The sequence below is a fragment of the Hermetia illucens genome, chromosome 3, assembly GCF_905115235.1.
Source record: "Hermetia illucens chromosome 3, iHerIll2.2.curated.20191125, whole genome shotgun sequence".
Classification (NCBI taxonomy): domain Eukaryota; kingdom Metazoa; phylum Arthropoda; class Insecta; order Diptera; family Stratiomyidae; genus Hermetia; species Hermetia illucens.
In genome coordinates, this window is record NC_051851.1 from 59,271,715 (window position 1) to 59,343,803 (window position 72,089).

The window sequence follows — 72,089 nt, forward strand, 5'->3', positions numbered from 1 at the left end:
ACGTGAAATTTCAGAGCTCTGCCAATTTGTATGAATTAAATTCCAAAATTACGTTTGCGTGTATATACATTTTACATTCGAACCACCTCTTTCATGAAGGCTGTTCTCATCAACTTCTGCGCTACCTCCACTTCTAGTCACCTTGTGTTCGTTTGAGTACTATCATAGGCTTTTCCCATACCTACCGAGTTCTTCCAAGTTAAATTGATCTTTCTACGCAGTGCAAATTTCTCCTGTGAGTGCTACTTTAACGAGGTCCTTGTACTGTATATAAATTGATATTTCATTTTTAACACATGTGGGCACGCCAAGCGAATTTTTGACTTGTTTACGAAAGCTATCAGTTTTGCCAACGTTGTCTTCATGACAATTTCTTTATCTTTATGTGATAAGTGCCGAAAACACTCCACTCGACCAGCAATCATCTTTAGCCAATCATTCTTCGCTTTCGTTTTGGTTTACCTAGTACGGTCGTACTGGCCTTAAACACCTCTTTCAATTCAAATTTAAATTACTCGTAGCAATACTCGTACTCGTAGATGCAACAGTGGGCAAGTTGTCGAGAGATTTCCACGAAACTTCGCAGTATTATGCACGATATTACCCTCAATGACATTGGAGTTTGATACTCTTAGGATGGAATTTAAGCGGGGTTATCCGGTCAATTTCCTGAAAATTGCTAATATACTATTGTTAAGTTTATTTATGCAGATTTCGGAATGGAATGTATTTTTAGGCCTAGATTTCCTTGAATTCTTTTGAGATTTTTGGGTTGGTTCTTATCGAAAATAAGTCCTGTCCCACCATTTTCTAATTTACGTAAAAACTAGTATCCACCTGTTAAAATACTTATCGAGTCCTGTTGTTTGACACCTCACGCGTGTTACACATGATTCACTTATTCCTCATAACCTACCCACTCCTCACCCCCATAAAGACACCCACATAGACTCCATTATTCCAAGAATGAATTATTCCCAAGAACTGCAACAATGTATCATTTTGCATTAGTTGACATTTTGCATTTAATTAAATCTCACAGCCCAAAATAATGACTTATAAACATTCCGGCCTATCCAGATAAGAATATCCAAATATTGCAAGCCTAAGCGCATTTAGTATATTAATATCCACATTTTGTTTATCCCAATTGCATCCTCAAATAACAAATCACTTCTTTTCATTATGGGAATAAACTGATAAGAAGTCAATTAAAGAATCAAATGCAAAGTATATAAAGAAGAACCACAGATAGAAGATGGTTCTTGTTGTGCTCTTCCTCAAGGAGTTAAGTCACGGTCAGCTGTAAATCTTTAAGTGATTAAAGTGAATTAAATAAAGTATTGTTTTAAATTGAATAAAGTGTTTTCATTCCATTGGGCTGGTTGCCCAATTAGAATATATATTTTTAATAATCCCGGAGAACGGAATTATAACTCGCGGGAGAAAAAGGACAAAGGAAATAACACACCCACTCCTTCATCGACCTCTTCCTGGTAAGCAACCACCTTCTCGTACACCCCAGCACGCCTACCTCCCCCCAAGACCTCCCCACCATCCCCGGCTTGAGCGATCATGACGGAGTGGTTCTCCACTTCAATATCACCGACCGCCTCCCCAAATCCCAGCCTAAATTCCTTCCCAACTACGCTGCCACTAACTGGCAACGCCTCAACTACAACCTAGCCGACAAACTCTCGACCATCCGCCTCCCGTCCAATCCGTCTCCTACCGAAATCGATTCAGCCGTGGAAAAGCTCACGGAATCCACACAAAAGGCTTGCAACGAAACCATCCCTCTCAGACCACTAAACTACCAGGGCCTAATCACCCTGCCACCACACATCCTAGACCTCATCAAACAAAAATCAACCCTACGACGCCAACTCCACAGGCACAGGTACGCTCCTCAATTTAACTTCCTCAAGTCACAAATCCACTCCCTCACACAACGCATCCAATCCCAGATCCAGACGCTATACGCTGATCACTACGCGGTAAAGCATGCGAACATCTCGCTTAATCAGCAAACATGCAATAAACTCCGGGGTACCTGCCCCCGACTAGCCAAACCCCGCTCAGCCAGCGTCCTCCCACACAACACCTCACCCAAAGCCCACGCCGACCTGATTGCTAACAGCTTTCTAGCCGCCCACCACACCACCCAACATTTGTCCGACCCACCCACAGAAACAGCGGTGCGCCAACACATACACAACATCACTACCACGCCAGCCATCCACACCAAATTCCCGATCCCACCATCCGAACCTACAACACACTACTGCTTACCAATACAAGCCGTCACACCCCAAACAGTTGAATCCATTATCCTCTCCCGAAATAATAAAAAATCTACCGGACCCGACCACATCCCCATCATCATCCTCAAAAAATGCGCCAAAACCCTAAGCCCCTTTCTCGCCCAACTCTTCAATCAATGCCTCCTCTCTGCACACTTTCCCACCCCATGGAAACGAGCCCACATCGTCCCAATCCTAAAAAAGGACCAGCCTTCAGCTTCCCCGGGCAGCTACCGCCCCATCTCCCTCCTTAACGTGACATCGAAAATTTTTGAACACGTCATCCACGATATCATGCTCCAACACATCACCGACCACGCCATTATCCCCCCCTTCCAGTTTGCCAACAGGCGCGGCCACGGCACCTCACATGCCCTCCTAGTCCTCAAAACCGACATCCTATCCCAACTAAACAACAACATCCCCACCACAGCTTGCCTCCTCGATATCCAGAAAGCCTTCGACGCGGTCTGGCACGACGGCCTCACCTACAAACTCTCCCACACTTTCAAATTCCACCCACAATTATGCAAACTCATCCTTAACTACCTGTCTGATCGCCAATCCTTAGTCCGTATCCACGATACCCTGTCCGACCCTTACAGTCCTCCCGCAGGCATCCCCCAAGGCTCAGTTCTGTCAGCAACCCTCTTCTCCCTATACACCGCCGATATCCCACTCCAGCACCCTACCAACTCCCCCCAAGCAGTCAAAACCATCCAATACGCTGACGACTTGATCCTCTACACCTCTTCCCGGAGAATAAAATCCGCCCAAAACCGCATCAATACTTCAATCCAAACCCTCAACAAATTCCTCCAATCCTGGAAACTCCTACTCAACCCCTGCAAATGCGAAGCCATCGTCTTCCGCGGTAGAGCCACCTTTACCCGCAAGATGCTAGCCGACACCCGCAACCTCACTATCAAGATCGGACCTTCTACCATTCCCTCCGTCAAATCCACTAAATACCTGGGAATAACCCTCAATACCCGCCTATCACCCATACCCCAGGTAAATTCCATCATTTCAAAGACCCTAACAGGACTAAAAACCCTATGGCCCATCCTTAAGAAAGACTCCGCCATCCTCCCTAAAGTGAAACTCTACTGCTATAAGCAGCTAATCCGTCCCTTAATTACATATGGATTCGTCGCATGGTGTGACGTCTCCTCAGCTCAAATGGAGCGCCTTCGGGTACGCGAAAGGAGGTTCTTCCGCCTCTCCCTTTCCCAGTCCAATATCCACTCCAACCAAGCTGTCTACGACGAGGTAAAGTGCTCCCGCATAGACCAGATCCTCCTTACCTCACTAACCAAATTCCTCATCAAATGTCAAACCCATGAAAACAACCTCATCCAGTTTTACTCCCACATACGTAACCATAACACTAACCCCACATACCGCCACCATCCCCTCCCTTCAGACCTCCTAACCCTTTCCTCCCAAAACAGCAGTTATCGCGGCGGGAAGATGATCATATTCAACCGCCCATACGATCGACATCGCCCTGGCCTCGTCTACTCCACCGCCCAATAACACCACCTTCCCCTATATGTATCCTTCCTCCATCCATTCATGCAACACAATTATCCAACGAACAAACAACAACATAAGAGGGGTTTTTCCTGACTTTCCCCTCTATAGCATTAGCCATAGGATAAATTAATACCACCGTAAATTAAGTCTAGTATTAAGCAAAATGTTAATTTCTAGGTAAAGTTAAGCTGTTAGAGATAAGTCTAGTATTAATTTTAGTCATAAACTACCTGTAACAAAATCAAACAAAATAAATTGAATGTGTTAAGAAAAAAAAAAAAAAGGAAATAACATCCCTCTTAACATATACCCTATTAGCTCCACGCAAATGTATGTCACCGTTGTATGCGTGGGATATCCTAGTCCCCATATGCTCATCAAATTTCGTTTGAGTCGTTGGAGTCATTTTAGAGAAAAGTGCGTGTGAGAGGTAGACAGATAATAAACCGATTCGAATAAGGTTTTAGTTTACACAAAGCCGTAAAAATTTTAGAAACTACCGATGATATATCCTTAAAAACTCCAGGGCTCAAAATACATCACTCTGCTCAAATTAATGATATATTACTATTTTTTAGATATTTTTCTGACAACTTCCCTTAAATTCATCCTAAGTTTCGGGATGAATTTGAATCTGTGTTGCGTCATGAGCTTTAAGGCTTTTTAGAAAGGTCTCAATAAAATCAAAGGGAAACAAAAGTATATGAATATATTGTTTGGATACTCAATGATCCACAACCAAATCTTGTCCACTAGGAATGGTTATTATCATATTATTGCAGTTTTTTCTGATATTACTTATATCGTAAACACAGAATTTGCAAATACACAGCAGCGCTTCATTTTCCTTTTTGGACCCTATTATTCCGCGATTTTAGCATACTTACTACATACATACTTAGGTATGTGCTATACGTAAGTCCTCTGATTCATTAATAATGCTTATTGTTTTGCGACAAATTGTCTGTCATAATCATGTTTCCCTAATGATGCCTGTATAAATATCTTATCATGCCCTAATTTCATATGATGCAACTGCAACGTCACATAGGCCCAGTTAAAATCAAAATAATAATGTACTTTATACGTAAATAGGGTATACCAAATGCTTTTGCAGCATGCAGCCATTTTAATTAAAAATGATTGTATTTGCAAACACGTATATACTTCATCCAATTCTGTGGTTGGAAAATATTCTGATCGATCCTGCTGACAGTGAATTGTGCCCCTTTTAAGCTGTCTAATTAGTGGTCATGACAAAAAGGTACTCTCCATGATTAAGCGGTAATTGAAGTCGACATATGTGTGAGACAAAACTTAATTGACTGTATATCATTCTGCTTTGGTTTTGTGGCTTTTTGCATAAATTCAGTAATTGGGGTATTACGGGTAATGCGCTGTGGACATCAATGATAATTAGTTTCTGTTAGGGAATGGCATACTCAGAGTACCTTTTAGTTCATCAAGTAAAACTTTGGTTTGCAGGCAGAGTGGTAATTTACAAAAATATATGGAACACAATAAGATTTACTTGTTCACTCATCAAGTCAAAGCGCGACCAATGGCTCTGAATTTGAGGAAAGCGAAAAACATTAATGGTCAGAATACTGAGGGCGTTGAAAAATTTGTGTATTTAAGGAGGATTGTTTTTGCCGCCGACGAAAGTTGGTGCACCTCGTTGCACTGACAGCGCTACATTCGCATTCGCCATTTACTCTAAAATATTAAAATGCAAGTATTTTAATCCCAACATCAAATGGAGACTTCAGGGCCAATAGTCTATTTGTGAGGCCAAATTGGATTAGTACATGGAAAGTGACAGAATCAATTTCACGATTTGTATTTATTTGAAGAAAATGATGATGAGATGTCTTCCCGCTCTTTCAGAGGACTACGAGTGTATTGGAAACTCCTTAAAATCAGATATCTGCAATCTGCTTAAAATCTCAAAATCAATCTGGTGTTGATCCTGCTCCACGAAGGATCGGTTTGGAAGCTTATAACTTGAACTTCCCACGAAAAGACAAAGTCAGATGTCAGTCGACTCAGCTGAGAAAATGTACCTGAGTCAAATCACGCTAATAATCACGGTGAGAGCAATGCTGACAATATTGCCTCCTAGAGTATACCGTAGTTGTGTAGTGTACTATTAAGGTCATGAATAAAATACTCCAACAACCTTCAAGGCCCAGATTCAATTGAATTCTTGCACCAACGATGATTTTTATATATTAAATAATTAATGATGACAGAGTAAAGTTTGCAATTTCGCTGTAGTCATTCATTTTCTTCATTTTATAGGAGTTCTCCATTTTGCACCGGTGTATGTAGACAAGTATTACTGATAAAATGACAATCATATATTTTGCCATTTTTGGTCGGCTTGCTATAATAGTCGTCTCTTTCGGTATCAAATTATGGCTTGTGACGGATCTACATTTCTTTGATTTAGGGTAGGCGCATGCGATTGTTGGACTCACGCAACGATACGTCGTCAAACTGCCAACTAAAATACCCCAAATTATTTGCGGCCTACTTGGCAATCATTTGGCATATTACTGTGAAATGTTAGATATTGCCTTCTGTTTGTAGTTAAATCTAAAAATTGATAGACCAGTAGCTTACTCCAAACTACAATTTTATTTTATTAGCTAGCTAGCTTTGTACTGATGAAGGGAGTAAGTTGCTCCCGAATTATATATATACATAATAAAATAAAATTGTAGTTTGGAGTAAGCTACTGGTCTATCAATATTACTGTGAGCTAGCCATCCCTCTTTCACGTCCTTCTAGTTGGGGAATTCCCTTTACCAATGAGAAGGAAGTAAGAGGATTCTTAGTTCAGGAAATCCTCTGCCAACTGGTCTATTTTCATAACAGGAAAAACACACACTCTATTTTCATAACAGGAAAAACAACCCGAACGTAATGGGCAGTACAGGTTCATATGTCAGCGCATTTCAGCACCTCTCTGAAAACATTTGCCAAAGAGAGCCCTCCGCTGTTTGCATAAAGCAGTTGACGAATCCCATCCCACCTTTCAGAAGAAAACAATGTGTGATCGGCGTGATCCACCACGCCACTGCAGGATTTACTGTCAGGGGATGGTGCCTTCTCACTCTTTTGCAGGTAAAATGAAAACCTCCATGCCGCCTAAAAGCCATATAAAAAGATAATAAATCTTACCATGCTTTCGATTTAGACAAGGACCTTAATTACTACTACTACTTAATTGACTCTTTTTGTCAAGATAGTATAGAGTGATGATAATGTACAGGGCTTAAAGTTCCTTAGCAAGCAGAGTAAGGGGCTAACTCCCACGATCACCATTGCAGTCGGTATTGGGACAGTACACTTGTGCACTTACAATATACCTTTTTGCCAAGAGCATCAGCCTAAACGTTCGTGCTGTAGCTCAGGGATACCTCCTGCTAGATTCAGGATCGCCAACATTTACTATTAGTCGACTTAAGGCCGAAACTCCAGCTGTAGCTTCATCTGCTACTCCTTTGAGTTGCTGGAAAAAAATCTTCCTTTTTGAGTCGAGCATCAAACCATGGTACAAAACTGTCGATTTTAATACTATATGGACGAATTTACCAGATAAGGTAGATGGCTGGAATCGGATGTTTGCAAAGCAGACATCACGAACCAGAGAAGGAGTCAAATCGAAAGCAGAAGAATGGTTTGTGGGAAGAGATGAGAAGCTTTGTGGATGAGGACATGGGCATTGCTGTAACATCAATTGCCTCAACCCTCAAAGGAAATGATCAAGAGGGGATCGAGTATGTGGCGATATGGTCACAGAACATGCTTCTAACTGTTTTCTATTACATATAAGACCAAGGTTATTTCGAAAATATAAAAGTTGATCAAATTAACCTGCAGTGTACCAATGTTTCCTCCTATCTGCTGGCAGCAAGGCTAATAAAGCTGCCCTTATATTTTCGTAGTGCAAAGCCTTGGGCTCGGTTTTACAAAATTTGTGATGGATCAGTTAAGGTGGCCAAGATCTTTTACCGTGAACGATCCATTAGACCGGGAGCCTGAGACTCGATGATAATTCTGCTATGCTAAGGCAGCACCGTTCCCAGGATCTACATACGATCATCTAACAACGGTAGATTAATGGCGGGATGAAAAAAGTCGTAGTTTTCTCTGCTTACTTTGAGGAGATTTGCCCTACTACTCGTGCCAAATACGTCAAAAGCGTTTCGTGGTTCGGTTCCCGAAAACTGCCAAACTCAGGAAATCAACCAAACGAGTTCAGAAGCGTGCCTTTGACACCAATGAAGACTGGTTAATCTTCACAAACTCCAAGTGAATATCAGACCCTCAAAAATTGCTCGAAATGAAACTCATTTAGAAAGCACTGTGTGCTCCCTTTTTTCGCTGTCTAACTGGAAAGCGAAAGAGACACTTTGGGACTGTGCAGTGAGCTTTTAAAATATACGTCCCCAAGTTGAATTCCCTTAAAAAATCAGATGGAACATTCACAAACTCCAGCTGAGTCAGCACAGATTCTCTTCGAAGTACTCCACCCGAGAGAATAGGTGACAAACGAAGAAGGGAGAAAATTGGTTCCGAAAACTTTGTGATGCTGCCAGCGAGTTCGATGATAAAGTCGATATATGCTACGTGGACGCTGACTTTGCTGGATGCCGTAGTCGGTGCCGATCGATACCTAACAATTGAAGCGACGAAAGGGTGCTCTCATGATATTTGGTCGGGTACTACGTGAACTGCAAAATTTTCCAATATACGATCAAACTTATGTGGATGACATGGCTCTGCTAGCTCTTGGTTTTGATCTTAAATATGTAACGTGTCGTTAATTTGATTGGTATCTGTGGTGCTTGGCGCATGAACGTTCATTAAATCCAAATAAAATCACAGTAGTATTTAAACAAGTCGGGAAACCGGAAGCTGGGCACTTCAGGTATGAAAGGTTTTGTTTGCTTCTTCTGTGAGTATATTTAAATGTACTATCCCATTTGTACGTAGCCCGTTATGTACATATATGCATTTAGCATGGCTGACTACCCACTTTAGTGTGATATTGATATTCAGTTGCAGTAAATTTACATGGGAAAGTCAACTTTGAGCTACTATAACTTTGTTACTAATAGTATGATTTTGATCAAACTATATGATCATAATATGCTTCATATTATATTTTCTACTACTACCAACTTTTATAACTCTGGGATAGACTTAAGGGGGGTTTTACTCAATTTCCCCAAAAATATGATAATATACTATTACCAACTTAATTTGAAGGGATATCGATATGGAGAGTATTTTGAGGCCTGGGCACCATATAGAGGCAGCTTCATTATTTTTTTCAGATTTTCCGGTTGGGTAGTTTCTGAGAATGGGTCCGTTAAAGAAATCATCACTTTCGTCCCCTCCCATTCCCCGCCTTTCCAATAAATCTCAAAACTAAGACCGGCCTCAAAAAGTACTAATCGAGACCTTTCCTTTGATACCCCACATGACTATATTTCGTGAAAAAAATTTGTATACCCCCCTTTTACATGTATGGGGACCCCCCTAAATCTCAACGTAGAAGAATATCACTCCCTGCATGTCTGGCGGCCCACAGTTCCCACCTTCTCACCTAATTTCGTGCTAATCGGTATAGCCGTTTCTAAGAAAAGTGCCTGTGACAGACAGACAGACAGACAGTGTTCTGCCTTGAGGACCGTCTCAGACGATGCAGCGTTCGTCATCTCGGGAATGATGCCGATTGACATCTTGGCAACCGAAATGATGAACATTTATAACACCAGGTTCATCTCTCCCTTATCGCAGGTGAAAAAAGCCGAAAGAGAGAGACCCATAAGCAGATGGCAACAGCAATGGGACCAGTCACAAAAGGGTCGTTGGACTTACAGGTTGATCCCTTCCATCAGAGAGTGGCTGGAGAGAAAGCATGGGGAGATCAATTATAATCTCACCCAGTTTCTCACCGGCCATGGAGGATACCGTCAATACCTGTTCAGGTTTAAATCTCCTAACCTAATTGTCCAAACTGCGCGGGGTCCCAGAGGACCCAGCGCACGTATTCTTCCAATATCCTAGGTTCGTAGACGAAAGAAGGAAGAAGGAAGAAGGAACCTAGAGGAAACTCTAGGTGAAGTGCTATCCCCGGAAAATTTTGTCCGGAGAATGGTAGCTTGCCAAGAAGACTGGGATGCGATCAATTCCATGATCACTGTAATCCAGGAGAAACTGCGAAAAGCAGAAGAAGTGAGGAAGGCGGGGTTGCGAACCCCGCGGGAAGACGGAAGGAGACCTAGCTAAAGTAAGCTAACTCCGCCCCGTGATGTAATACCTAAAGGTGGTTCCACGGGGTAGGAGGGCAGTCGGGGGTGGTTTTGGTGGGCAAAAATCCCACACTCTGGCGTGCCCAGGCCAGAATCTTTTGAAGATTTCCACCTCCTTAAAAAAAAAGACAGGCAGATAGACGGACAGACAGGCAGATATTGAACCGATTTTAATAAGGTTTCGTTTTGCAAACAAAACCTTAAAAAAGAAGGAAATTGAACGGTCTAGAAATGGCGGCCATAACCCATCAACCTTCCGAATGAATGAAATATTTAAGAGTTATTTTGGGTAATAAGTTGTGTAAAGGTAAAGGTGAAATGAGCTCTCACAGATTATAGGCTGTACAGGTGGACTTTGGCGTCAACATGGGGGCTTAGGCATCATGTAGTAATGTGCACACGTGTTGCTATTGTTAGGCCGATGTTTACTTATACATTGTTACTGTTAAAATCAGTATATCTATTACCGGTGCTATGAGCGCATCATCCGCAGTTCTAAAAGCATTACTGAATTTGCAACTCTTGGATATATCATTGTAGTCATTGTAGTGCCATAAGAATAGTTCATAGCCTCATTTGCATAGATCTATGTAGAAACAATAAAAGTGAGGGGTACAGAAGATTGGAGGAGTTATTGTGAGAACTGTATCCAGTTCTTATGATGCCTTCTGATTCTCGGGCGTTCTTGCATCTGTATGGTAGAAAATATGAAGTTATCCTGGAAACTGCAAAATCCCAAAAGATTGGGTGGCAGAACACACGTAAGTGTTCTACACCGATGCTCCACCGTTGGAGTCTATATCTCGAGTAAAAATGAGAAGTACACTTTTTCTTTGGGATCATATGCAACGGTATTTCACTCTGAAGTACATGCAATCCTGAGGGCAGCAACTTCGGTGATTGTCAAGCTGTTGAACGTCAAGGGCATGACAGTCTGTAGCGATAGTGAAGGAGCATGGAGTTCGTTGGGTGCTTGGGTTACTTGAAAAATCGTTCAGAAAGGTAGAAACCAATTCAATCCAATTTCTAGATTCAATACGGTGGAACCACCCTTCATACCTGGTAATTATGGTGGAGAGGGAAATAAAACCTCGTATACCTTAGTAAAAGGTGCAACTTCGCCCATGTCAGATTGGAACATGCAATTAGAGTGTCAGTAGTATTGGTTAATGCTGCTATCAAAAACTAACAACAAACATCCTATAAGGGGATTTTCTCAATTAAGATTAATCACTCAATAAAACCACGTCGATTAATTCCTTGAGAAACTACAATACATACACAAATTCGTAGCTATGCGATTGGGTCTATCTATTTACATCAGTAGTTGCATTGATCGATATTACGAGAATGTCAGCAAACGTGTTATTGGTTTTTTAGTTTACAATTTCCATCAAATTGATATTGCAGTCGCACCCAATCCATTTATTACAGAAACTTTCGAATAGCAAATGCGCATAACTCCAATTTCCCTGAGGTTTCTAAATTTATTCCAAAATGCACTCTCTCTTCCCGGACTGACAATGGAAGGCAGCAGCATCTTATCTAAACTTTGAAGATTTAAATTTATAATACAATTTCTAAAGTCAAATTGCCAATTTGCAATCAATTTGAAGAGCATTTGGAGGATCCTTCATATTACTACGAGTACATTCCTTATTTGCTTGATCTCTTGAAAGTTCAAGCATTCATTAGTGCACAACTGCTCCTATTTGTGGCATTGAGTGCAGAATTACCATAGACATTGCAACACTTCAATTAGAGAAGGAAATGTCTAGGGTCGAGACTGTTTGTCTAAAAGGACGAACAGAGTGTGACTACACAAAATAAGCTGATCCAGGAAAAGGGTATAGATGTAAGGTGAACATAATACATAAAATGGAACCTCAACAGATTTTATTGTATAAATTAAGCGCTCTGTAAGCACCAGTGTCTTGAAACTTCCAGAAGTATTTTACGTCTAAGATTGAGATATATAGAATATTCAATATCGGTTTAGATAAGCAGGATGAATTTTCACCTTAGGGTAAACTATAATATATCTGCATATATGTATGTTTACACGACCGTTTTAACAGTACGTTTTGTTTTGTTGCGTTGTTGGTCACAAGTAAGAAGTGCTCTAGTTCCCATTTACTTATATATTTTGTTACAATTTGGAAAGTATTTCACTATTTGAGGAACTTTTATTGTAAAGAACCGATATACAAACGCATATACAGAGGCGGACGAAAGTTATTAAACTTTTTGTGTAAACCGACACCCTATCTATATTTGCATGAAGTTTAAAGGCGGTCCACATACGTACAAATGGAGGATGTAAAGCTTTTTTCCCCTAATGTACCCGTGTGGGGTATTCAATGAAAGGCCTCAATTCCTACCTTCACAAGTAGATTTAGTTCCGGCGTAAATTGCAAAATAGATGCAAGTGGGTTATGTGCAAACTTAAAGTAAGATAAGAAACTATCCAACCTAAATTAGGTACCAAATACATCCCATTCCGATGTTTGTTCAAATGAGCTTGATAATGGTATATTGCTCGAAGTTCTCAGTAGTATAAGGAAGAGTTCAGGGAGCTTAATGAGACTTAGTAAACAATACTGACAGAGAGTCCGGAAAGCTCCTATCATATTGTAACTATATGCTCATCTTCATAGTCAATGCTAATTTCATCTCCAGGCACTGGAATGCAAGTTGCTGAACTCATCACACTTCACGTTGTCATAACTGGTCTCAGGGACCCTAATTGCCGTGATGAACTCGACTTTGTGTTCTCACTTTTGTTTTGGTTAAGAAGCCCGAACCAACACTGAAATCGGGAAGAACGCTCAAACTAGGGAATTTAAACTCCTTCTCTCATATTGGGGAAGTACAGCTGCAAAAAATGGAAAAAGTTGTTGCAAGCTGGAAAAAATTGGCATAAAATACGATAAGACAGGGGTTGGGATTCCTGGTACACTCCCAAACTAACATTTTCATCAGAGAGAAACTCTGTTTTTCAGAGAAAGCCTGCTGGATCTGGTGATTCGACGTCTTTTGAACTAGCTTTTTATTGTTTCAGATGCCTATTAGCGGCACTGACCTGCTAAACTATTTTGCCAAAGCTAAGCAAAATATGTATGAATGATCCCTGTGTATATCATGACCCCCTTTTTACAATCTGAGGTTTATAAGAGAACCTTCAAAGCAACGTAAAATACCAAAAAAAACATCAAATAAGTTATTACTTTGCTTTGAATGGATTCTAATTAAACTCACAAACGATATCCTAATTAAGCTATTTCGCCTCATACAGGAATCACATCGTTCAACAATTACAAGCTAACAACATGAAACCGTAAGCTAGACGCTTCAGGTATAAAAGGTTTCGTGTTTACCTATGTGAGGAATGATGAATGCATAATGGAATTGTCATATACATACTTAAAAACTCAATTGCCCCGTACCTTACCCCGTACCGTAGCCTTTTATACAAATAATTTGATTTGGAAAGCACTGTATTGATAAAAGCCAACCTTACACGCTTCATAGTAGGAGTTCAATATTATTAGCAAAAGTGAAGAAGTTAACCAGCAATAGATACTAACAAGTCGGAAAACCGGAAGCTGGACGTTTCAGATATGAAAGGTTTTGTGTATTTCTTTTATAAAAACATTTTAGTGAACATTTGTCCTATTAGTAAATAGCACTTAATATATTCACATATTATGTGAGAATATCCACTTTATTTAAACAGATATCGGTATTGAGGGTATTTTGGAGGCACTATATAGTGTTTTTTTTCAGATTTTCCAGTTGGGTAGTTTTTGAGAATGGGTCCATGAAAGAAATGATCATTTTCGACCCCTGCCCTCCCCATCTTTGCAACAGATATCAAAACTAAAACCGGCTTCGGAATGTACTAATCGAGACCTTTCATTTGATATTCCACATAACTATACTCGGTGAAAATAAAATTCACACTCCCCTTTGCGTATATGGGTGCCCGTGGTTAAATTCGAAGTATAATGATGTAACTCACTGCATACGTGAGCATGCACAGATCACACCTTTGCACCTAATTCGGCGTCAATCGCTATAACCGTTGCGTGTCACAGACAGACAGACATAAGACCGATTTTAATAAGGTTTCGTTTTAACAAAACCTTAAAAAGGGCTTCTTAAGGAATGGAATTTTAGTATTTTACTCGAAAGTCAATTGTTCACGGTAATTATGATACCAGCATCTTATTTGCGTAGTTAATGATACATTAAATTAGCGCGAAAGTGAAAATTTATACAAGCGCACCACCGTGATTTTTTTAAGATTTTTGCGTTGGGTAGTTTCCAACAAGTCGGAATACCGGAAGCTCGCGCTTCGGGTATAAAGGTTTTGTGTTCATCTTATGTAAGAAATTTCAACGCACATTTTTCTATCCGTATATAGTTACAAATTCAACATATTCCTTCATATTTTTTCAAACTACGAGACATACGTACATATTACAGCCATAGATATTACGCTCACCCTAAACAAACAAACTGCCTATTTGCGTACACATATATGCACTTATATAAATTGATCGTACCCATATTTCCGATTTACTTCTTATATCTATCTGAATTAGGCACTACCCGCAAAGTTCATTAACACGCACATATTATATACCTTCATACACACATGTCTGGTTGACAGATAACTAAAAAACTAAAACAAAATAGTTCTCTGCGACCCAATTCGTAAGAATTCATTTCGTTGTGGTATTGATGAATTGATATGTGATGATGACGTCATCCAGGTTGTAGAGTGCATGAAATCCACAAAAAATTGCAAAGTTTCACCCCCTATAACTTTGTCAATAATAGTTGGATTTTCTTCAAACTTGACCAAACTGCGCATTAGGTTCTTCATTATACGCATGGCAAATTTTGTACTTCTGTAATGAACATAAGGGGGGGGGGGGGGTGCCGGCTAAATTTCTAAAATATGGAAATATACTATTATTAACTTTATTTATGCAGATATCGGAACTGGATATATTTTGAGGCCTAGATTTCATAGAGATGCACCACTGTGATTTTTTTCAGATTTTTTGGTTGGATAGGTTCTGAGAACGAGACCTGTTACACTTTTCGGGGGTCATATTTTGAGCCCTCACTTCCCTATGTTTCACCCAACATCAAATACAGAACCAGTTTCGAAAAATACTAATTAAGACCTTTCATTTGATACCCCACATGGCTACATTCTGTAAAAAAAAATGTTCGCCCCCCATTCACATGTATGGGGAGCCCCCTCTTAAACTTAACACAAGATGGCGCCACTTACTGCATGTAAAGGGAACACCAGATTACATACTCTCACCAATTTTCGTGATAAGCAGTTTAGCCGTTTCCGAATAAATCGGGTGTGACAGACAGACAGACAGACAGACAGACAGACGGACAGACGGACAGACAGACACCGTCTCGATTCTAATAAGGTTTTGTGTGAAATAAGTCCTGTCTTACTTTAAGTCTGTACATTTTGACTCCTTACACGCACTTCAAAATTCACGTCAGAAACTAATATCAGTTTCGGGAATTACCAATCATGACAATTCATTTGACAGCCCCCGGGACTATATCCGGTGAAAAAAATTTTAGATCCCCATTTGCATAGATGGGGAGCCCCCTTTAAACTCCACGTAAATTTGTGCATGAGATTTCATTTCCCATCTGTCCACCAAATTTCATTCGGATCGGTTTAGCCATTTTGGAGAAAAGTGCATGTGACAAACAAACATACAGTGAATCGACTTTAATAACGTTTTGTTTTGCACAAAACCTTAAAAAAAGGAAGATAAGAAAGAATGAATTCCTATCGGGAATATGATGAAAAAGTGTCATTTTCGCAATAGTGGCAACAATGGAGAGGCGGGAATGGGGGGAAATCACATTAGAAACTTACGTACTTATTTGAGATTTTCCTTCAGTAGCGAAAATTAACTGGGATTTAATCAAACTTGGACATTATAGACGGTGCGTAGGGTATTTGAGGAAATACATATATGTGGCTATAACGAAACTATCATTTTTCCATTTGCTCTTTTTCAAATAAGACATAGAGGACTATAAATTAACTTAAGAAATGAATGGACATGCAGTTATTTGCGCTATATGTGCAAATGACACCGATTTCGAGATCTCTAATTTTCTCAAGTGCCACCGTTCATTCTTTCATACGGTTCGCCGTGACTTGAAAGCGTCAGGGAGCGAAGCAGAATCTGTTACAAAACACAAAAAGATACAAGGTGAGTTCTGACATTGTCTGATAAGCAGAATTGATTCAACAAGAGCAAGCGATTATTGATAAGGGCCCTTCAAAATCAATGAACCAATTGCGAGGGAGCTTGACGTTTCTGATAGTCTAATACATCTCATAGATACATACACATAAATCTCCGGTATAAATCATACGTCATGCGCAGAAGATAGTTTATGTCGGAGCAGGCACGAAAACAACGAGTTATCCGATCAAAACGCCTTCTAGACAATATTAAACATCCTGAAGTGCCTGAGATTTATGGTTTTTTTTCTGACGAAAAAGATTTTACCTAAAGCCAAAAGACCATCCGCAGAATAACAGATGGCTATGTTACAATCCTACCGAAATTCCTGTTGTCATGCACATCAAGCTTCCAGCCACTCTTATGGGCTTGGATGGTGTGAACAACAAAGGACATGTCACGCCAACACACTTCTTTACTCAACGACTGCGAGTGAATTCTGCTGCATACATCGAGCTTCTAGAGACAGTAGTGAAACTTTGGATTGATAGTGTGCGCGGTGATCGCCCATACGCCTTTCAGTAAGACTCTGCTCCTTTACATAAAGCGTATTTGTGCCTTTCTTCACAATAAATTTCTAAAAAAATCGAAAAGAACGGCTTTCACGCGGGATGACCCCTTTATTCCCCTGGATTATAACGTTTACTACGTTACATCCGATACGTAGTAAACGTTGAGCGTGAAACCAATAATCATCCTCATTACACCATTTCCTCTCTGAAAATTGCGTTATTACCGCTATGGTCAATATGAAAAGGAAACATTGGATTCCGGTATGCAACCGTTTCCGGATCCGGATCGGGGAGGTCATTGCAGCTAGTGGAAATTTTACTAAATTATTTTATAGATATATAATAAGTTAATGCTGTATGAAAAATTCATTAGTTTTACTCTGCCCTCAATTGCCATACACTATATTAGTCATATTCCGAACAACTGAAGGCCGTAACTAGAGTTCACCGACTCCGAGAAGTGCAGCAACTTCAATTTGTATCTCAAACCAAAAAGCTTTTAATTTTATATCACTAATTTATTTTCTAAGAATATGAAACTCAATGTAGTTGGAAATAATACAAACCAAAAATTTTATAGGTGTTCAAAAAATTATTTCAATTTTCACCACTTTTTTCACTAATTATTTAAAAAAGAACACCCTTAAAATTATGATAGCATCCCAAATAAAGGTTCATATTCTTTTCAATTTGGTAAAGAATCACACTTCCAAATTTCATAATGATCGATTCATTACTTTTGGAACTGAAATTTCCCTAAATGTGAAAAACTTCATTTTGAGAAAAACGCGTTCGGAAAATCCTTTTTCGGATATGACGCCGTTTGTCACCCTTAATTACGAAAAAAATATAATTAAAATTCTACGGAATTTATAAATACGCTATTTACATAGCCTCAAAAAATTACGTAAGGACATAAAGAGGCCATCTCTTGGGTATTCGAACCTGAGACTGTATCAGATAATGGGTCGGCTCTATGCTCACAAAATCTAAGGGAATATGAATTTCGCTCTGAAATTTGTAATATAATATAATAACACCCTAGAGGGAAGAGCTATCCCAAGCCTAAAGGTCTGCCCGCATATATTGAACTTCCATCCAGTGTTCCGTCGACCCGTGCCTGCACGCCTGTGCTCTAGGCAGACTGGGGAATGCGGAGGGTTCTACGAACGCTTCGATCTCCCGCGTGTCGTTTTACAAAAATGCACATGTCCTTGCCTATGCGTGCGTCTGCAAACTTAACTAAATTAAACACGAAGGTTTGTCATATATTGCCGCATTTCCAATTTACTCTGTACACGAAAGCATACGTACATACATACCCGTCCATCTTATTGAACTCTATCTGCAAATTTCATTAGGAATCTCAGTAATCAATAATTGATATTGATATTCAAATAACTAAAAAAAACTAAAAAAGAAAAGTGAAAGTGTCTTCAGACGCCCCGCCGTTCATACAAATTCACTTTATGTATATATGATGATTACGTCATACATATCCTAGAATGCAATAAATTTACGTGAAACGCAATACTTTGTCTTTCAATATCTTCTCACCATATTTTGTAACAATCGATTCAGCCGCTTCGTAGTAAATCGGGTGTGACAGACAGACAGACAGACGAACAGACAAAGTTTCAATCGATTTTAGTAAGATTTTTCTTTGTTTGTTTGTTTTGTTCCGCATAAAGCCTTAAAAAGACGGCTTGACCCCGCGCGTGGAGCCGCAGAGCTTCGGACCCGAGTGCCGCAATCGAAAGGGAGGGTCTCCAATGATCACATCCACGATCATTATTTCTCCTGCCTCAGACTTTTAGTGATGCGCGGCCTCTGAGGCACTCTTCCTATTCCCCCCTCCAGCACTCGTGATTACACTTTTTTGCCTTATATCTGATATCCTCAATTTGTTACTAATCATAAAAGCAAAATATATAATCCTTAGTAAAAAAAAACCTGTCGTTAGTTCACTTTCTTATTATAAATTTGCCCTCCCTGTTTTGAGTGTTTGTTTATACACAATTCGGGAGTTCCTATACTTTACTTCTGCGCTAAATATTCATTTCATTCATTTGATATTTAAATTGCCCATCTTTTCATCATTTTTTTCTAATATCTACTGTAACCCCGCTAAAACCTGAATATTTCAATCCCGGATTTTGGCGGCCGTGAAGCAGCCCCGCTAGCAACACCAACGTATGGGGTTAGAGGGACTAAACTGCTCCTCGCGAGTCCTTCCGTGGCGTTGATTTCTTCGACCATCGATGCACGGTATCCAGTTTGCGCTACTTATTTCTGTGAAAAATAAATACGAATGTGTGATTATTTATGAATAGATTGAAGATACGCTTCTCTCGAGTAAGTATCTGGTTCCGGACGGAGCCGAGGGCGGATGGTCCTGACTTTTTGATCGGTCACGCAATATTCACATTGTTATTATATACAAATTGACCATTTGTATATAAATACATAAATGAATTTTTAAATTTTTTTAGGGATAGCTAACAGGTGGTAAGTTTAGGTAATTTAAGAATTTTTTTTAATTTTATATGGTTGATGTAAATGAATGTCGGGGATGGGAAAAAGGAAATTGTGAGAAGTATATTGGGAATGGTAAAGGGTGTTAATAATGGGAGATAAAGGAAGATTATTGCCTGTTAAGGGATACATTCCATTTTTGACTGTCTCTGGAGAAGACGAAGGAAGGACTGCATCCCCCGCGCAGACGCCGACATTACAAATTTTTGCAGCGTATACTGGGATAGCTAAGTTAACGATCTATCTTATAAAAAGGTCGATTTAGATAACTCCCTAATTGGTTTCCCAATTTAAGTTTGGTCGCTTGGATCGCTTAAATCAAATTTCGAAGCTAGTTCTTAAAAATTCGAAAAATATCCGCTAAACTAATTAAAACTCCGACATGGGCTAATGTTCGAGAAGTATAGCAGAAAACCTAAAGCTTCCCAAAAACTTGAATCAAAAAATATAAGTAACATTTTTTAGGCAACACATTAAGAGAGGGTGGCAATTCGTTTACCAAATATGCCGTATAATGAATCTATTTCCACAGCAAGCTCAACGGTCGATGGTGATTGCGTGCAGGACCCTACCCAAGTAGTTAAAATTATTATAAATGTAACTGGAATATCTATTCTGTCGTAACGCAAAGCAGTTGCGTGTCGACCGAAGCAGTGGTTTAATTATTAATTTCACTCGTAATTCGACTTTTTCGGCATTCACCTATTTATGGACCGTGTATGAAATGCGTGAAATGGAATTGTGTTTCTTCCAATCTCTGATTCTAATCAATAAAGTGAAAGGGCAGACTTTTTTGAGCTGTGTGGTTATCGATTTACAACACGCTTTCACGGGATGCATCTCGAAAAAGCATAAATCTATTGCTATAAGTCATAGAACCAAAAAGGTATGGAGTATGTTAAATTTCTAAATTGAGTGCAACCGACCCATGAAATTTCAATAAATAGAGATATTAATTGAGTCATAATATAATTAAATTTTCAGTCTTAATTTATATCTATTCACACCGAGTAGAGATCCGATATTCTTCAAATGATTGTTTTAAAAAATTGCATTTGGCAGAAAAACATTTTCATATGTTCAGTTTTCCCTATTGTGTAGATGAACATGAGAAAATTGTTCCTTTAAGTGCATTGTCGTGTTCCTCAGAAGGAAGCATACCGCAATTTTATATTCTGGTTGCAAATCCAATTTCCAAGGGAAAACAAACATTAATCTTGCAAACTTTCATTGATTTCTTTGTTCTCTCTGATTTTGCTGGTTAAGCTATATCGCCTCTGTGACTGCATGTGTCTTACGAAGTATTCCAACGTTAACGTTCCACTAATTTAATTTCTAGCTTCTGTTAAATGTTTCATAAGCTGTGAATTGAATTTTCTAATTCCGTTTGAAAGAACTGGTGTGAATCCGGAGAGGAGAAAAATGAAAGGAAAAGAATAGAAACTGTAAAGCAGTAAAATGAATATCCAAGCGATTCAGTTGTTATATGAGTAGAAAAAATTATTAATATAAAGCCTGCACACTCTGAAATGTAATGAATTTATTCCGCTCACAAAGAGAATTACAGTTTGATTTTCTAGATATAAAAATGTACGCACAACTAAAGGTATCAGAACCTAATTCATTATGTTAAAGAAAACTGTTTGGAAGCCCGAAGAAAAACTAATTCAACAAATGGTCATTGTTAAAATTGAGGTAATAAAAGCATCGATTTCTCAAGAACATTTTGCATCCTTTTCCTTAATAATATATTGATAATTATATATAAATTTTAATAAAAGTTCGATTATGACATGAAGGTTATCACACAAATACATATAGATTGAAAGAGTTTGTGAACAGTTTCTAGTTGGCCTTTCTGAAAGAATGCCGCGTTTCGTAGCTATAGCACGTAATGTAAGGATTCAGATACGCATATTCAGATAAACAGAAATTTTCAAAAAAAAATCTGCTGGAAAATATGCAGAAATTAATAAGACTAAGGAGCTGAAACAATGAATCTCACATTTCAATAGCACAATCTTTGGTTGAGTCTTTGCACAGTTTTCTCAGCTTCTCAACTGGCCGGGAATCATCGACTTTCCCTTTGAATATTATTTTGGCTATTATCTAGTCACTCGTGTAAAACAGTCCTTTCATCTGTTTTTCTAGTTCATGGGCTCCTTTGTTGCAGTGTCCAGCTTTACCAAGGTCTGTTCGTCGCCCAGGAGGAAGCACAATGAGGTATCGATATCATCGACGAAAGCTTCCACTTTCGTTGACTTAAGGAACATCATATCTTTGGTATCAATAGCTATTTTTTTGACTGCGTGGGACTGAGATGTTCTAGTATTTTTCTGCATTTTGACGAAAACGTTTATTATCAGAATACGGTCACATAGATTATCAAATGAAAAGTTCAATAAGTAGAATACTTTTCAGAGCAAGCGGAGATAAGTGAATTAGGACCCCAAAGCTGGATAGAATAAAAGGCATTTAATCTTTTTCTCAGCGGTCAAAGGGTAGCATAGGTCGCAGGGCGAAATGTGCGTTGGTACTCACGATGGAGCACAAAACCTAGGAAACGCCTGCTGAACCAACACCAAGAGCTCTACTACCAAACACGATCTCCACCTCCACGTAGTGATCGCTGGGAGTTCTTTCTTTATGAAAAACTGCAGATGGAGAAGGATGAAAGCGAGTCTCCCGCGCCTAAAAACGGGACCACATATACCAACTGGTCCTCCAGGTTGGGGGTTAGGTAGGGCTAACAACCCTACACGGAAAACCGATGTTACGAAGCCACGGAAGGAGCCTCGAACAGGATGGATTTTACAACGATGAACCCAGCAACGACAACGGATTAACGATTTACGTATGTTCTCATGGAACGTGCGCCCCCTGTACAGACCGAATGCTACTGAGCAGCTAACCGAAACCCTGTCCTAATATAAGGCTGATGTAACAGGGTTGCTAGAGATGCGATGGATAGGGACCAGTTTCCTGGAGAAGAGCCGCTACACCCTACTGAATAATCGCAGTCAACAGAGATCCTGGAGATGACACAACCACCTGAAGAACATTATCATTGATATGGCCACAAAGATACTTGGCCCCAACCGCAAAAAAAGTCGGAACGGGTGGTTTGACGATGAATGGAAGTTAGCAACGGAACGGAATAATGCTGCATACCGAGTAATGTTGCATTCTCAAAGAACGCGGGCATGCGCAGAGACTTATCACGGGCTCCGTCGAGCAGAGAAGCGACTTCACAGACGAAGTCTGTCTTTTTTTTTTCAGCGTTGGAAAGGTTTAAAACCTACTGCTGGCTCCTTCCACGCAGTTATGTGAAACTTCTACTCACTAAAACCACCTCCTTCTCATTCCACTCTCCCCACGGAACTCTTATCAAGTATTGCATCGCGGGGCTGGATCAGCTTTTAACTGCGGCTCATTATGGTTCTCTTCCTTCCTTGTTTTCGTCGTAGTTCTTCCTGCCAAAGCTGATGATGAATAGCTTGTAGTTCCCTTACAACCTGGTTCCAGGCATCCGTTGACTCCAGCATAAACTCCACAATGTTTTCGGGTGTTAAACGCCTGTCTGCGATCGCTTCCATTCTTGTTCGGTGCGAGGTGAACTTGGGGCAATCAAATATGACATGCTCCACATTCTCAGCTACGTTACCACATCTTGGCCAGTATGGTGATTCGTCGTGACCAAATCGATGTAAATAAGCACGATAACCTCGATGTCCACTTAAGAATTGTATTAACACGTAGCTTAATTTCCCATGGTTTCGTTCAAACTATCTCCGAATATCCGGAATGGTGCGGTATGTCCAACGACCAGTTTGGGACCCGTTCCATCGCTTTTGCCACCGTTCGATATATTCCCACCGTGCCAGCTGCCGTCGAAATGCGCTAGACTCTCCAGCTGCATACGCTTTGTCGAAGAGTCGCCGACTTTCCTTGGCCAAGATGTCGATAGGGAGAATCCCTGCTAATACATATGCTGCTTCTCCTGATGTTGTCCGATATGCACTGCATACCCGCAGTGCACTTAGCCGATAAGCCATTCCCAATTTTCGACAGTTCACTTTGTTATTCAGAGCATTTGCCCAAACTGGAGCTGTGTAGAGTAGCACGGAGCTGACTACTCTGGAGAGCAGAAGACGTCGACTTTGTCTTGGCCCACCAATGTTCGGTAGTATCCCCGAGATCGTTGCAGCGATGAAAGACGCTTCAGTTGCGGCGTCTGTCTGTCTGTTTGTCCGTCACACGCATTTTTCTCGGAGGCGGCTATAGCGATTAACACCAAATTTGGTGGATAGATGGGAACTGTGAACGCTGACGCATACAATGAGTTACATCCTCTTACAACGAATTTAAGGGGTGGTCCCCATACATGGAAAAGGGGGTGTCAATTTGTTTTTCATCAAATATAGTTATGCGGAGTATCAAATTAAATGTCTCAGTTAATACTTTTCGAAGCTGGTCTTGGTTTGGACATTTGCTGGAAAGGTAGGGCGTGCGGGAGGTTGAAAGAGATCATTCCTTTAAGGGGGCCATTCTCAGAAACTACCCAACCAAAAAGACCTGAAAAAAAATGAAGAGGCTGCCACTATACGGTGCCTGGGCTCTGAAATACCTTCCATACTGATATCTGTACAAATAAAGTTAATAATAGTATATTACTATAATTTTCATTAATTGTCTGCAGACCGCCCCCCCCCCTTAAGTTCATCCAAGCACCACGAAATTGCAGCAATGTAGGCTATAATATAGAGCTTGATCCAACCAAGTTTGGTGAAAATCACACTATTACTAACAAAGTTTTAATAGGTCAAAGTTGTCAATTCAATGGAAATTCAAGATTTTGAATGTCGATATCTCCCGAAAGTGAACATTCTCACAGAATAAATGCGTATATTACGTACTATTAGGACAAATCCACGCTCAAACATCTTTATAAAAGAAATATACAAAACCCTTTCATACCTGAAGCGTCCAGCTTCCGGTTTCCTGACTTGTTTAGCCTCTGTCCTGTTCTCTAGCGAGTCGGTTTTCTCTTTATGGAAAGTAGAGTTGGATTTCCTTGGTTTGAATTCCATTTCAATGAACTTTTTCTACCACTTTTTACAATTATTCATGAGAAGCCTAAAGGTCATTTATGAAAAAAGGTAGCCATTAGGGTAGACTTGCCCAAAATTATGAAGGAATCTGACTTCAGATTTTGTACTTTTAATTAACTTTCATGCTCTTTGGTTTTAAAGACAAAATATCTAAAAAGGGTACGCAATGGGGGTGTTCGTGGATATTGATAAGTGACCTTTGTGAAACTCCCAGAAAGCATGGTGTCAAACGAAGAGATTGCTATGTGTAATTGATTCCCATACTGCAAAAACTTTCTTCTGGCAGTGCTATTTTGAGTATAAGCAGCAAATGCTACTTCATACTTACGATTGACTAGACGGGTTATTACTAGAAAAGAGTACAAGCTGCTCCCGAAACTGCGGTACATGTGCTAATAAAAATATTACTATGGGTGCACTTAATTTCCTTACACTCCTACATCTACTTTTAATTTAAACAACAAAAGCTCAAAATCTACATAATTCTTATAATGAGTATGTGGCGCAGCAGGGTTAACAACATTCGAAATTTACTTCGAATGTTGATCTGACTGACAGATGCCACCACCGGTGTTCTCCGTGGCGGAGTAGGCCTTGGTGTTTGACTAGAAAAATTGAAGAAAAATAATTGAATTTTTGACAGTTAGTTCACCACCGTTCATGGGTGGTGAATGTTTTCTTTATCCAAAAACTTGTCTCATTCATTTAATGTATAATTCAACAATCCAATTAAAAGTTTCAAACTCGCGACCGAGCAGGTCCTTTAATTTTGTCAAACAGATGTTCCTTTTAAGTTTATTGTAAATAATTAAAAGTGATGTGTCAAATGTGGAAAGCTATGTTTTGTATTATATTTCTACCTGATTAAATACGGAGACTACTCCAGATATTTAAAAGTACTTTTTACACAATTCATTATTCCCATTAATATACAGGGTGTGGCAGCATAACTTCCTTTTTTAAAATGCGCGCCACTCAGTTAGTTGATGTCATAACGGAACACTAGTGGTCTCGTTCAAGAGGGGATACTGTAAAGTTTTGTCCCGACATGGTTCAGTCGCCATCATGCGTTGGAATAGTGAGGAGCGTGCCTTTGCCGTTGAGGTTTACTTTTCAAGCGGATGTTCGGTTATTGCCACACAGCGTGCATTTCGGAATCGCTTTAATTTAGCCCTGTTGGCTCCCGTCCCAGACCGCAAATCAATTGTTACATGGGTCACTACATTCGCAGTGAGAGCGTCAATGTTGCGATCGCCACGGCGTTCTGCGCGCAAACACGCATCTGCCCTTGGACTGTCCGATCGTTCTGTGAGAAGAATTCTTCGTGATGATCTTCATTTTCATCCCTATAAGATGGCGATAGTGCAGGAACTTTCAGAACGTGACTTCAATTCTCGGATGAACGCGTGTGAGCTTCTTCTTGATGTTGTTCGCGAGGGTGCTATTGTTTTTTTTCGCGTTGAAGCCCATTTTCGTTTGTGTTGGTCGGTTAACAAACAAAACATGCACTACTGGGCTGACACCAACCCTCGAGAATTGCATTAAAAGCCTTTGCATTCACCCAAAGTCACAGTGTGGTGTGCAATTTCCTCAGCTGGAATTATTGGTCCCTGGTTTTTTGAGAAAAATGAGGTTTCAGTGACAGTGAATTCGGACCGGTATGTAAACATGCTACAGAATTTTTTTTCCCACGGCTAGAAAATTTGGATTTGGGGGACACTAGGTTCCAACAAGACGGTGCAACAGCACACACTTCAAGCGCATCGATGGCTGTTTTGAGGGAACACTTTCCAGAGCGCCTTATCTCAATTAGAGGCGATTTGGAATGGCCGGCACGCTCTCCCGATCTGTTCCCTTGTGATTTTTTTCTGTGGTTTTTGAAATCCCGTGTTTATGTGAACCGTCCAAGAACCCTACAAGATTTGAAGACCAACATTCAAGAAGAAATTGCCAACATAACACCTGCTATTCTAACAAGAGTCATGACAAACGCCAGAAATCGATTTACGCAATGTATGGAGAATGGGGGACGTCACCTAATAGATTTGATCTTCAAAACAATGTAAATAAAAACTTTAGACATGCACCTACATTATAAAAAATAAATAAATATTTTCCGATGCATACAATAGTTTTTATTGAGTTTTGAAAAAAGGAAGTTATGCTGCCGCACCCTGTGCAAATTTACCGACTTGTTCCAACTAGAAAAGTTCCCAAACGGTTACCAAAATGCCCCGAATTTATGAGTAACTCACAAAGATAGCATGCAATTACGACCCCCACTTATGATTGCTATAAATTTCGAGTTAGCTTGGAATAATCTCATTTGCAATCTACACGTTTAGCTATCTTGGGTGAAAGTGAAAATTATTAGGGGAAGTATAAACTTTCTCGCCTTCCCAGCGTATCATCTATATAAAGCAGAGAATAATGTCGATTATATTAGAATTTACATTTCTGTGATAGCCAACAAAAGACTGTACACAACAAAGTTTATCTCGCGGAAATGTCAGGATAAAATAGCAGTTCACCAGGAAGTCTTTTAACAATTTATTTCTGGTAACAAATATTGTATGTCAACATCATGTGTACAATCTTCTAATGTTGTTGGTGACAGACCCAAAGTGGATTTTGTCAGATTATCACGGAACTAATTTAATTCAAATAAACCCTTTAAAATAACAATAGGTACCAAAACTTAACAGGATAACAGAATTACATTGATCTGGTGATATCTGGCAACCCATTAGTGGTTGTGTGTATAATGTATATTGTCACTAATGTTAAAAGAGTTATAGTTTGCTGCGAGTTTTGGCACACTGAGACGAATCTTGGAAGGGAAGTATCTGTTCGTGGGTTCTATACCTAAATCATTTTTGAAATATTTAATTAGGGTTAGACTTTCTGTTTGCAACTGACAAGGTAAAGAGGTTTCCAGGGAAATCATAAAGTTGTTAGTGGTTTAGAAAAGCGTTAAATAGAAAAACGGAATTTTCAAAAAAAAGGATACATTTTCCAATTGACTTATATGAACGATGAGGGTTTATATGGCCTGAATCTAAACCTAATTGAAAGACAGACAATAATTGGGCCCGAACCCCCTACTCTTATAGTTACGAGATAGACGTGCATGTTATACGTGCTTCATAACTGTACATAATTGCGTTAGGAATTTTTTTTCGATTTTCTCCTAACGTGTCAGAAATTGAATAGATGTCAGTAGTGGCTATTACATATGCACAAACTATGCAGGTATGAGAGTAATCTAAATAAAGGACTTTTGGGGATTATAAATAAGGAATTAAGGATACTTATGAAAAAAGTGCCAATAAGGAACGAACGCTGCTTCAGTAACTTTAATAGCACAGTAATTGATGTGTCATCAGAGTGAAATCAAATAAATCAGGACGAGCTTTAGCATATTTGGATTGGAAAGCTGATGATGTTACGCTGGAGTGGCTCAGGGTCGATTTTCACATTTTATTGAGGCAGCCTCCACAGAACTCCACCACACATAAATGTCCCATGTCGGTTTGAAAGAGGAGGATGAGAGGAGTCATTAAAGTTTGAATAGCTATGTAACAACTAGGCATCTCACGAGATAGGTGGGGTAAACTTCACCCGGACTAATAATGTTCACTATTACAAATGGAAGTCACCGCTCAGCTTTTCTACTGTTTTTTCTACTGTACTTTTGCTTTTGAAAATGGCTTATGCAGAACGTAATAACTATGGTGAAAGGTTTGCAACTCGCTGCAACTTCCAATAGCTAGCCTTTGACAGCACCATGTTTGAGCACAGAGACCGCTATGAGGTTAGTTGAATTTGCCTAGCACACGCTTATATTCCAATTAAATGGCGTGATGTGAAGGTGTTATTCATTCCCATACCAGGAAACCCACCTACACAAACGCAAAAAAGCTGAAGGTGTTATTCATTCCCAAACCAGGAAAACCCACCTACACAGACGCAAAAAGCTTTCGACCGATCAGTCTAACGTCCTTTCTGCTAAAAGGACTAGAGAGACTAGTAGAACGGTACATAAGGGATACACACATTCCTAAATGGCCACTTCACCATAGGCAACACGCCTACCAGAAAGGCACTCAATGAACTTACGGCAAAAATTCAAAAGGCGATATTCGAAAAAGAATATGCCTTAGGCGCATTCATGGACATCGAAGGTGCCTTCAATTATGCCTCATCCGCGGCAATTTGTGATGCGGCAAGACAGCATGGAATCGAACCGTTGCTAATCAGTTGGGCTCTTCAAATGCTAGAGTGGAGAAAAATCCACATATCGGTCGGTCAGAAATCTATTGAAGCAGGATGTCTTAGGGGCTGCCCACAAGGAGGGATTCTCTCTCCACTGTTATGACTCTTGATAATGGATACCCTGCTGTGGCTCCTGGAGACCAAAAAAGTTTTCGCGCAAGCATTTGCGGACGACCTAGCCGTAATAATTATCGGCAAGTTTGCGGACACAGTATGTGACCGCTTGAATGAAACTCTGCATGAAATCCATAGCTGGTGCCTCCGCAATGGACTCACGGTGAACGCTAGAAAGACTGGACTAGTTATGTTCACTAGGAACGTCAGCTGGGGCAGCTATATGCTACCCACCTTAGCAGGAGCGGAAATCCGGCTGGCACAAACAGTCACGTACTTAGGAGTACATTTCGACTCCAAGTTAACGTAGAAGCATCATATCGGAAAACAATACCAGAAATCCTGTAGATTGTTCTAGTGCCGTAGGAATGCGATAGGTAAGAACTGCGGACTTTCACCAAAACGGATATACTGGATGTATACATCCATAATAAAAGCCATTTTGATGTATGCATGCATCGTCTGGAGGCCAATACTGAACTTTGCTAACGGCAGGAAGCTGCTAACGCAGATTCAGAGGCTTGGTTGCCTAAGTATTACTGGTGTACTACGCCGATTGCGACACTTGCAGCTTTCCAAAATCTATCCCCATTCACTTGGAGGTGAAACGGTTAACAGACAATGATGCATATAGACTCGATACCATTGGAGCATGGAAAGGCGGCCAATTAGACGGTCATGCGTCTATCTGCAAATTCCTTGAAAAACATCCGGTAGCCCTGATGCCGACCGATCATATGGTTTCCAGATTCGTCTTTGAGAAGACATACACTGTCGTAATCACCGAAAGAGAAGAATGGTCGACAAATGTCCATGAGTCTTTTTAGATTACAGACCTAATAATCTTCACCGACGGGAGTCATGGAGGATGGATCGGGCGCAGGGGTGTTCTCGGAGAATCCGATTATAGAACTGGCCCGAACCCTCGGAAAAGTGGCGACCATATTCCAGGCGGAGATATATGCCATTTCATTGGAAGCAGAAGAATGTCTGCGACAAAAGTGGAGGGGTTGCACCATTCGAATCTGTTCCGACAGTCAGGCGGCATTATCAGCACTAAATGACAACGACATATCAAGCCAGTTTGTAAGGAGTTGTCATCAGGTGCTACTGAAACTGGACTCTTTTCGGCAGGCGAAAAGCCGTGTAAAAGAGCCTAGGGCCACTCGAGTGGCATTTTTCTTGTCCCTTAAGAAGTGGAACATGAAAACCCTAGTAGGGCTTTTAACGGGACACGCTCCTTAAACTACCATATGGAAAAGATTGGCGTCGTGGTTTCGGTTATGTGCAGCCAATGTGCGGAGGAGGAGAAGACGGCCCTGCACTTTTTATGCAATTGGCGGCATCCTCAGATCTCAAACGAAGACACTTTGCCAAGGTTTTCTTCAATGAAGAATCTGCACACTCTCTGGCTCTGGAGAATGTCCTCAAATTCGCTAAAGCCTGCGAACACCGTAGGCGGGAAGCCATTGAATAAAGTATTTACGGGGATAGTACGATGGGCCTAACAATAGCCTGAGTGCTCGGAGCTGCGGCTCCCCCCAGTAAACTAAACTAAAACTAAAAAACTAATCGGATGGATCGCATCGCAATCAGCAGTAGATGGGGGAGTTCTTTACTGAGTATGCAAAAGAATAGAGACGCTGACAGTTTTAGCTCGAGATAAATTATTACTTGATGGTTGCCGACTTTGCTTGGATACTATATTCACATCTTCTTAAGTTCAACTTTCTACTGTGTGATTTCAAAACCCGCCTGTTAATTAGCAACAGGAAACCTATCGTACCATTAGTAATGAATGAAATCTTGAACAGATCATCGTCATCGAAGGTGCTTTGTTTTGTCGTATGATGGAAAGGTTTGGACACGACCCGAAGGAACGCCATAAGATATAGTTGACCCACGAAATTGAAAAAGGAATGATTAGCTTGAGTTCTGTTACCACGTGGAAGTGTAGCGTCAAAGGTGTTATGATAAAAGTAGTTTTTTATCGCGTGCTCGAAGTTGGCAAGAGTGGTTAAAAATAATGACGATGATGGCCTCCCCGTGTTATTTTTCTTTGACAAGGATACCTGTGTTGGGCGGGGCAATTGTGTACACCTCGAACTCTAGGCTGTCAGAAAATGCGGTAGTTTCCGCTCTGTATTCGCTTGTACGTAGCCAGAACAAACACCTTTCGAACCTGAAATAATAAAAAACTTGTTGTTTCTTTTTCGTTGGTGTAGATATTTATTCTTGCAAATACTGATATTTCGGGAACCACTTGTTCCCTTCATCAGTGCTAATAAGTCTTATTAGCAGCATTTGCTAGAATAAATATCTATACCAACGAAAAAGAAACAACAAGTTTTTTATGATTTCAAATAATTAATCGTTGGAAACACCGCATAATTACACTCAGACCTTTCGAACCATTGTGGAACAGTGCAAAGATCTCCCCTTCATTTAATTACCATCAATTTTGAGAAAGGTTTTAACACCGGGAACAGTGACTATGTCTGAAATTCTCTACAGAAGAATATTCTCGGAAAACTAATAGATATTCTAAGTGTAATGATGCGGTATTTCAACCTATTAAATAATTTGAAATAATAAAAACTCATTTTCCTATTCGCTAGTGTTAATTTATTGGTCTTGCTAATATCGATATTTCGGGAATCACTTGTTCTCTTCATCAGTGCTAATAAATTGGGACTTTTTATTATTTCAAATAATAGATATTGCCAAATCAATATAAGAAGGCGTGTACCCAGATGGCTCAAGTGATTAGGACGCTGCGGAAAGTCGCGGCTAAATGCCGCTGTTGGTAGAGGAATTTGTTATCGTGACTTGATGTCGGCTGCCAGTCGACTTAGCTGTGAATGAGACTTACGCCAAAGCAGGGTAATAATCTCGGGCAAGCTCAATGCTGACCACATTGGCCCCTACCGTGTACCGTTACCGTCTTGAAAGAAGTGCTCTAACACACTTCAAGGCTCTAATCAAATATGGATTTGTCAGCATGCTATCCGTGACGTTATTCATGATACCTTGACTGGAGGACGTAGACGAGTTCAGTGTTGCATATCATCTTTCCTCAATCTCCTCGACTATGCTGATGAAATTTGCTTGCTCTTTCACCGCGTCATGGATCTTGTCCAAATGGCTTTGTATCTGGCGAATTGTACTAACGAGCAGAACATTGAGGGTGTTTATAGATTTTGTACATTTAGGAAACGTTGCTTCTGAATTTAGAAACGCGGAGTGCAAGCTGCTTAAATGATTATTTGCGGCAGTTTTAGCATATAGCCTGGAATTAATAGTGGCGGTAAGTTGGTGTAGTTGACGCGTTCTCCCCCCACACAAGGGGCCATGACAATCATTTTTGTCTGTTGGTCGGATAAAAGCTATTAGTTTTCCTACTGTGGCTTCCTCCGAATATATTCCCTGTTGATTCTGTCTAGGATCCTTAATCCGCCTGTCTTTAAAATGTTTCGGATATGCAAGATTTCTGTAAAAGTGAAAGTATTAGCTGGAACTTGGAGTTGCGGTGAACAATTCCGACGGGCTGCTGCTTGGAATATTTGTACCGCCTTGGGCAGCGCTTTCGAACACTCGCCAAGATGATAACTCGACTTGGTTGCTCGAGGATGCTGCTAAGCCCTTGGGATAATTCTCCAAAGTTCACTGTCCATACATATCCCTAAATAACTTAATAATCTTCAATACGAATGCCAGCATATATATATATATATTGTATTCTTTAATGGATTTTGTAGTTAGCAGATAACAAGCCTTTAGCTGGCGCAGACCGCATAAGTCCGTGCCGACGTTCTCGAAAAGCGCTGCTGATAGAATTCGTACAATAAGAAGAACTCATAACACACATCTTCATGATACATTTTTTGGCCCTCTGCTGCAGTGCAGGAATACCTCTCTCGAATGGTAATTGTAAAGCCAATTTCACAATACTCTTTTACTTTCACCCGACCAAATGCGACTTGCTTAATAGCATAGAGTGTCTTTAATCAAAGGCAGTGAACAACCGCTCCAAAGTTCCACCCACATGGTGAATCTCAAAGGTTTTCTCTGTGGATCGATAGAGTCTTAACAGCCAACGATGCTTCTATACTATTATACTTTGCCTTGCAGAATCTTTCCATCTGCTTTTCGAAGAGCTTCTCTGTTGAAATTTGACCACTCCATTCTTGGCATACTGCAACTCTTGTACCGAATAATGTTTCGCATTTCCCTTTCTCCACCGAAGAGCATTTCAAGACTGTGTTTACGAGTCGAGTAAGAGTTGAAAAGTGGAGCACTAAATCTTCGGCAGATGCTTCCTCTGTACTGATTTCCACTATTTGATTCATTCATCTTGGACTCTGAATTTAAGAATGCATGAGCGGATGGTCATCCAACAGAAACTTTGGCTCATGAGCATTAAGCATCTATGGGCAGAAGCATAATCTGTTGGAATCAGTACACCCAGTGAATCTAATAGGAATCGCTTTTAGGCTATTCCACACGTCTCTGTGCAGTTGTGTAAGAAACACTTGCTAGCTAATTCATATTTTGGACCTCATTTAAGTGTTTTGGTTATATTTCTAATCTTTCCCCGTCAACATAAGACCCAATTTGCCTATGCTTGTCGAAGTTCATTATATTAGAAACCCGCTTTATTATTGGAAACTGAGCCTTCCCCAGGGGATCCGCGATTTAATGTTCTGCAGCTGGATTACACTATGTTGTACGGAGCGTATAACAAGTCATCCTTATAAAAGGCGTAATAACTAAGCAAATTTTCTCCTCAGGAGCATTCTCAACTAGGGTTGTCAGGATGCATAATACAACTTAACTAATTTCTTTGGCCGTTTCTTCTTTAAAATCTTGAGTCTTGAAGATGCATTTTAATGATGTCACTCGAAAATATATATTCAAACCAACATATTCTTCTTAGAATGTGGAATTTTTCATATGTACCTCGAGTGGAATATCTGGTTTCGTTGACGTGTCTTCCGGCCGAACCACACTGAAATACGGAATATAATATACTTCTCCACTGGTGTTCTTCAAATACTTTGTCATGAATTCGTCTGACTTTAGTTTAAGTTTTAATTTTTTTAGCTACCACTTTTCCTGGGCGAGGTATTTTGATAGGAATTTTTCATCCTCCACCAGATGCAGATCCCACCCAGCCCTGTGTTATTCACCACCATACCATCCACGATTAGTAGCGGTAGGACACTAGAACTCAGTAGCACTGACCGGATTGAGTCACACGCCTCGGAGAAATGCTAGGGCGTCCACCTCAGTCGACGTGGCAGGACGAGCCGTGGTTCGGTGGAGAAGTGGGCAAGGGTTCTTGACGCATGGCCGCGTCAGGACGTAAGCAAGTTAGTCCGAACAAAACGAACAAAACAAATACGTGTCTACACGTTAAATGTTAGTGCCCTAACTTGTAAAACCGAGAAACTCGCAAGAGCCGTTCGGAAAAGACGTATTGATATCTGCGCTCTGCAAAAAACCCGATGGTCTGATGCCAAAAGCGGCGACATTGAATGCGATAAAAATGGCTATAAACTTCTCTAGTTTGGTAGCCCACACACTCAATATGGTGTTAGCATTACCACTTCAGACGGTTTCCGTGATGTCATTAAAGAATACGAACGAGTTGATGATCGGCTAATAAAGCTCAGCATTATATCATCTGATGGCACTATTCGATGAAAAGACTTGTCACGTGCCCGCTGACGACTATATCATCATTGTCCGCGACCTTAATGGTCATGTGGGTGAAAAGGCAAACGGTAACAGGTGCCATGGGGGAAAGGGGTTGGAAGCGCGCAATGAAGGTGGCAAGCGTATAATCGATTTTGTGGATACCCATGACCTCGTACTTATGAATACATTGTTCATCAAACGAGTGTCTCATCTTCCTACATTTTATAGTGGGAACAGTAAAACACAAATCAACTATATTCTCATAAGACGCCGACATTTTACCACCGTCACTGATTGCAAAGCCGTTCCCTATGAGACCATCGCACTTCAAAATCGGCCATTGATTGCCATGCTGCGAATTAAGCCACTGATAAAACAGCGTGAGGAACGCACTGGCCCGAGGCGCATTAAATGGTCGCGATTTCGTTGGAAGAAACAAGAAATGATTTCACTCACACGATTACCGACCATTACGAATGTGTGAGAATCGTGGAATCAAATGAAAGACACGATCCACAAAGGGGCCTCTGCAACCCTCGGGGTCACCCAGCCGGGTAAGCGGTACATCAACCGAGATACTTGGCTTTGGAAAGACGATGTTGAAATGAAGGTCCGTGAAGATTTTTGAACGCATTCTTGACAACCGTATTTGCGAAATCGTTGAAATAACCGTGAATCAAGCGGGATTTGTCAAAAACTGTGGAACTGCTGACGCAATACACGCTGCGCGGTTACCCATGGAGAAACACCGTGGGAAGCATTGCCCTCTTTACATTGCATTTCTGGATCTAGAAAAAGCATTTGTCCGTGTGCTACACGAACTCATTTGGTGTGCTTTACGATAACACTTCGAGCCAGAAGAACTCGTGCGTTGAGTTCAATTGCAATACCACGATCCGAAGTATGGCGGGTGCATCAAAACCGTTTCATGTCTCTCTTGGTGTCTATCAAGGAAGCACCCTCTCACCACTCCTCTTTGTTCTTGTTATGGTCATCGTCACACGGGACATCCAACGTCCAGCGCCCTACACACTGTTTTATGCAGATAATATTTTCCTAGTATCTAATAGCAAAAATAATCTCGAGCAACTTGTCCAAAAATGGAATGACCACCTCATGTAACACGGTCTCAGATTGAATCTAAACAAAACTGAATTTTTGACGACCGATCCCCATGAAACAGGCACAATCACTGCCAGTGACAGTGAACTGAGTGATTTAAATACCTCGGATCAACGCTATCAGCCAATGGAGAACTGAAAGAAATTTACCGCAATGTCGTCCGTTCTGAAACCCCCTGTGGTTCGGAGTGTTGACCAACTATAAAAGACAATTAACGGCGTCTTGGGGTAATGGAGACGAAGATGGTGCGTTGGACTAGTGGCGTGAAACGTTTTGATTACATCCGAAATAAAAATATCCGCGATCGTTGTGTGGTTGCACCGATCGTGGAAAAATTGCGAAAGAGGCGTCTTCGATGGTATGGTCACGCAATTCGTGCAAACGAGAATTCAATTGCCAAACTTGGTCTGAACATCGAAGTCGATGGTAAAAGACCAAAAGGCAGGCCGATACAACGGTGGCTTGATACGCTGGATGGGGATTTAAAAGCCTCAAGATTGCACCCAGATCAGGCATTCAATAGAGCCAAATGGCGAAACCGATCACGGCGAGCCGACCCCGCTTGTGAACGGGACAAAGACTGAAGAAAAAGAAGAAGAAAAAGTTATTCATATTCCGCTTGAGGATCCGCTAGTTTCCATCATTGCAACTAAGCCCAGGGACAGTGATTAGCACTAGAATGAGGAGCTACCATGTAGAACGATTACGACTAGTTTTATGTAATGTTTTTCAACAGTTTTTAAGACTAAATATCTTTCTGAAAAAATTCGAACTCTTCCGTTTAGTGCCTGCTGTAGTTATTCTTGTCCGCTAGACAAGCTTCCCACCGATTACTTTCAGATCAACTCGTAGGGCATGCGACGACAATTTTATAGTTTTGAATTCTTTACACATATTCGTAATTATGTTGTGTTATGATGCATTCCGAATCGTTCATGTGTGGCAAAATATTTTCACAGTTTTTCGAAAATAACCCCAGTCCAATTATTCGCAGGGGATTGGAAAAATTATAGAGTAGACGACAACGCATTTATATACGTTTAGTATTTAAGGTTGACGGGGTGCAACCTTGCAATTATGGGTGAAGATGATTGCCCATCTAAAGTCGTAAGATAATTGCGTAAGCTGGCGCTTTTCTAGGCTTGAACGCGTTGATTGCGAAGATGATATCACTTCCTATCCACACTTTGTGGTGACAAACCATTACATCTAAAAGAAATGAAACCTCACCGAATATTAAATGAGTAAAGGCCGTGGTTAAGTGCTGATAACAACTTTCATCTTATTATCGAGAACCCTGGGTAACCGATCGTTAACGACCTTAATCGGATTAGTGAAAACTTGCCCACCACCTCCAAGTTCTTCTGGGATCCCATATACAGCCAAGTTATATGATGTATTTTTAAGATTAACATTTGCGAGTAAAACGCTTTTAATACAGCTGCGATCTTTATTAACAAGGTAGTTGTCCAATGTCAGATGGCATTTGGATTATGCAAACTGTTGGTGCTGAACTTGGAGCTCGAACACATGCGGATGCAAACGGCCATACCATGGCTACTTTCCCCGACAATGTCGGTACCTAACTACTTCATGAAACTCCTCAGTGTTACATGACTATTTGGACTATTGTAGTGACCGTGTTTCCTCCTTTCCAAAGATTTCTTTGGTGGCGAGGAAGAAAAGCAGAGAACCAAATACAAACGTTCATGACCGAATCTCCAACTGCAATTCAGGGCACATACATATATATGTACATAAATGTGAGGCTTATGCGTATGCTCAACCATCACATCAACTATATAAACGAACGTGAAATGTTTATTATTGTTATTATCGTTGTTGTGTATCGTCATGTTATATGACTTTCCCTAAAGCGCCCTCATAAGGTCTTTCTAAATCTTAAGGGGGCCATCTCGTGTGTCGGATTCGCGGAATCAATTTTTTTTTTCTGGCATCAATTATATCTAGATATAGTGTAGAATATATGGGTAAAGTAATTTTTTGATATTCGGAGTCGTTTGGAAATTATAGTGTTAAAAATATGATAAGGCGCATTGCAGATTTATATCGATCGCCCTAATAAAACGCGTATTTATCGGTCCGAATGACGTTCGAATGACTTCACTAAAAGGACAATAATTGAAGCCAAGGCTGTACATGTGTTTCTCCAAGAAACCTAAGGTTTATGGACTAGGTATAGCAGATTAATGATCAGTTAAGCTTTTATGATTAAAAATTACATTCTACTTTTTGAAAGCGTTTTTCTCCTACGGTCCGCAAACTAGGATAATTGCGATTCATTCAGTCGTTTTTTTTATTGAATAAAGAAGCCTTAAAAAAACGTCAAAATTCACAAAAAAAAGTTTAACACGGCACCATAAATTTTGTTTTTAATATTTTTTAATAATCCTAGTTTGCGGACTGTAGTTAAGTCTTGACGTTAAAATGCCGTTTACTTTTTTTCTTTAAGATGATCACAGCTCCCTCTAGCAGCAGGAAAACACCTTTTTTTGGAGATGGGTGTATACATTTCTCTCTAGTTCAATAATGAACAATGCTATCGTGCTGGAAAAATTATTAACTATGCTCAAGATATTAATAAATATATGGTGAAAAATTCGTATTCGTATCTTTATCCATTTCCTCACAAAACATTTCTAAAAAAGGGAAAAAAACGGCTTTCAGACGGGATGACCCCTTTAAATTCAAATTTAAGACGGAGAATTCAAAAACTGCCTGCCAGACTTATATACAGCCAAATTTTTCATCATGTGAAATGTAATCCAAACCCAAACATTCAAGTCATCCAAACCGAAAACTTATTTGCAATTGTGCCCCATTGAAAGGTTCAATTTCTGAATTTTGCTGCAGGTAGGAAAATAAAATACCAAACAAAAGTTTTTCCAAGTAAATGTCCGATAGAGAAATTTCATACATATTTATTTAGATATGTGGATGTTCATTCAAGAGGCCATAGAGTATATCTTTTTTCTGAAAGAAAAGTTATTCTTGTCGATGGCTCCTATCGGAAAGTGCTCGGAAAAATGTCCTTTCTCACTATTGAATAAAATAACATTTCATTCTATAAATATATCCCAGGTTAACAAGCTGCTACTTCAATGTGAAATTTATCTGAAAACTCCGGGCGCAATGGAAAACAGAATATTCAATTCAGCGAATTTGCTGTTCTGTGTGTACTTTGGGAAATGTATTGAGAATTCAATTCTAAGCAAATATTTATCTTTTTCTGTTGTCTGCAGGTGTAGGTAGTTGACTTTCGAACTGTATATTCTTAAGGTTTTCCCACAATGTAGATGGAATAAAGTTTGCTATTCGGGAAATCAAATTTTTGTATAGGTACTTATTTATATCGATTTGAAGAAATTGGGCGTCTGCTACCTACCTTCCCTTAAATGTTTTCAATATGTAGACATCCTCCTTACACCCCCATTTTGTTATCTAAATATTTTATTTTTTATTCAATTCCTTTGTGCAGAAATATTTATTCCCCAACTCATTCTTTTAACTAACCCATGCATGTATATAGGATTCATATTAAAATCATGCATCGAACATAATCCTTTGCTAAACGTGGCGAAAATTATTCATTTGAAGCTTCTCTGCTTTTTGGACTGAATGCACTGGCGTCCTGAAGTAGGAGTATGTACGAGTGTACAGTTTTCTAACCAAGTTAATTGCAGTCTGCGGTAATTGTGTACTGAGTGCGTTAAATTGTTTCAATTTGAATGAAATTCCAACTTGCTATTTATTACCCTCTTTCCTTGGGATTTAAATTGGGTGCAAACCCACTTACAGTTGAAAATTCAAGGATGGCATATATCATATTAATGAACTTTACATGGTAAACTCTAATTACAATTTATGGTATGTGCATATGCAGACACTTCGAGCTATACATCGGGAATGGTTTGTACTGCGACATATTTTAAACGAGCTTTGAGGCTTTGTGTAACAAAGTTATATTAAAATTGACTGAATTCGACGCCTTTCTGTCGACCAATTCAGTTGAAAACAGTTTAGTCGAATGTTACGGAATTTGGTAGTATTACATATACACATGCTTGGGTAAGGTAAATTTTTCTTTCCTAGAATATGCTCAGATGTGCCAACAAATAAAGGTAGTAATTTTCGGAGTAGTCATAACTTCCTATATCAGTTGGAATAGGGGAAGAGAACGAAACGAGCCTATTGGGGTAGACGTTGTAAATGGGAAAAGTAGGTTAGGGCTGGCGGTGGCAGTGTATAGAAATTGCAATCTGTGCCTACTGTACTTTGTCTGTCAAACAGGCTCTTATCACAATTTTAATGGATGACGATTTGTGGAAAATGATTCCAGTGAAAGGAATTTTCCCCGGTAAGCTCAATGCACACATACTCAGCAAGTAAAAATTTAGACTACACCATCACTCTATATCTGACCAAAAACTCGTCCATGTAGGGTCCTTTTTATACGATTTGGTTGGGTTGTGTTTTCCCCGCTTCCCGGCAGCTTCGGCAAAGCGAATTGTAGGGTATGCCAAAACTGAAGGCATGGTCCCCTATAGCAGTGCACCGTGCAGACCGCCGTAATTTTGTACGGATTTGCAAAACTGGCACAACAGCTCTCGGGATCGGATTGTGCTATGGGCGGGCGACATTCTCCTTGACTTGGCATAGGTGGTGAACCTTCGCCATCTGAGTTCCGCGGATGCCCACTCTTAGCAGTCTCTAGTGGGACACATGCTGTATCCGCCGAAGGACTGCTAAGAGAAGAACCCCGGCTGGCCACGTCGTCAGCATACTCATTCCCCTCTATATCCCTATGGCCGGGAACGCAGAGGAGTGTGTCGACCAGACTTTTCAACGCATGGATGAAGAATGTTGTGTCATAGCCCCACAACACGCAGCCGGTTTTCCACTGTGCCCTAGTTGGAAAGCCCACAGCAAAGTTTCTCGTTTGGCTTGTATGTGACGTAGTCCGTGAAAAATGCCCAGGGTTCCCGAGGTACTTCATTTAGGATGTTACTATGGTCGAAGGGCTTCGCTGTCTAGCACCCGGATTCACATAGTCCAAGAGTACTGCACGCTATAGCGTATTTAAAGAAGTCCAGGGAGAAGAGGTGTAGGAGTATATTGAAAGCATCGGATGGGTAGGATTGCAAAGCTCGCGTAGCTCTTACAGAGGCGGTGCTTCCAGAGAACCATTCTTGACCTGAGACCACATTTTCTTGCTAAGTCTCTTCGAGGCGCAGAAGTATATACAGGCCTCTATTTCCAATTTAGCTTCAAATCCAGGATTACACTCAGATGTTTTACATTTCATTCAGTTGGAATTCGGTTCCCTTGTCTTGGTTTGATTTATACCGAGTCCGCATCTTGCAGCCCACAGACATACCTTTCTCAACGTACCTTCCATGATGTCACTCATAATGAAGAGATACGTCCCTAATAACAATATCACAAAATCATCGACATACGCCACCATCCAACCTGCTCATATCCACTATCCGTAAAATGCGGTCCTCCACTATCAACCAGAGCACCGGAAACATGGCGGCACCCTGGGGCGTGCCTCTGCTCACTGCTCTAGTCAGGTGGCTGCCAGGTCAGTGTAAATTATCCTGGTTCCCACCGTGGATATTAACCAATGAGTAAAATACCCCTGCGTCCCAATACTGGACAATGTTTTCATGATGGCGTCGGTGCTAACGTTGTTGAATGCCCTCGCTATATCCAGAAAGGCAGCTAGATGATACCGTTTGTACTGCAGCGACCGCTCAACCGTGCCAAATACCCGGTGAAGAGCAGTTTCGCTGTCTCCATACTCATCCTTAAGTGTTGCAGGATGCGCTATAGGAGCTTCAACACGAAAGGCTCATGGCCGCTTTTGGTGTGAAAACCACTCGTGCCCGTCTCCATGAATATTGTACCTATCTCCAAGAAAGATCGAGAAGCCACGGCACAACCCATTTTTTTAACTTCTGTATAATGATTGCCTTTATGCCTCCTGGGGCCGAAAATTTATAAGAGAAGTATAAGAAGAGAATAAAGAAGCTGTTTATGGCCCACCCGATTTTATTCACGTTAAATTCCGATTTGATAGTCTCGCACCACTTGGACTTCTTACCTTACAATCAAGGCTCTGACTGACAGTCCTCCTCGCTGGCGGGAAAGTGCGTTCGAACCAGTAACTCCAAGGTTTCACCAGATGATTCCGTTTAGGGGTCTTTCGACTTTTTAAGAAAAGCTGAGCTCTTATGTTCCTTGGACAGAATCTTACTGAGCCTCACAAATTCGCTGGTGCTCTCAATGTTCTGGCAATAATCCAACCAGGACCGCCACTTAGTAGTCTTGATGGTCGACTTGTACTTCTTCAGGCAGTTCTTGTATGGCTGCTAATATTTGTGCTTATAGCAGTTGTTGAAGATCTCCCTGGTCAGTTTCTTTAGGCAGGAAAGATCTTCATTCTTGCTGTATTTAGCAGGGTCCTTTAAGGGTGGTCTAGAATACCTTTTCCAATGCCTTGACCTTTAATTACATTTCCAGTTTGTTCTTGTTAACTTTGAAGTTGAATATGCATTTATCAGTGCTTTAAATTGTTAAATCTTTAAATATGCTCAGTGACTGGATCAAATGTTAAAGAGAATGCGTGATTTAGAAAATATTATAAAATCTATAATTTTCCAAGTGTGATTAAATTTGTTTGGAAAGCATTTTAACAATTTATAGTGGGAAGTTCTACATTCCCATGTATGTTATAGAATAAATAATAATGATAATCGCTGGTGGAACTTCACTCATTCCCTGTCTTATGAAAACTGTGGGGTCAAGTCTAAACGGTGAGTACACGCGTTAAACCACCAGAACGTAACTGCCTTTGCATGGGTTTAATCTTAAGGGGGTTCCAGGTAAATATCTAAAATATGGAAATATACTATTATTAACTTCATTTGTGCAGATATCGGAACAGAATCACACTGTGATTTTTTTCAAATTTTTCGGTTAGAGAGGTTCTGAGAACGAGCTCTCACTCCCCTACGTTTCACTCGCTATCAAGTATGGGACCAGTTTCGGAAAGTATCATACGAGCCCGTACATTTAATACCCACCTGGCCATATTTTATGAAAAAAAATTTGGCATCTTCTTTTCGTATGTAAGTCCCTCAAACCTAACAGAAAATGGCCACTAGCTATATGTAAAGGGATTCACAGACGTTCTCACCAAATTTCATAGCAACCGCTCCAGCCGTTTCCGAATAAATCGGGTGTGACAGACAGACAGACAGAATTGAATCTAATAAGGTTTTGTTTCACACAAAACCTTAAAAACGGCTGGGAAGAAGTACATTTTAAAATTCCACTCATGAAGAGAAATTTTAATATTTCACACTAAAGCCAATTATTCTCGCTACTTGTGACATCAGCATTTTATTTACAAAGCATAAGCTGCACTAAATTTGTGTGAAATTCATAAGTTTGAATTGCTATAACTTTGATAGTAATAACAGTAATCCAACTTCAAAAAGTTGGTATTATACTATTTGTAAGTTTATTAAACCAGATATCGAAATGGGACATATTTTGTGGTCTAGATTTCGTATAAGCGCACCACCTCGCTTTTCCATATTTTTGGGTTTCGTAGTTTTCGAAAATGAGTCCTGTCTCACTCTAAATGTGCACATTTTGTTTCTTTACTCGCGCACTTTGAAACTTACGTAAAAACTAATATCAGTTTCGTACTAGTCGAGACCTTTCATTTGGTATCCCACATAACTACATTGGTTGAAAAAAATTGTACATCCATGTATGGGGAGCCCCCGCTTAAACTCCATGTAAATTTATGGCACTCATTGTATGCGTGGAATTCCATACTTCCCATCAGTCTACCAAGTTTCGTTCGGATCGGTTTATCCATTTTAAAAAAAAGTGTCTGTGATAAACAGACGGACAGGCAGTGACTTTAATAATGTTTTTTTACACAAAACCTTAACAAATAAATAAAATAAAATAAACGGAACCACTCTAAATAAAAGTAAACAACTAAATTAAGATGAATACCTCACTCAGAGCTTTGTGTGATGTCTGATAATTTCATAACCTGTACACCATGGTAAGAACTGAATTTCATTAAATAATTTAAACATGACCAGTATCCGCGCGTGGATGAAGAGTTTATAAGTGAGTGAGAGTCAGAATATCAGAAAAGCGACAATCTTAGATTTTGAGTTTCATTGCAAGACATACGTATGTACATATGCATACTTCTATCTCTTTTTAAAATAAAGTTAGTTGGACGCGATTCCGGCTGCTTTGTTTAATTCTAAGCACTGAACCCTTTTGATAACTGGAGCCAACCATGCATTCAGAATTTCCTGGTGGTTACTTTTGAACCTTCTTGTTAACTACACTAAATATCACATGAAAACACCTGAACTTCTTAATTCTCCAACCTAGATATTTTAATTCCTTTAAAAATGTGGCTTTATAACGAAACACGTTCAAAACCCCAATTATCAATGTGTGTTCGGGCAAAGGGTGTAATCCCGGGTCTTTGCGGTCGTCAAGCGGCCCAGCTAGTGTGGGGTTAGTGGGACTAAACTGCACCCCTCGAGTCCTTCCGTTATGGATTTTTTTTTATATTTTCCAAGCGATAGTGACCTTTGCAATTAAAATATATCCATTTATAAGAAATTTTATGTTATTATTGAAAATAACTATTTATATATGAAAATATAATAGCTATATATATAATAATAACTCTATAAGGGTAAAAGGTAGAGCGCCCATTCAATACACCAATTTTCCTGAAACAAGTGGAACTATTCACCATTAAAGTTGCCACCATCTTGAACGGGGCAATGTGTATGGAATCATTTGCCGGAATGTGAAGCAAGAATTACAACAAAACTCCAGAACAATACCTACAAGTTTCACCTACAAGAATCTAAGAACTTGGTTAACTTCCGAAACATTTCTTCCAACATTTACTTGGTAATTGAGAAAATCAACAGATTTCCTCTCAATGGACACAATAAAATCTGACAAAAGGACACTATAAAGTAGAATAAATAATGTCTTGTTGAATCAATGGAAGGGAAACCTAGCAAAAAGGGATGCTGCCAATCTATTGTACAAGAAAGGATTTACTTTCGGGTGGTAGAAACAGAAGAAAAGCATGCGGAAGTTTTTCCTACATAGACAACTATTGTCCCAATTTAGCTTTATATATTCATTCATCATTCTTTGGCAGTATTTGGCATTCTTTCCATTGAGTAATATAGCAGCGAATATAGCAGTTCGATAATACGTGAATCTTTAAACGGTTCCACCACGCTGCCTCAATGTTCCCTGCATCGATTTTACAAAACGACTGCATGCATGCTAGTCATCTGAAAAGTATATGTATCTTCAAATAAACAATTAGGTTGGGGTTGTTCCTATAAAGTGCTCACGAGAAAAGCAAGTTAGTTGGCCGTTATAACTCTCACTGCAGCGAGGTAGCCGTTTTTTGGATATTTGTCCAATTTTATATGTTAACACTTTTATCTAAGTGAAATTCAACTCACTTGAAAGTGAGCAACGTTCTTCGTTTATTTAAATTCGTGTGTGTTGACAAACTATGACACACCTTAGAAAGTTGAAAAGATAATAAATTGCAACAATTCATTAAATTTATCACGAATGTATTAAGTTTTGCTTCTCTGAACTGGGATACCCACCACAACGCTCTCCAAATGTTGATTGGGGCTCGGTCTCATCAATTTTTGCAGATATAAAACTATCTAGATTGACTTCTTAGTTAGGCAATGCTATTATTTCTAGGAAGCCATTATTGGGTGCCTACTACTAAAAACATCAATAAGTAAAGTTTGATGGTTTCTAGTAAAACCAAATGGAGATTTCTAAGTGATTTCTTTATCGTCAAACCAAACTAATATAACCCGCTGCTATCCGACAAAATTGAACAAAGCTTGTAAATTAGATTATGAGGAACTCTACCTGACATTGCGGTCGTATTTACTCCTAAAGTTAGGGAGCGACTTGTGACTCCAATAACCTTCTTTACCTGCTATAACTGGGACAAATTGAACCATCGAAATTGAGCTTCAACGGACAAAGAAATCACCGAAAACATTGGGTTGGGGAAAAATAAATGTTGTATTTGTGATCGAAATTAACATACTTAGAATTATTGGATTTTAGTCAAATATGCGCCGTTTTGTTCGCAAACTTGTTGTCATTTAGAAGGCAACTTCATTATCCCCCCATTATAAAATCCCCCCTATTTATTTGCAAAAAAACTCAAACAGCCAGTTTTCGCAAGCCTCTTTTGAGGCCAACTTAGTAGCACCAAGAGCGTTTTGCATGGACCGAAAGAGATGGTAATCACTTGGTGCCAGGTCCGGACTATATGATGGGTGCGATACGACATCCCATCCGAGCTCCCGTAGCTTCTGGCGGGTCATCAAAGATGTGTGAGGCCGAGCGCTGTCCTACTGGAACACAAAACCATTCCTATTGACCAATTCTGGCCGCTTCTGCTCAATCGCTTGCTTTAAACGGTCGATTTGCTCACAGTAGAGGACCGAATTGAGGGTCTGATCATGGTTGAGCAGCTCATAGTGGATGATTCTCTTCTAATCCCACTAAACACTCAGCAAAACCTTTCTGGCCATCAATCCGGACTTGGCGATGGTTTGGTCCGCTCGCCGCGCTTCGACCACGATCTTTTTCGCTTGAGATTTTTGTACGTGATCGCTTCAAAAATGGGTCGAATTCTTTCCGTTTCTCGTTGATTCGGTCCCAGAGATTTTTTTTTGGTGGACTCCATCTTTGACGCGCTATAACTTGAGACTGAAACATACGATCACAACACTGTCAAAGAGACACTTGTAGCACTAAAACACTATTGACAAAATACGACATTTCTTTTTCCCAACCCAATATTAATTTGGGTGTTGCAGCATGATTTTTGATCTTAGGCCACTGCGAAGTACTCATTCGTCTGAATAAACCAACATTTCGTCTCACTATTGACTAATTTGATGAAGTTAAGTTAAATTCAGCTTTGAAATCACATTTTGGTCTCACCCACTGTAATATAAATTCAAATGGAAGTTTTACCTAAAAGAGGAGTAAGGTTTTGCACTTTAAGAAAATCCATTTTATTGCCTTTCTTATTTGGTGAATATATTCCCCAAATTTCAACTCGATCCGAGCAAAATTCTCAAAGATATTGAACAGTTAGTCTACGATCCATCGAATTGTACCTTTTGAAACTTTAAACGCGTTTTCCTCAAAACCACTATTTCAAAACCCGTGTTTACTTCCATTTTAAAACTACTTCACCGATTCGTTTCAAATTTGGTGCACACGTTTGCATATTAGATACCTCCCCTAACGGTGAGTATAACATTTTTTTTTATTTTAGGGGCGTTTCTTACTTACAAAGTGGTGTAATTTTTCGTAAAAGATATCACTTTTCACATTAAATGCCCCCAAAAATGTTTAAAAAGGAGAAAATAACCTGAGCCTGTGGAGGGAAAATTCATTTATATTTTATTAAATTCAAATATTTTTTCCTTTGAAATAATTTTCAAATGAGTTACAGTGAACAAAGGCGCTGCCGCCGGCTTCTTTGAGAATATTTTTGGATGAAAATATTACAAAATATTCTTAAAAGCATACTTAGTGATGTACAAAAGGTTTATTTAATTGTAAAAGAAGTGCATTTTTTCACGCTGAAAACCGTATCCCTCCCTTAAGGTTTTGAGTAAAAAAGTCCTATTAGCATTGGTTTGATGTCTGTCTCCCACGGTGTTTCCATGTAATGAGTAGCACAATTCTCTGACGGGTCAGATGGGTTTCCTACATAGGCAAAAGGGGGGTGAATTGTTTTTTGCGGGGTATAAGCAATTGGGGTACCAAATTAAAGACCTGAATTGGTACTTTTCGTAACTTTTCATATCAATTGAAAAATGCAGGAGTTAAGACTGAAATAGGATTCAACTTTAACTGAAGAAGATTTTTAAGAACCTACCCATTAAAAAAGGTTACAAGAGCGTCAAAAATATAGCACAGCATCTCAAAATATTTTGAAAAGTTCTTAAAAGAAGATCTTGTTCAGTGATAATCCAACCGAATTATAGGTAACGGTAGTTTGACAATAAGACTTCTTCCAGCACCCGCGAGTTGCTGATCAGTTTTAGCTTTTCCGCAATACAATTTGATAGGTCAATAGTATACATCTTTTGCAATTGCTTATCCGATTCCGAAAATCAGACAAAGAACAGTTCGAAAATAGCCTCAAATCCTAGTTAATTCTTAGACAGGAGACCTTCTTCTTTTAAGGAGACTTTTTCATGAATTTTAGCAAGAGAGACCCTTTTTAAGATTTCGTGTAAAACAAAAAGTTATTAGAATCGATTCTCTGTCTGTCTGACTGTCGGTTACACGCATGTTTCTCCAAAGCGGCTAAAGCGATCCAAACGAAATTTAGCGAACGTATGGGATCTATGTAATCCCACGCATACAGTCAGTTACATAGATTTACGTGGAGTTTTAAGGGGGGCTCATTACATAAAAAATTGTTTTTTTTTCACCGGATATAGTCATGTTGGGTATGAAATGAGAGGTCTCTATTAGTATTTTCCGAAGTTGGTATTCGTGTTCACGTGGATTGTAAAATGCACGAGTAAGGAATCAAAATATACACACTCCAAGTGAGACAGTACCAATTTTCGGAAAGTACCCAACCCAAAAATTTGAAAGAAATCAGAAAGTTGCGCTTATACGTAGGCCTCGAAGTATGTCCCACTTCGATATCTGCTCAAATAAACTTACTAATAGTATATTACCAGCTCATCCTAGGAACACTAAATTTAAATGCACCGCCATAGAGGACAGTCTCGCACATACCCAAGCCAAATTTCATGGAAATCTGGCTATCAATGTCGAAGTTGCAGCAGTTTCAATTTATCAATTTCATGTGAATTTGCTACATCATAATCCATGCAAATAAGATACTAACGTCTTAATTAACGAGCCCAATTGACATTCGAGTGAAATATTTAAATTCCATTCATGAAGAATCCACTTCTCCCCAGCCCTTTTTAAGGTTTTGTGTAAAACAAAATTGGTTAACTGTCTGTCTGTCTATCAGTCTGTCTGTCTGTCACATGCATGCATGCAATATAGTCACGTTGGGGTATCAAATGAAAGGTCTCGTTTAGTACTTTCCATAGCAGGTTCTAGTTTTGCTATTTATGGGAAAGATGCGGAGTTGAAAGTGATCATTTCTTTCAAGGACCCATTCTCAGGAACCAGTAGCACCACGAATTTTGCAGCAGTATACGCTATGGCATAGAGCACGATCCTACCAAATTTGGTAAATTGAAAAGAAACACTTAAATTTATCAATAGTGTTTCCTTTTGACATTATTAAATGTAAGTTTAGGTATATAACATTTTTTTTTGCGATTTCAATTTTTCTTGACTGCTGTAGAGGACGTCACGCAAAAAGCGTGTTTTCGACTGCAGGACCCTTCCTGCAACAAATTTTTGTCAAAATTCAATATATTCTATTTTTAAAACTCAAAACTGGACAATAAGTCTTTAGAATGCATACTTAAATATATTTTAAAGGTAAAAATCCAAAAAAGAGGGGTGGGCGCTTTAATGTTTTAGAGGCACATTGCCTAGTTTTTCTTATAGATATTCAAAACAAAAAATTGGTATATAGAATCGGGCAAGCAGATAAGTTTGAGAATGGTAGTTCGAGAAAAACGCGTTTAAAGTTTATTACTACAATTTTTGCTGAGTAAAAGTTTGATAATTTTTTTTACCTCTAATCGCTAATTCCTCGCGAATATTGTGTACCCTCCTCATCTAGTAATTGCAGTAAGTAGCTTGGTAAAGTTTTTTTCTTCCGAATTCGACCTTCATTTGACTGCTCACTGTTATTTTAATTGGCTTGAGGTCTCAACTTATAGCGACCAAGCCGTTGCAATTTCCATAATGGACAGGTAAGTTTTCGGACCTTCGTTGAAAATGAATGCTGCTATCTAGGGTGCAGTCTCAGTAACATCTTTGCAAAAAAACTTGCTTTTCGGGGAAATAGTCCAAATCAAGTTATTGTAACCTTCGTTACTATCTTATGTATTTCTGGGGAGACATCCTTTTAGCAATTCGAATACTGGAAAAATACAGTCACGTATATTTGGATATAGCGGTCACTTATGAGTAAAAGGCTCATGTTTTTCTTTGCTCTGCAAGAATTCGCACCACTCCAGCATTGCGCTCAAAACATGAATAGAAACTGGTTTCTTTTAATGCGGAGACATCGTTACTAATGTGACCATGACTTTCTTTTCTAGTTGGAAAATTTTATAAAGTAATTTTTGTGGACCTTGGAGAGTATCATCCTTCCTCTTGACGCTACCGGGAGTCGCGTTTTCTTCACCTGGGGATCTGACAGTGTTTTGACTGCAACATTTTGCAATAGATGATCCGAATGCCAAGGTAGTTCCCGACAACACCTGGCTCGAGCATGTGATGGGGAAACAAGGTCTTGGCGACCATAGCATTCTGCGGTTTCCACCACCTCGTCATCGGTGGGACATCGCTCGGGCATAGAGCTGGCTGTAAGGTCATTTGGGTTTCAACTAACATCGTACGAGCAATCAAATTGACCATTTTGCATCCAACAGTAGATTTAGCAGTTGTATTCTGGATGTGCGTAACAAGACAAAGGAACTTCTACCTTCCAAGTTCAACATCGACCGTTTGTATGATTTAAATGTCTCCCGACAGTGGGAAAGCTATCTGTTGATCGGACGGCAGATACACTAAGTAATACGTCTACTAATATGGATGAGCATTGGGTCGCCACCAAAAATGCGTTTTTCTCTGGGATTGCTTAGGTTCTCTGCCACGTCTGGAAGGGGTAGCGTAAGATCTGGTTGACTACGGAATCGTGCAAGTGGATCGATGAACGACAGGGATTGGAGTTCTATTGGTCGCTGGCAGTAATAGCGAGCGTGACGAGCTTGAACTCCAATAGAGTGCGAGAATAAGAAACTTATAGTTATTATCAGAGGAACATATGATGGCACAAAGTGTCAAGTATTGTACCGAGATAAATTCTCAGAAGAATTTGATATCCAAAGTGAAGTCCGCCAGGGTTACATCTTGTTACGGATATTATTTTTTTTGTTATCGGCGACGCTCTTTATACTGCCTTGTCCGAAAGACGTGGAGGGGACGCCGACATATTACTTCAAGGAGCTCGACCACGTTATTGATATCTGTTTGCTCTCTCACTGGGTCGTGGACCTTGACCAGATGACTCTGGGTTTGGAAAGAGAGGCAAGTAGCGTTGAACAGAAGATAAATGCAAATAAAAATCAGGCTCTCAGTCTGATAGGTCATCGCACTCTCCCTATCTGGCTCAATGTGCAGAACATCGAAAGCGTTGATCAGCTTATATACCTTGGAAGCGTGGTATCCCTGGCCAAATCAGCAAAAGCTATTATCCCGCCCGAGACAATTTCAAACAAAAATTTTGGCCTGAGGACGGGCCTGTCCCACATGGGCGATAGGATAAGAAGCCGGAAATGGTAGTGGACAGTACACAGTAACATTTTACCGACCAGTGTTTAGCAGCAAATTCTTGCCGGCGCGCTCTGTTTCCGTTTTGACTGTCGCCCGGGAGAATCTCTGTGTTTCATATGCCCAGACAAATTTATCCATTTTCTAATTAGATTTGGCAGAATTTTTGATTTTCATGATACTAGTGCTAAATTATGGTTATTTCGCCTAATTTACATAATATACCATAATCTATATATTGACATACTTTGAATAAAATCGATGCTACTTGCTTCATCATTTCCTAAATCACTACGTCTTAGTGTCAATACAGAAGCTCGCTTCTAATTTATTATATCACTGCCATTACCCCTATCACCACTATTAGTTCCTGAATAATTATCAGGACAACCTGATAAATAGTCTAAATAAAAGTCTCGATTCCTGTTTTTTCATTCATCGCGAACGGTAAACTTTTTAAAACCGTTTAAAAATGTAGGAGCTTACAAGGCAACACAGCTAACGAAATTGAGCAGTGGACTTTAATACTAAATAACAAATTATTGCTGATGTAATAAATTGACAACCGATTAAAAGGCGACCGCGATAAAAAGCCGATTAATAGGCTTCCGGTCGGTAAGCATCGGAGATCGGTCGGTAAAGTGTTAACGAGGGACGACAGTTCCATTGCTGGTTACGATATGCAGTGGAACCTACTCTTACGTTGGCCGGCGAATGGGTCGTCCCAAAACCACTTAGCGCAAAACAATACAGGATGAACGCAGTCGTCTCGGGAAGCCCTGGGGGGAGTTGAAGCTTATTTAAGTGGACCACCGGGCATAAGTGTGGTTAATGCGCTTTACTCCAGCAAGTGGTGAATGGCAACCATATATACAAACTAGAGGAAAACGAATTCCTCCCAACTGTGAGACTTGTAATAAGTTTCTTTGAAGCTAGATATTTTTTAATTGAAGCATCTGATCCATCGCCCATAATTTTGTGGGTACCGAAAGATTTGTTGCAAGGTACCAATTAAAGCAATCGAGAAACAATTGCTGGATTTTTGCAAGTAATCTTACAGAGTAAAGGAAACGGAAACTCAAATCTGAGTTAAAAGAAAAGAAAAAAATTAACATTATGAACCTTAGTTGGGAGTATTACGGCAAGCATAACAAATCGACAATTGATTACTTAGAACTTTCAATTAAATTAATTCTGTAAATTCGAATGGCATTGTGGGGTATTTAAACATTTATGTAGTGGATATGCAACGGAAAAAATACTCGAACTCAAATTCCACAATCAGTACTCTGAAATGCATGGCTAGCGTCCCTTCACTTTAACTTAACTTCATGAAAATTCCCTTTGGCATTCCACTTTTTGCTGACTGATGGGTGTTTGTCGTAAACCAACTATGTAAGCGAATAGCTTGGTCCTCAAAAGGACCACACGCATCAAAAGCCCTGCTATCCTCAATTACAGCGTTGCCCTCTTGTAGGTAACAAACTAAGGCAAATTTTCCTGGTAACCAGAAATTTCCTATCAGCGTCATGCATATCTTTTAATGCTCATCATGACGTTGTATAGTCGCTGAGAAAAGGTAATTACTGTGAGTTTGGAAGGGAGAAATCTAAGGGCGATGTGCGAGTATATGTATATGTGCATATATAAATAAATGCCGGTAATCAACTACTTGATGTAGTCCTGAATAGAATACAACCCGAACATTTTCCGCAATGAAGACGATTGTGGAAATTTAATATTGGCAAATCCAATAAAATATGGGAAAAGTTGAAGGAAAATAGTAGCAAAATTTCATTGAAATTTTAATTTGGAGCTTGTGCAGCTGAATACAAGGCTGGGTTATTAAATTGCGGTTGATTATATGATCAGGTTCTATAATTGAGACTTTATATATATAATTCTCCTCAAAAGGGGGATGAAAGAGGGTCTTCCTTGCAATCAGCAATTATGTTCCCTAATTATCGATAAATATTCAACCCTCGTTATTTACATTATTCTAATTATTAATGAAACCATTCTGCGAAACCCTTTCCTCATTTTTACTTCAAGCAGGTGAATAAATATTTATAAATTGAGGAAATGAATTACTCTGTCTTCCATGATGAGGGTCCATTGTTTCCGACACCATAAGTTTCTTACGAAATGGGGAATAAAGTTTCGAATATAAGCGGTGCGACTCTCACTGAAAAGTTCTTTACTCTACTGCTAAAAATATATTATTAAATAATTAAAGAATGTACATACAAAAACACAATACAGTGATTTCTGCTGAATATAAATTGTGGGGTATTTACCAATTAGAAGCTTTCTCTGGGAAATTAAGAGCAGTGAAAATAAAAGTGAACTCCTTTCATGAGTGGTATAAATTAGTGGGTGTTGAATTAATTGAATAATGAATAAATAACGCAGGAAGGGTTATGAGAAATATTTACGATGAATAATATCAGCCGAATATAATACAATATGCAAAGAAAAAAATTTCCTGTGCTTTACGTGTTGAAGGGTCGAACTGCGTCCATTTTTACCACTTGTTCGCTGCCGCTACTGTGCTTTTGATTTTTTACAAAAGGCCTAATTATGAAAGCTCAGTTCAGAAGTGAAAACGATTTTTCATCTAAATTAAGGATTCGTATTTCTTATAATGATTTTCTGCTCAATTTCCTCGCGATGTTTAGGTAGCATTGGAGATTTGTGCCGAATTATACTTCACTGAATAAACAGTAGTAGACACACATAGACACACACACATTTTGCTGGTCTGAGGAAGCTGTTTTAGCCTTCGACACTCTAAAACGCGCACAGTCAAAAGCACCTTCAATGTCGACGAATAATTTCAATGCATGCCTGTCTTTCATAGTCGTATTTTAGATCTTTCCTTAAGCGTATATGACCTTCAAGCGAACGAAATGCTCAGCTCAAATATTGTAAAACCAATTCGTCTGAAATTCTTTGGGTTGGAATAGTCACCGTTCTCAGGCTTTAGCTTCGTTCCTTTTCCTTTTGCGGGCTGATTTCTGCTGCTTCTCGCTTTTTTAGCTCTGATCCTGAAGGCTCAGGTCTGTCCTGAGCTTTCTGAAGGGTCTCAAAGCAACCGTCCTTCGGATAGCGCAGATAATATTTACCACCTGCGCCAGTGAGACCTGTCCTTTGCTAGTCCCTCCTTTTTGAGCGGTCACCTGGTTACGGAGATATGCCCACGCCTGATGGGCCGATTTGGGCGCCGTATGGAATCCCGTTTGTTTGTTGTTTGATTCGTTGATTTGTTTTTTCTTTGCATTACCCATACAATTCCCACTAGTATGGTGGTTAGGAGGCCCGCCGTCCTAAAACTTCCTCTAGCGTGGTAAGATCAGGTTTATTTACTGAGACGACCAGGTATAAATGTGTCTTTGGTATGAAGACCACCCTAATCTAACGTACCCTAGAAAAAGACCCGTCCGTAATATATTTCCTGGTTGCTCTAGACATACTATATCATAGCACTTTTTGGAAAAGGAATCACAAAATTGAAATCATCTTTCCACATGTAAGCCAGGCGACATCAGCACTCCATAGTCGCCTCTGCCGCTTGTACGGGGAAATAATACGTACACCAATGCCATAAACTCATCAACCAGCAACCGACGTTCATTCCAATGCATAACATTACAAATCAATTACCTCAGTTCAAGCATCTACATCTTCATATTTGTATGCACCCGAAACCATTTTCTAGCACAAAGGAATCTAAGCCAGCTCGAAGTGAGCCCAAAAGTCAACCCGAAGCCTGTCCAAACCCCGTCCGAAACTTGTTTAAAACCAGCCCAATACTAGGCATCGACAACTACAGCTACGATTTGTACTACAAAGAGCGCCACTGTTAGGTGATGTTTCGAAATATGATATGATATTACGATATTACTTTTATAATGTGGTAATGTTTGGTCACACTGTGATGTTATGTAATGCAGTGCTGTTAGGTGACGTTGTATTTTTTGTAATGTTCGAATCGCGCTCTGTGATGATAATGTGATATTACATTTTAAAATGATATCACATTTCTAATATTACATACATTACCTGCCCATCTTGATTCAATAAATATATCCTTTTTTAGCGATCGTTGGATAACTCTTATTCATGTGTTTAGAAATACTCAAATGATATTATAGCAGCTCTTGATTCCTTCGGCCTCGAAGTGTTCCAACGCCTCTTGCAACACTTTCTTGTCGAAAGACTTGCACATCTACCATCTATTTTTCCGGATGGTATACTTCCAAGAGAGCCTGCACTAACTCAACTCTCGAGTTTGTAAAAGTTCAAACCATTTTTCCAAGAAAGTCAAACTTGGAAGACTCTTCCCCCTTATAGTCAATTTATTCTCACAATATGTCTCAAATAATTTTCGATTCAAACTTCTTACATGCCTCCTCTACGCACGCTGGGGGTTACTGCTTCCACAAGTTTGCTTGATTTTCAGAAAAGCAATTGAGGTTTACAGTTCTCCACTTCACCAGGGGACCATTTCACCGCATTTATCTCGGATTATTGATGCTGCAAGAGTGTTTGTGACTCCAATTGCACTTCTAACGCAAAAGGAGTCTTTAGCCACTTAGCGAGCTGCAGTATAATTCAAAGTTTATTGAATTTCATCCATTCTGTAGTCTGTTAGTCGATAATAATAATCAACCTGAATTCTAGATAACAGTGATCTGACAATGAGACTTTGTCCAGCAACCGGACGGTCTCCTAATTCCTATGACAATTATTTCACTTCTCCTTGGCGTGGCAAACGATGCGGGACCATCTTCCAGCTGAAGAGCTTCTCTCCTCTAAGATTGCATTTACTACTTCCCCAACAAATATGGTGAGGATTTGGATTACTACCTTTTAAAAGTTAAACAACACTTGACGCCGCAAACATTACTGTAGATGCCTAATAAGCGACCGCTGCAGTCTGCCATATTAAGCAAAGGTGATGTTCTCAATGGTTGAAGAGAAATATCACCCTTCGGGACGGGGACGGGAGGATAATAGTAAAAGGGAGAAGTATCTTTTTAATGAATTTATTCCGTTAAGTACTATGATACAATCTGGGTTTACCAATTCTAACTCACTCTATATATACACCAATAATCAATTTGTTTACAATCGAATTTCCCACGGATTTCAATGGTTCGAATAGCTAGCTCATGCTCTCTCAACAGTGGCGCACTTTGAATTGCATAAGCAGTGACATACTTTACACATAATGTCTGCATGCGGAACATCTAGCAAATTTATATTTATCGCTCAACATGGCATCTTATTACATGCCTATGTAGAAAAAGTACGTCATGGTCGAGAACATGTTGGGTTTCATGGAAGTATCGAAAGTACTACCGAATGGAATGATCTTCGTCTTGGCGGTGCCTTCCGATACAGCCGACTAGAATTCATGCTAGGTTCACGATGTCTGATCCGTTATTCCGTATTATACCAGTTGGGCCCATATCACTGACGTCCCTTGCATCGACAGTCAAAATTTAGTCTGTAGTCTCCATTCATTTCGTTGATGCTCCCCTCTTCCTCGCTCTGCTCAACGTTTTCTAGAAAATTCAGGCAATAATTCGACGAACAGCTCTGTTGTAGTCGATTTTTCCTATTTTCAGGTACTCTCTCGCTGCACTGTAAGCACAAAGTGAAGGCTTTTAACTGAAGTGGAGAGCATGCTTTCTGCATGAGTGTGCCGCCTTCACTAGATTGCTCACTTTCCTAGTGTGTGACATTTTACCACTAGGAAAATTCAATCCTTAGTTTCCAAAATCATGTTCTTGACGTTCTTACTGTAGTAATAGGATAATAGCCCACCTCTCCAAGGTATTGATTGGAGAGTGTTTCTTGTAAATATTAATTCAAAAGCTGTTCAAAATGTATCATCATCAACGGCGCAATAACCGGTATCCGGTCTAGTCCTGCCTTAATAAGGAACTCCACACATCCCGGTTTTGCGCCGAGGTCCAATAATTCGATATCCCTAAAAGTTGCCTGGGATCCAGACCTACACCATCGCGCCATCTCAGGCAGAGTCCGCATTGTCCTCTTTTTCTACCATAGATATTGCCCTTATATACTTTCCGGGCTGGATCATCCTCATCCATACGGATTAAGAGAACCCCCGACCGTAACCTATTGAGCCGGATTTTATCCACAACTTGACGGTCATGGTATCGCTCATAGATTTCGTGGTTATGTAGGCTAGGGAATCGTCCATCCTCATGTAGGGGCCAAAAATTCGTCGGAGGATTCTTCTTATACCTCTATAATTGCTGCACTGTGTGATATCTCCCTTTTTATGTATGAGACAGATAATGCCTCTTTGTCAGTCGTCAGGCATTGATTCGTTGTCCCCCAACTTGAGCACAAGTTGATGAACCACTTGGTCTCCATATTTGACCAATTCGGCTGTAATTCCATCGGCTCCTGGCGACTTATGATGAACTGCACGGACTGTTTCTTCCATACTTGGTGGTGGCAGCATTTGTCCGTGGTCTTCAGTTGGCGGGACCTCCAACTCGCCAATGTTCTGATTGTTCAGTAGTTCATCAAAGTACTCAACCCATCGCTCCAATATGCCCATTCTGTCGGAAATCAAATTTCCCTCTTTGTCTCGGCAGGATGAGCATCGAGGTGTATAAGGCTTCATCCTGTTGACTTGTTGGTAAGACTTCCGGGCCTGGTGCGGTTGCTCTCTGTACTTTTCTAGTTCACAGACTTTTTGGTTCTCCCAGGCTTCCTTTTTCCGTCTGTGAAGTCGCTTCTCCGTTCGGCGGAGTTCGTGATAAGTCTCCGTGCGCACCTGCGTTCTTTGAGAATGCAGCATTGCTCAGTACGCAGCATTCTTCCGTTCCGTTGCTAGCTTATATTCATCATCAAACCAGCCGTTCCGACTATTTTTGCGGCTGGGGCCAAGTACGTTTATGATAACGTTCTTCAGTTGATTGTGAAGATCATTTGTTGATGCTTCATCTCCAGGATCTCTGTTAACTGCGGTTATTGCGGCATCCATTTCTCTCTTATAGGTGTCGCAGAAGGCTGTGTTGTGGATGGCTTCAGTCTCACCTGATTGTCAGAGGGGATTCTGGGTGGTGTTGTTATCCGAGCCCGGTACACTATGCCAACGAGATAGTCATCCAAGTCTATATTGGCCCCCTATATGTTTTGACATTCATCAAGGCTGACAGGTGACGCGTTCGATCAATACGTGGTAATTTTGGTTGAAAGTCGGCCCATCTGGAGAGTATGTTTGTCGACCGCTTTCCGCGCAAACCAGGTACTTTCGTGTCACACTACTAGTTGAATGATCCGCAATCCGTTATTATTTGTATTTTGGTGTAAGCTATGGGAACCAACGTATCGCCTGAATACCGGCTCCTTCCCTACTTGTCTGTTAATATCCCCAAGCATAATTTTGATATCATATCTGGGACAGGCTTCGAGGGTTCGTTCTACTGCAAAGTGCATAGTCGTTCGCTTATATTTTCAAAGCCGATAACAGTAGGTTTCATTTTTGTCTGACTAAGAAACCTACTCCGAGCACATGATTTACTGGATGGCCGCTATAATATATGGTGTAGTGACTCTTCTGCAGGAAGCAGGTCCCTGTCCAACACATCTCCTGTAACGCTATTGCATCAGCCCTATATTGGGTATCGGCTAGCTGCTTGGCAGCTTCATCTTTGTCGTTGCTGGGTTCGTCGTTGTGTTATCCGTCTAGTCTGATGCTCCTGTTGTGGCTTCGTAACATCGGTTTTCCGTGTAGGGTTGTCAGTCCTACCCAACCCCCAACCTGGAGGACCAGTTTGTGCAATTTGTCCAGTTTTTGAGTGAGTACCAATCCACGTTTCGCCCTGGGTAGATATTATGCTCACCCTGAACAAACAAATATTGCCTAGAACCCAATGCTATATTTACACATGCACATATATTGAACACTTCCCGCTTAATGTACAAATCTATCTGAATTAGGCACTACCCACTAAGTTTCATTTGCATATACATATAAATACATACGTGTGTCTGTCTCGAGAAATTGATGTTGATATATAAATGATTCAAAATCTAAAACGAAATGTTTCTTGTGACCTCCCATTCATATGAGATCACTTTGTTGTGGTATTGACAGGTTGGTATGTTATGATGACCTCACACACGTTTTAGCATGCATGAAATTCACATAAAATGTAAAAGTTTCACCTCCCATAACTTTGTTAATAATAGTTGGCTTTCCTTGAAACTCCCCGACGTTATGCCTTATATTATCCCTGCTGTCCACTTGTTATATGTAAAGGTATTCACAGACCACTCGTTCGCACTAAACTTCGTAGCAATCGTGACAGATAGACAAACAGACAGACATCGAATCGATTTATCTATCCATTTATCCTAGCTTGCGAATGGTGGAAATACGTTGTGAATACATTTGATAAATCTTAAGCTGTGGCATGATCCAACTTTCAACATGCAGTTCCGAGAAAAAGACACTTAAAAACTAAAATGTGATTATTAACAATAAAATGGTAATGACCATTTATCTGCTAGACCTGTCCATTAACCTTTAGTTTCTTCAAAAAAACAATATAAAGCCTTGGCCTCAATTCTCCCTCTTTTAGCAAAGTCAATCAAGTGTCATTTGGACCAGTGAATTCGCGCTTCATTACCGTAAATGACATAAACCTGACATATAACTCCTTACCTGTTTAACATAGCAATTTCCAATTGGCTGGAAATATCGAAAAATCATTGTATCGGTATCGAGGTGACCCCCGTAGTGCATATACATTATTTTTTTACGTAGAAATACCCAAAACCTTCCCCACCTGAAGCGCCGAACTCACAGCTTTCAATTTGTTCTCTTTGCAAGGTTTGAAATAAAAATCACCAAAATTGTATGTACCCTAGTTGTATATTAACTATGGTATTGGAAATGAACACATATGATCTAATTATACCTTAGATACTTCATCTTGATGTGGTTGTTTGGTTTATGACTTATGAAACTCAAGGACTCGGGGAGTGGATCGCTTTAGTAACTTTTGTATTCCCAGCAGTGTTAAAATATATTTCATCACTATATTTAATTTCTAAGAAATCCCAGCATATTGTTATTATTACATTGGGGTCCATAAAATTACAGTATTCAGAGTAAATTCAAACCAAAAGTAACACGTTAAAGATAATTTATTCATCTTTTTTGATTGAATCGGTCCCGCATCTGTGCCCTTATCCCTTGAAAGTTCAGCAATAGCAGCATTCATTTGTTGCGAAGCAATTTTAGCTTCGCTGACAAATATTTGTATTACCCAAACTAGGAAATACCTATGTGCATATTTCCCTGCTAAATTTTCCTCTGGGAGTGAACCGACATCGTGAAAGAATTTTCAATGTTGAAAATTCTTGTAGAATGCAGCATGCTCCAGAAACTCATTTTAGAAAATGACTTTGGTGTCCTGAAAATAATGGATGCAAGGGAAAGTTAGTCGAAAAATGAAGTTCCTAAATTTTATATAAGCCAGGATAGTAGTGGAATGTTGGCTCCAGGAATGGAGACAAACTATTCTAGAAAACTAAATGAGCTACGAGAAATTTAATGAAAATTTATATGAAAAATTGTCCTGCAGAGCTTTTGGCAACAAGAATACCAATAAATAGTGGCAGAAAAGGTGAGCACTGGCTTGTTTATGCATAGTAGAGTCTAGAAATGAAAAATGAAAAAAATTACAAGATTTCATTGAAAGTTCAGAAATGAAACTTTTTAGACGAGAATTTTCATTGAATGAAGGACACCGCAAAGAACCCTTTTGCTGCAGCTGAGCAGATGCAAGGTTGGAAGTTGAATGTAACATACAGGACACAAATTTTCTCAACACATTATATAGAGGGTATGATGGTAGTAGATAAAGCTAGGATGGTACCATTTGTTTAAGGAAAATTGATCCAGGAATAGGCACTCTATCTTTTACGGTTACAAAGTTTTAGCGTTTTTCGTGAATAGTGTCAAAAACCTTGATCTTCCCAAAAAAATCACAAAATCACATAACTGTTCAAATTTATTAAAAATTTCAAAACCGAGTTTCCATCTAAATGCCACTTACTTTAAACTTACAAATCTGCAAAGTTGACAAAAGTTGCCTCACTACGTTAGTTTTCAAATGACCTGTATTAATATTGGGCTTAATTGTGAAAATTTAGGAATATTATGGGAGAAAGCTTGGTCTCGATATCTAGATGCGATATTCCATTTTGAAATTTGGATGAAGAGTCGATTTTTAAATTGCTTTAACGTTTGTACAGTTATATCTTCGAAGCGATAATGACCTTTGCAATTGGAAAAGTATCCATTTATAATACATTTTTTATAGTTTTCTAAAATGGTACCAAAACGGGGATTAGTTGATTGAGGGAGTAGGAAATTGTCATTTTTTAATTTCATTATTCTTATTAATAAAATCCAGGAAGTCGGTCACTTTGTATTTGCTCTAGAAATCCCATGATTTTAACCTCCAATATCGTGATTATTCCAGGGGGTCTGAGTAGGGAAAATAGCCGCAAAGTCGAGGAATCTTTGAAAAACTTTAAACGCCTGCATCTCCGTTACTATTGAACATTCCGGGTGAAGGACCTTAATTCGTGATCGTTTGTATAGAGAAGAATTAGACCTGCGAAATGGTATATGGGTTGAGAGCTGGACAGAAGAGATAAGAAATTTTAAGGAAGGAAATCCACAATGGAAAATTAGACAGATACTGGACACTTTACCAACCAAATCAGCAGTTATCGTGAGCGAGCTATTATTTACCGTGGTTGCTATATTTGGTGCCTGAGTGGATAATCTCTCAAAAGAATTTGGTCGATGAACTTTTTCTTGTTCTCTAATTGATAGAATTTAATCCTTCCTAATTATGATTGTATAAATTAATTATAACAGCAACTCACAAGCAATTGTGCATTCCATTACATAACTATACTAATAGTTCCCCTTGCTATCGATTTTCTCATCATCAAGCGCTCATATGCTATTCGGATGGCGAAGTTGTATGATCAGGCTGCCGCACTCAAAAACCGCGGTTCAAATCTCAGAGGTATTTGGATCGTGACTGGATGTCGGATACCAGTCAACTCAACGTAATTGAGTACCTAAGTCAAATCAGAAATCGTGGAAGAGCGTAATGCTTACCATATTGCCTCCTATAGTATACCGTATTGTACCGTTATGATCTTAAGTCAAGTTCTCTAAAACGCTTCGACAATTATGAAAATATTTAATAATGCTTCGAACGTTCTCACCAGAGTTAGGCAACGATTAATAGACTTTGTATAGGCTGGTCGAACAGTGTAGCAGGAAAATTCAATAAGCTTTACGCCTATTTACACGCAATGCCAAATATTCTAAGTAAAAGGCGCCAAAGTACCTGAATATACAGTCATAACACATTCGCGATACTGCCATGAACAAGTTGAGCATGTTTAGCTACTAAATAAAATGCTCACTGAACAATGAAGTTAAACAATTAAAGCAACACCGTCGATTCGTGTGATTTTTAAGGTTTTATTAAAATCCGTTCAATGACTGTCTGTCTGTCTGTCTGTCATACGCACTTTTTTCAGAAACGCCTACACCACTTGAAATGAAATTTGGTGAGAAGGTGGGAACTGTGAACACCCAGACATGCAGTGATCAAAATCACACTATTAGTAGCAAAGTTACAGTAGGTCAAAGTTGATTTTACGGTGTAAATTTACTGCAACTGAATATCGATATCACACTAAAAGATAGTCAGACATGCTAAATGCATGTACATAACGGACTACGTACAAATGGGATAGCTCTACACGCAAATATACTCACAGAAGAAGCAAACAAAACCTTTCATACCTGAAGCGCCCAGCTTCCGGTTTCCCGACTTTTTTTGGATATTTTGATAAAGTGAAGGTTGATGATGATTACACTTTCATGGCCCATGATGATGACTGCCGTAGTCGTTTACATCATTATACGTCAGGTCCCTTTGGCCTCCGGAGCTGCTTTCATTCCTTTCCCATTGCTCGTATTTTTAGAGTGACAGATACACACTATGTTGGCTATTCTATATCTAGAAACACAACTAAACCGTTTATTGCCTAGTGTAGTGTGCCTTATTAAGGTTTCGTGTAAAACAAGGCCTTATTAAAATCGATTCACTGTGTGTGTGTTACATGCACTTTTCTTCAAAACGGCTTACTCAAACCGAACGAAACTTGGTGGACAGATGGGAACTATGAAATCCAATGTATACAGTGAGTGACATAAATTTACGTGTAGATTAAAGGGGGGATGAAAAGGAGATGGATTTTTTTTTTCAATCAATGTGGGTATCAAATGAAAGGTCTCGTTTAAAACTTTTCGAAACTGATAATAGTTTTGACGTAGGTTTCAAAATGGTAGGTACACTTAAATTAGACAGGACTTATTTTCGGAAACTACCCAACCCAAAAATTTGAAAAAAAAAAACAGCGTGATGCACTTATATGAAATGTACGTCTTAAATTATGTCCCATTCCCATTTCTGCTCAAATAAAGTAACTAATAGTATATTACCAACTTTTTGAAACAGCCGAGAAAACCCCCTTAAGTTCATCTTCAGAGTACCAAATTTTGCAATGACATAGAGAACAGCATCATACATATTACTACCAAGTTTTATGGAAATCCAACTATTACTGCCAAAGCTGCGCATACATTTACTGCAGTTTACCCCATGCAAATCAGATGCTGACGTCACAATTAACAGGAATAATCGATATTTGTGAAATATTAAAGTTCCATTTGTGGTGCAGCTCGAATAACAATACCACCTAAAATCCCCTCTGACAACCAGGTGAGAGCGAATACTGAAGCCATCCACAACACAGTCCTTCGCGACACCTATAAGAAGGAAATGGATGCCGCAATAACTGCAGTCAACAGAGGACCTGGAGATGAAGCATCAACAAATGATCTTCACAATCACCTGAAGAACGTTATCATGGATACGGCCACAAACATACTTGACCCCAGCCGCAAAAGGAGTCGGAACGGCTGGTTTGACGATGAATGTAAGCTAGCAACGGAACGGAAGAATGTCGCATACCGAGTAATGTTGAATTTTCAAAGAACGCGGGCACGCGCAGAGACTTATCACGAACTCCGTCGAGTGGAGAAGCGACTTCACAGACGGAAAAGGGAAGCCTGGGAGAAGCAACAAGTCTGTGAACTAGAAAAGTACAGGGAGCAACCGCACCAGGCGCGGAAGTCTTACCAACAAATCAGCAGGATGAAGCCGTATACACCTCGATGCTCATCCTGCCGAGACTAAGAGGGAAATCTGATTTCCGACAGAATGGGCATATTAGAGCGATGAGTTGAGTAGTTTGATGAGCTTCTGAACAACCAGAACATCGGAGAGTTGGAGGTCCCGCCAACTGAAGACGACGGACAAATGCTGCCACCACCAAGTTTAGGAGAAACAGTCCGTGCAATTCATCGGCTAAAAAATCATAAGTCGCCAGGAGCCGATGGAATTACAGCCGAATTCGTTAAATATGGAGGCGACCAGTTACACCAGGTGGTTCATCAACTTGTGCTCAAGGTATGGGACAGCGAATCAATGCCTGACGATTGGCAACGAGACATTATCTGTCTCATACATAAAAAGGGAGATATCACACAGTGCAGCAATTATAGAGGTATCACGTTGCTGAGTACCATCTATAAGATATTCTCCACCCTATACGCCCAGAACATCATTGGCCCATATGAAAGAGGCTTCACTCGAGGCAAATCAGCAACAGATCAGATTTGCTCTCTGCGGCAAGCGATGGAAAAACTGTTGAAATATGGACAACAGTTGCACCATCTGTTCATCGACTTTAAAGCTGCCTATAATAGCATAGCCAGGGTGAAACTGTACTCGGTCATGAGAGAATTCGGTATCCCGATGAAATTAATAAGACTGACTAGGCTGACCCTGATCAATGTGCGAGGCCAGATAGAAGCAGCAGGATCACTCTCAAGACCATTCGACATAAACAACGGTCTACAACAAGGGGATGCCCTATCATGCGTCCTTTTTAATCTAGCCCTCGAGAAAGTGATCCGTGATGCTGAGGTAAATGAAAGAGGTACGATCCTCTTCAAATCCACCCAACTGCTGGCCTATACTGACGATATCGACATCATGGGAAGAACCACCCGAGACGTACAAACTGCCTTCATCCAGATCGAGCAGGCGGTGCGAGATTTTGCGCTGCATATCAATGAAGGCAAAACAAAATATATGGTGGCAACGTCCGCACCGAAGATGAATCAACCAACAACATCAAACCGCACTGGTCAAACACAAGCACGAACAAGAATAAGGATAGGGGAATACAACTTTGAGACCGTTGACAATTTCTCCTATCTAGGGTCGAAAATCACGACCGATAACAGCTACGATGATGAAATCCGCACGCTTGTTGTCAGCCAACAGAGCGTATTTCAGCTTACAAAGACTGTTCCGCTCGAAACGTCTCACCATAGGGTCAAAGCTCTTACTGTACAAGACTGTGATCTTACCAGTCCTTATGTGTTCCTCGGAGACTTGGGTTCTTAGCAAGAAGAATTGAGAACTCTTGTCCGCGTTCGAGAGAAGAATCCTCCGCAAAATTTTTGGACCCCTAGATGAGGATGGACGATTCCTTGGTTTACATAACGATGAAATCTATGAGCGATACCGTGACAATCCGGTTGTGGATAAAATCCGGTTCAATAGGTTACGGTGGGCAGGTCACTTAATCCATATGGATGAGGATGATCCCACCCGAAAAGTCTATAAGGGCAATATCTATGGTAGAAAAAGAAGACGAGGCAGACCCTACCTAAGATGGAGCGATGGCGTGGGCCAGGATGCCAGACAGCTTTTAGGGATATCGAATTGGTGGACCTCGGCGCAAAACCGGGATGTCTGGAGTTCCTTATTAAGGCAGGCGTAGACCGGATACCGGTTGTTGTGACGTTGATGATGATGATGATTTGTGAAGAGCCTCCTTCTCTCCAGCCCTTTTTAAGGTTTTGTGTGAACAAGGCACTTGAAAAGAAGAAACAATTCGTAAAACTGAATACAATATGTAAGCCAACAAATTACTTGTCCAAAAGCAATCTATGCGTGATTATCTTAAATGGAAAGTAAGAAATGTATACAACCAATTAATAAAAGTAAAACAAGAAATGAACACATTCTAGCCGCCAAGAATCGCTGGTTCTTCTATTTTGTGGTGATACCCATTGATACGATTGGAGTCGGAACTGTGGAATTACGAAGTCTTATGAGCTTGCCTCTTTAAGATCAACTCTAATAGGATTGCACCGACGATTAACGAACTGAACCTAGCGAACCCGTTCTAAGAATTACGATGTAGTTTGCCACCACGAGTCAGAATGCCTCTACGGTATGCTTGTAATAAATGCTCCATCTAGCTGGAGGATTAGCTCTGGATTCAAGTGGACTTTTGGTGGTTTGAGGTAAATAGTATTGACAGTGCGATCACTTGCCGTGAAAGCAGTTGGCAAAGTTTTCAAGATGCAGTGAGAATGTACATCAATTATGCCTACTTCATGGACACTGTGGTGGTCATCGCATATTAGGCCGGTAGAACTATTCCCAGGAAACAGAAACAACCAAATGTTAAGTCATCCTAATTTTGCCCATATCATTTCCACCAACCCAACACTCCGGTGGTTTAGAAGGACACATCGTTTTGCTGATGCACTCATAATTATAAATTTCGCCTAGGATGCAGTTTGAATGCTGGTTGATGGCTACTTGACACTGTGTAGTTTTTCTCGTTTAAATTTAAGTTGACAAGTTACTAAAAACTGAGTCGTAATCCCATTTTGAACTAAAGTTCCACACAATGTAGCTATGTTAGCAACATAGACATATAATTGACTTTGCCAATCACGTGGTTCATTTTTTTGGGAACTGTCTGCTGAGTGCCCTTTAAAACTGTGGTCATTAAAAACAAATGACCTTGGTCCTCCATTGTCTCGATAAGATATTTTTGATTTTGTCCAACTTATCGAGATTGGTTTTGGGGTACATTTCCCCAAAAGGAGACATCGTTTCCTTGTTTAGTGGATCGTGTCTATCGTTCTTCCATTGAATTCATTCCAGCAGCGTACATATCTCTTCTACATTGAGTACGTAACCATCAATTATTTTGAATAGGTACCAGTTCATAGATTTCACAGGGATTTCCCAAATACCCAAGAAATGAGGGCTACCAGGTGGAATAAATTTCCAATTTATGTTGCAGGAAATATATTTTGTACTTCAGCGACCATGCTCTTTTTCTCTCTCTCTCTCGCTCTCTTTCCGGGAAGATTCCGGCCGAGGTGAGGCAGTTCCCAAAGTAACTATAAATGAAACGAATCAACGCGCGTCTTCGGGCACTACAGTGTAACTGGACTGAAGTAAATATGAACGGGCAAAATAGAAAATAGAAAACAAAAGATACATTATACAGTTTTGCCTTTTTAGCCAGAGTCAATTCGGATTATCATTTTCAGCTACTTAAAGTGAATAATTGATAGGAGTTTGCATTACTTATTTTGTATAATTGGTTTTCTATTAAGGAATAGCTGTTCCCTCTCCGATTACCCCTCTCATTAAATAAATATATTCATGAGAGATGAAAATAAGCAATGCTAAAAGCCTCACCTAATTTTATTTAAAATATATTCAAGCAAGCAAGTACCACTAACACAAGTTAAATCTTGGAATAGACGAATCCCTACCGTCGTCATCGTTGTGCTATCTACGGAAAATGCCATACTTCTTCAAATTTATTCATAGCTTCAAGGCTAAAAACCAGCTTATCACAGTTGTGTGTTACATAAAAAAAATAGGCAACAATAGCTGCTTGGCGGCGAAGTAGTGAGTGGGTTACTTGCAAGGATTCCACCTTGAACTAGACCTCATCTCTGCTTTTGAAGAGCAAACTTCCTTGTATCTTCATTTTGACGACTGCCTATTACCAATTCTGAACGCGTCCTTTTCACAAAGATGTACATATCATGTTGGTAGGTCACCCCAAAGCGACCCATTTTTCGCACTAGTGACATAAGATTCCACTGATATAACCCATCTTCCCTCATTTCCTCCACGACTTATGCGTGCCCACGTATACCTTTTTATATGGAAATATGATAGCACATTTCTAAGATTTCAGGTTATTTAGCGGACGACGTGTTTGAGGTATTCAAGGCCACATAAACTATATTTTCGAAGGATCACTGAAAAGATTTTCTTGCCATAAAGTCTACTTATAGACCGAAACCCATTCAACGTAAAATCCGGTTCCAAGGACGAATTGTTTTACTTAATAGGGTACACACTTGGAGAACAATGAAAAACCGGATCAAATGATTATTCTCGCTCGCAGAATATTTTTCTGCATAAGTGGAAATGAAAAGTATTGAAGTATAGGCATTGCCACGACAGTTTTCTTATATCCCAGTCTGCGTTGATTAAATTCCTTCCGTTTGTTGGCCCGCCTTTTTGAGTTTCGGGACGGCTGGACACTTTTCTTCAAAAGGTAACAATAGTGGTGGTATTTCGTTTTGAAGATTGTCTATTGTGTATCTTTTAAAAATGTCCGAATAGTAATTGGAACCACATTTCTTAAAACCTGATATAATGTTTGGTAAGTGTAAATCTTTAATATCGTTAGTTTAGCAATTTGACAGGTTTGGTGGGGGGCGGGGGGAGGAGGTGACACGATTTAGGATGGAAAGGCAAATGGATTAGGAATGATGTGAACTCTACCTTCACTGCCAAACATACGGTTATCATTATAATAAGGGATGAAGAGTTTAGGGAATTGCTTTTTGCGGAGAAAGTTTTTCCTGCGATTTCAATCCCCATATCTCGGTGACTAAAAATTTTGCATGTGACAGACACTCTTCTAGGTATTTCACTGCGTGTCGAGCCATGATAGTGTGCAGGCGCAGGCTAATTAACACCGATTTGTCCGCGCTCCACACAGGAACGACGCAATTCACCACGAAGTGAAACCCAACCCCTGAGTGGCTCGCCTACCTGTGGGTAGCGGGGTGAGAGTCACGAGGCCGGCGGAGCAATCGGAAAGTAAAAAGTCGGTGAGAAGTGATGTATAAAATAAAAGAACGCTAAGTCAAGTTTTTCTCTTCTATATCAACTAACTCATCCGTAGTTTATGTATATTACTGGACAAAAGTAGCCAAAAATTACTTGTGAACCCGACAAAACCATCGATACGTGGCGTTTGGGCGAAATCATAAAATATTCGGTTGGAAATGTACGGGTTTAGGGATGTCCGCTGTGAATAGCGAGAAGAAGGTGGCGGTAAGGACGGAGCCTTGCGGCATTCCAGCAGGATTACTATAGGGTGTGGAAAACTGTTGCTGAAGTTTCACCTGGGATTGCCTTCCATCTAGGAAGCTAAAAATTAGCTTACAGAGGTGCGAGTGGAAGTGAAGAATACTTTGCAGCTTGTTGACGAGTCCGTATTGCCATACGGAGTCGACAGCTTCCCTAATATAAAAAAAGTCAGGCTATTGTTGGTTTTCTTCTGATTAATACCGAACCGTCAGTTTGAAGGATATGAAAAGCGTATTCAACCGAATGACCTGTCCAGCTCGGGAACTGGAAGTCTGGGACAGAATTGTTGCTATGACAGTGCTCATCAATAATTCATTTGATGGTCCGCTCGAAGATTTTGGCGGAGGTTGGAAGAATTGAGGTATGCCTGTAGCTATCAGGAAGGAGAAGATTTTTCACTTTTCTTAGGAATGAGTCTCTTTGGAGCGCACTTCCAGCTTGCGACGAAGTGGGCGTTCAACAGGCAATGGTTAGTGAGGGAGGGGAGTTACAGATCATTTCTTCAGGATTATGGCAGGCATTTTATCAAGTCCAGTCGACTCTTAATTTTTGAATCGCTTAATGAAGCCTGTGACCTTTTCTGATTTCACTAATTTAATTAATGAGATTTCGAGAGAGTTCGTCGCATACTTCCTGAATCCCTTCAGTGTGTTGTTGAGCTGCGCTGTCAATGGTTACAAAAACCTGCATCAAGGCGTTTGGGAAACAGACATAAGTGGAAAGCGGCGGTGTCAGATTACGGCAATCGAGCCTCGCACCAAGCAATGAAGGAATTGCGAACACGATTTTGGCAGGGTTAAAATCGATGACCTCTATATTTACAGCTGTTATGCCGCACCAAGTATGACAATACCAGATTATTGCATCATCCTAGATAAACTAGCGAGAGACGCCAAAGATCACAACCCACCCCCAAGAAGTAAGATAATAGATAAAATAATAATATGAAGTAACATTTTAAAAGAAGAAAAAGAATGAAAATGTTAAATAACGCAGTCAAAATAAATAGAAGACCATTCGTCAGGTTTTTACTTTACTAGGAACTCTTAGTAGAAATTAAGAATCAACGAAAACGTAAATTAGTGTCACATTCTATACATCACGGTACTATGTTTTGACCATCATCTCTTGATGCACTTCTCCACCCCTAGCTGACGCTGATTTGGTAGGAAAAAGAATTCTGAAACTTTGGCCTTCGAAAAGACGCGAAGGCATCGGTTCAGATAATCACTGCAAGAAATAGCTTAGTTGTGTTTACATACTCGTTACGGAATCACTGTTGCTGCTTCTGCATGCTCGAAAATTTGCCAAACCGCACTTTTCTACTTTCTGGGCGTACTCAGTTAGATTAAATTAGAATCAAACAGTTCAATCTGGAGCAATTTACGGCGTCCGTTTTTCACGACCAAAAAGGAAAAAATCGCTTGCCGTCCACCAAAGGCGAAAATTAACTCGTCTACTGTCCATTCCATCAGCAGGTCCCGGCCCCGCTATCGATCATTCCTTGAACTTCAAAGGTCCATGTCAGCGACAACAAGAACTGCCCATGCCTCGCTCAGAAACAAGAAAACGGCCCCGATGATACTTTCGCTATGTTCGGACATTGCGTTGCGAAAACATAATTAGCTACAATCGAAAGAGGTGAATATACATTTTCACCCTTCAATGTTGGCTATTTGGCTATTTGGAAGTTAAAAGAAAATTTTGAATTATTCAAATGTCAATAAATTCTTGCAGTTAGAGGAAAGCGACCAGTTAAGTTTTCTATAAAATAACCAAAGCTACTAATTTTAAAAGTTAATTGTTGAAATTTTAAGTTAAAATTGTAATATAGGGAAGTGAGTTGGTATATTGAAAGGGATAAATTGGTAAGCTAAGGGGTGCTGAGACGGCAGAAAATGAAGAAATATTGCATATTATTAAACCTAAAAGCCAGGAGACTTCAACTTTCAGACCGTTGATAATTTCTCCAATCTAGGGTCGAAAATCAAAACCGATAACAGTTGTGACGATGAATTCCGCGCACGGTTGTTGCAACCAACTGAGCCTATTTCAGCTTACAAAAGTTGTTCCGCCCAAAACGTTTCACCATAGGGTCAAAGCTCCTACTGCATAAGATAATGATCTTGCCAGTCCTCATGTATTCTTCGAAGCAAAAAAAATTTGGGAACTCTTGGCCGAGTTCGAGG